This window comes from Capsicum annuum, chromosome 12 (assembly GCF_002878395.1).
Source record: "Capsicum annuum cultivar UCD-10X-F1 chromosome 12, UCD10Xv1.1, whole genome shotgun sequence".
Lineage (NCBI taxonomy): Eukaryota > Viridiplantae > Streptophyta > Magnoliopsida > Solanales > Solanaceae > Capsicum > Capsicum annuum.
The window spans coordinates 6,556,220-6,627,614 of record NC_061122.1 but is presented as its reverse complement, the minus strand read 5'-3'; the positions used below and the strand labels follow the sequence as shown (position 1 = coordinate 6,627,614).

General features: G+C 33.5%; 8 protein-coding genes across 12 annotated transcripts; 1 reads left to right on the top strand and 7 right to left on the bottom strand.

The window, feature by feature from the left end:
• Window positions 1-2,771: 2,771 nt before the first annotated feature.
• On the top strand, window positions 2,772-5,139 carry LOC107850515 (14-3-3-like protein 16R). Its single transcript, XM_016695094.2, has 4 exons — window positions 2,772-3,372; window positions 4,080-4,202; window positions 4,596-4,712; window positions 4,813-5,139. Exons 1-4 carry the CDS (start codon window positions 2,893-2,895, stop codon window positions 4,864-4,866), a joined length of 774 nt encoding a protein of 257 aa, XP_016550580.1. The 5' UTR covers window positions 2,772-2,892; the 3' UTR covers window positions 4,867-5,139.
• An 8,757-nt stretch (window positions 5,140-13,896) lies between these two features.
• On the bottom strand, window positions 13,897-16,959 carry LOC107851713 (putative WEB family protein At1g65010, chloroplastic). The gene is made up of 3 exons (XM_016696799.2): window positions 16,742-16,959; window positions 16,298-16,457; window positions 13,897-15,773 (listed from the first exon to the last, which is right to left on the bottom strand). Exons 1-3 carry the CDS (start codon window positions 16,759-16,761, stop codon window positions 14,007-14,009), a joined length of 1,947 nt encoding a protein of 648 aa, XP_016552285.1. The 5' UTR covers window positions 16,762-16,959; the 3' UTR covers window positions 13,897-14,006.
• Window positions 16,960-29,733: 12,774 nt separating this feature from the next.
• LOC107849508 (receptor-like protein kinase FERONIA) lies at window positions 29,734-33,892 on the bottom strand. The gene has a single exon (XM_016694071.2). The coding sequence runs from the start codon at window positions 33,509-33,511 to the stop codon at window positions 29,927-29,929; it is 3,585 nt and encodes a 1,194-aa protein (XP_016549557.1). The 5' UTR covers window positions 33,512-33,892; the 3' UTR covers window positions 29,734-29,926.
• Window positions 33,893-36,883: 2,991 nt separating this feature from the next.
• LOC107850287 (pentatricopeptide repeat-containing protein At4g02750) lies at window positions 36,884-40,852 on the bottom strand. 2 transcript variants are annotated; one of them, XM_016694697.2, is made up of 3 exons: window positions 39,069-40,852; window positions 38,070-38,309; window positions 36,884-37,886 (listed from the first exon to the last, which is right to left on the bottom strand). In XM_016694697.2, exons 1-3 carry the CDS (start codon window positions 39,856-39,858, stop codon window positions 37,318-37,320), a joined length of 1,599 nt encoding a protein of 532 aa, XP_016550183.2. In that variant the 5' UTR covers window positions 39,859-40,852; the 3' UTR covers window positions 36,884-37,317. The 2 variants fall into 2 exon arrangements, with proteins under 2 accessions (XP_016550183.2, XP_016550182.2); XM_016694696.2 differs by having other exon boundaries at window positions 36,884-38,309.
• Window positions 40,853-40,870: 18 nt separating this feature from the next.
• LOC107850289 (histone H3.3) lies at window positions 40,871-46,891 on the bottom strand. Its single transcript, XM_016694699.2, has 5 exons — window positions 46,741-46,891; window positions 41,819-41,890; window positions 41,652-41,728; window positions 41,418-41,508; window positions 40,871-41,324 (listed from the first exon to the last, which is right to left on the bottom strand). Exons 2-5 carry the CDS (start codon window positions 41,888-41,890, stop codon window positions 41,154-41,156), a joined length of 411 nt encoding a protein of 136 aa, XP_016550185.1. The 5' UTR covers window positions 46,741-46,891; the 3' UTR covers window positions 40,871-41,153.
• On the bottom strand, window positions 41,419-43,611 carry LOC107850288 (protein WHAT'S THIS FACTOR 1 homolog, chloroplastic). Of its 4 annotated transcripts, XR_007048121.1 has the most exons (4): window positions 42,320-43,611; window positions 41,819-41,890; window positions 41,652-41,728; window positions 41,419-41,508 (listed from the first exon to the last, which is right to left on the bottom strand). XR_007048121.1 is itself a non-coding variant. In XM_047400658.1 (2 exons), exon 1 carries the CDS (start codon window positions 43,609-43,611, stop codon window positions 42,364-42,366), a length of 1,248 nt encoding a protein of 415 aa, XP_047256614.1. In that variant the 3' UTR covers window positions 41,818-42,228; window positions 42,320-42,363. The 4 variants fall into 4 exon arrangements, 2 of the variants coding, with proteins under 2 accessions (XP_047256614.1, XP_047256613.1); XR_007048122.1 differs by lacking the exons at window positions 41,419-41,508; window positions 41,652-41,728 and adding an exon at window positions 42,115-42,228 and having other exon boundaries at window positions 41,818-42,001; XM_047400658.1 differs by lacking the exons at window positions 41,419-41,508; window positions 41,652-41,728 and having other exon boundaries at window positions 41,818-42,228.
• A 1,267-nt stretch (window positions 46,892-48,158) lies between the features above and the next one.
• Window positions 48,159-54,236, bottom strand: LOC107851098 (protein SCAI). The gene is made up of 9 exons (XM_047400656.1): window positions 54,161-54,236; window positions 51,454-51,660; window positions 51,133-51,375; window positions 50,603-50,669; window positions 50,316-50,480; window positions 50,123-50,214; window positions 49,060-49,239; window positions 48,855-48,991; window positions 48,159-48,747 (listed from the first exon to the last, which is right to left on the bottom strand). The coding sequence occupies exons 1-9, from the start codon at window positions 54,221-54,223 to the stop codon at window positions 48,561-48,563; spliced, it is 1,341 nt and encodes a 446-aa protein (XP_047256612.1). The 5' UTR covers window positions 54,224-54,236; the 3' UTR covers window positions 48,159-48,560.
• Window positions 54,237-54,466: 230 nt separating this feature from the next.
• LOC124889278 (protein SCAI homolog) lies at window positions 54,467-55,117 on the bottom strand. Its single transcript, XM_047400659.1, has one exon. The coding sequence runs from the start codon at window positions 55,106-55,108 to the stop codon at window positions 54,467-54,469; it is 642 nt and encodes a 213-aa protein (XP_047256615.1). The 5' UTR covers window positions 55,109-55,117.
• Window positions 55,118-71,395: the final 16,278 nt, after the last annotated feature.

Sequence of the window (71,395 nt, the reverse complement as noted above, 5' to 3'; positions counted from 1 at the left end):
TTTGGGATGAAAATATAGTTCGTTTCACCCTTGGAAGTGTTGTTCATTTTAGCTTTAGGCTAGGTCCTATTCCGCGTTGGTTTAACATAAGTAGCTTTAGCTCCTAATAGCAACAGGATAAGCTACACAATCATACGCTATGTTAAGCACCGGCGAGTTGCTTTCTCGGATCACTGGCTTAAGATTCAGTTCATAGATCAGCTTTCTACCTGCTGTTACTACTAATGCTACTTCAGTGATATTGTGGTTGCCGGATACCTTTGTTATGTTTAATGATTTATCTTAGCCGATGGGATAATTAAAACCACCTGTCTCTATGAGGTAGGGGCAAGGTCTAGGTACGCTCTATTCTCCTAGACCCTACTTATGCGTTTACGCTCCTAGACCCCTACTTATGCGTTTACGCTTTGTTCTTACAATGGGTATGTTGTTATCTTTAACTTCGATTCACATGGACTGTTTTCGAAAAATAAAACTTTTACAGAACCCAAAAAAAGAAAAGGTAAATATTTTTAGTGTAATATATGCTGAAGGAGCAATTATTGAAAATGAAAAAACTAAAAATCACACAAATATACAACTTATGTTTTCAATATTACAAAAACTTTCAATTCCCCAAAACATATTACAAGAATTCCACATATACACAAAATGCTATGTATATGTCGGCTATATTATGTATATTAATAGGGAGAGAGGGTAAAATAATTTAAAAAGTGAGAGAGAGTGATATTTATGTTATTTATACATGAAAAAAAGTAAGTAGTTTGAAAAGTGCAAGAAATTGGTGTATCTTATTGGACCAATTTCGTCCAAACAAAGACCACAAACAGGCCCACTTAATAACCCAATCTATAAAGCAAACGGCCCACAAAACTGAAAGGCATTTTCTCTCTCTAAGAAACCGCACTCTCTCTTTCTCTCTCCAACTCTAACATCAATGGACTCGCCAAGCGAGGGGAACATATCCGTGTCTAAAACTTCAGTTCGTTTTTACATGTATTTCAATCATATACGACTAAAGTGCAAAAAGATTCGGACATACGTAATTAAGTAGTTGTTTGGCCATGAAAATTAATTTTTTTTTGGAGTTGGAGTTGGAGTTATGTTTGACGATGTTTTTTTGAAAATTTTTTTTAGACTTTTGATTTTTTTTTAAATATGATTTTATGCCCTCAACTTTTAAAAATTATCAAAATCACCCAACTACTAATTTACCTATTGAAATACAACCAAATGTTGAGAAAATAATTTATGTCTTCAATTGATAAAATAATTAACAACAAACTAATTATTATGATTGTTATTCTTCTAAAATTTGAATAAAAATATCACAAGCACTAGTTAAATAAGTTTATCTAACCATAATTGATTAAATAGAGAAAAATATATTTTGATAAATATGATTGATAGATATAAATATATTTTACATAATCTTAAATTTGTTGATAAAAATTCTTAATTATTTTCACTTGAATTAATTGTTTTATTGAATTTGATCTTTTTAAAAAAATTATGGAATTTAGTTAATAAAAAGGATTTGTGTGAAAATTTAAAGATTGAGGTTATATGTAATAATAATGAAGTTGAAATTGGAAGTGGAAAAAAGGGAAAACAATAAAGAGTTGTTTTCCATTTTCGGAATTTTATTCCGGAATTGTTTTTCAAAGTTTCATGGCCAAACACCATAATTTCCAACTCCGAAAAAATTTTTCGGAAAAAAGGAAACAATATCCATGGCCAAACGGGACCTAAAAGTTTAAATTAGTTTTTGCATGCATCTGAGTTAATTATATTCGAATTATGATGTTTGACTTTCATAAAGCCGCACTTTCTGATTTGAATGGCCAGAGTTATCAAGCTTCAGACGCAATTAACTTTTTACCCACTTCATCAAAACTGTTCAAACTTTTTACTTTACAAACAAAAACAACATCAACAACATACTCAATAAATCCTTACAGAGTAGGTTTTGGAGAGACTGAATGTGCCTAGACTATTCCTTCACCTCATATGTGAGGTAAATAGGTTGTTTTCGATAGATCTCAACTCAAAACAAATAATCAAGTGAAAAATGTATGATGTTTTGCCTTTTCGCCTTTACGAGTCTACATTTTCGAACGCGATATCTTAGATGCGACAATTTAACTTCTACCCAAAATGAATAAAAACTTGTGAAAAGAAAATAATAAAGCCAATTCTAGTTAAATGACGAAAAGTACTATAAATTATATTTTTTTATAATATCAATATGATTAAAAGATACATTTAAAAGTTGGTCAAAATTTATAAAAGAATATAAGGAGTACTAAACAATTAAGTGAAAACTTTTGGACGTGATCTCCGAAGTTATTGAACTTTAGACACGAGTATTCAACCTTTATCCAAAGCAAATAAACTTGCAAATAAAATTACGAAGCGAGATCTAGTTAAATGCCAATCTCAAAAACAGATATTTATGCACTTAAAGCTTACAAAGGATATCATCCTTGATAAGAAGGTGTGGAAGATACGAATTAGAATAAAAGATTAGCGGATAGGAGAGTGTTACCTTATTTTGTTGTTTGTTATTATGTTTTCTGCTTGGTATAATGTTATTTGTCACAAGTTGAGGGTCTGTTAAAAATAACCTATCTATTTTATTCAAGGTAGTGATATGAAGTGCATATATTCTATCCTTTCGTGATTCTATTTTATAGAAATATACTCGATACGTTGTTGTTGAAGTTGCATCTTATTGGACCAGTCTAGTCTAAGTACTACTACGAGGCCCACCTAAATAACCAATCTATAAAAGAAAAAGCCCACAAAGCCAATTACACAGAGAATCCTAAAAACTCACACTTTCTCTCTCTAGAAAAAAAAACACTCACTTTCTCTCTCTAAAAATCAATGGCGTCGCCACGTGAGGAGAACGTGTACATGGCAAAGCTGGCCGAGCAAGCCGAACGCTACGAGGAAATGGTAGAATTTATGGAGAAAGTCGTCGCCGCCGCATACGGCGGAGAGGAGTTAACCGTGGAAGAACGAAACCTCCTCTCCGTCGCATACAAAAACGTGATCGGAGCACGACGAGCATCGTGGAGGATAATATCATCAATTGAGCAGAAAGAGGAAAGTCGTGGTAACGAAGAACATGTTGTTTCGATTAAGGAGTATAGATCTAAGATTGAATCTGAACTTACATCGATCTGTAATGGCATTTTGAAATTGCTTGATTCTAAGCTTATTGGGTCCGCTGCTACGGGGGATTCGAAGGTGTTTTACTTGAAAATGAAAGGTGATTATCATCGTTATTTGGCTGAGTTTAAAACTGGCGCTGAAAGGAAAGAAGCTGCTGAGAATACCCTCTCTGCTTACAAATCTGCTCAGGTTTGAGTTTTCGATTTGCGCTTATTGATAAAAATAGTTGTTCAAATTCTCGAGAAATTCATCTAAATTGACAAAATAATTATTCAAGTTCTGGAGAAAAAAAATGCTAAATTTGCATAGAGTTTTCGTTTTTTTTTTTTTTTGCTTATTGATGAGAGGTTGTTCAAATTTTCGAGAAAAAAAATGCTAAATTGACATAGATTTTTGTTTTTTTGCTTAAATTCTGGAGAAAATGAGATGCTAAATTGATATAGTTTTTTCATTTTTTGCTTATTGGTAAGAGATGATTCAAATTCTGGAGCTAAAAAGAGGCTAATTTGACGTGGAGTTTTTGATTTTTTTTGCTTATCGATGAGAAATTGTTCAAATTCTGGAGGAAAAAAATGACTGAATTGATATAGAGTGTTTTTTTTTTCTTTTGCTATTGATAAGACGCTATACAAATTCTGGAGAAAACAAAAAGCTAAATTGATTATTTTTTGTTTTTTTCTTATTGATAAGAAATAATTCAAATTGGAGAAATAAAGGAAGCTAAATTGATATAGAGTATTTCATTTTTTTCTTATTGATAAAAGTTACTTTGAATTCTGGAGAACAAAAGTGCTAAATTGACATATAGTTCTCATTTTTTTGCTTATTGATAAAAAATTATTCAATTTTTGGGAAAAAAAATCACTAAATTGTCATTTTTGATTTCCTTTTCTCAGGATATTGCAAATGCTGAGCTTGCACCTACACATCCAATCCGATTGGGACTTGCTCTCAATTTCTCTGTATTTTACTACGAGATTTTGAATTCTCCTGATCGTGCTTGTAACCTCGCCAAACAGGTAAGTGAAAAGATTACGTTTTTATTTTCTTAATTCTGTGAATTTGCAAGGAATTGCCGGAAAAAGGCACAAAATATGTATTTGATTAACCTTTTTATCACAATGCCTTTGATTGTTGTAGGAATAGTTATTTTTTCAAAAAAAAGTTTCCAGTTACATGAATATACCTTGTTAATGAACATTAACATAATGACTTGTAATCAGATTAATGCCTTTGATTATTGTACGAATAATGGCAAATTATATGATTGTACCTAGTTATCTTAATGAGGTTGTCATAATTACTTGTAGTTGATATTAGACACAGTTTTGATGAAATAGAATTGATAATGGTTTTTTATGGTTGGTTTTATTAAAAAAATGATTTTTATTGTTGATTTGATCATGTGAAAGGCCTTTGATGAGGCAATTGCGGAGCTGGACACATTGGGCGAAGAATCCTACAAGGACAGCACTCTGATCATGCAGCTTCTTCGCGATAACCTCACTTTATGGACCTCCGATATGCAGGTACCATACACATTTCTTTCTATTGTTAGCAAGATCTTTTTTATTGTTTCATTCTTCGAACAATTTTATTGATCTTTGCGTCTTGCTGAATCTTGTTCAGGATGATGGAACCGACGAGATCAAAGAAGCAGCACCGAAACCAGATAATGAATGAGAAGGCAGTAAAAACTGGTGAAATTTCTTTTAGGATTGAAATATGCCATGTTGTAACTTCGTTATTTGTCTGGGCTCGGCTCTTTGTTAGTGCTAGATCTTGTGATTTGTAATACCTAAAAATCAACCCTTTCTTGTTATTTCTTGTTTTCGTTTGTTTCTCTGTGGATTTCTCTTGTATTTGGATTATTTCCTTTTTCTCAAAGGAATGACTTATGGGAAGTTGGATCTATCTTTTAATCCATAAATTTGAAAGCTTTTCCATTTCATATTACATGGATATATATTCAGAGACTTCGTGCCAAACTAGGCATTGGGTCTAGATTGAATTTTCTGGGGTTCCTACCGTTCATACTTAAATGCTATGTTGCTCGGACTCTCCAAAAAGGATGCCGTACCTGTGTCGGTCCTTCAAAGATGCACTACTTTTGAAGGATCCGGCACGCACCCGTCGACATTTTTGAAGAGTCCGAGCAACATGGATATATGCTCAAAGACTTGGTGCTAAACTAGGCATTGGGTCGAGATTGATGTTTTTGAGCTTCTCCATTTCATATTTACATGGATATATATTCATAGGCATTGGGTCAAGATTGAATTTTATGAGCTTCATTTCATGTTTACATGGATTTAAGTTCAAAGAATTTGTGATACACTAGGCATTTGGTCAAGGTTGAAGTTTCTAAGAACCTCATTTCTTGTCTTGCATATGAACATGGACCTCATAACTTTCATCTTTCTTTTATTATTTGGTAGGTATGAATGACAACTAATCTAGCATTATATTTATTTAACAGCCCTCTTGAAAAACACCCTGCTCTGTCTCTGGGTTGTTTAATCTGTTTGTTGGGGTACTCTCTCCTATCCAAAAGACTTGTCATGTTTCCCTTACTGCAAGTTGCAAGTTTTATACTGATTGAAGTATTTAAACAATAGTCCTCCTGCTTTGTTTGTCCCATCTGAAAATGACTTGCCTATGGCATTCTTGATTTAGTCATAAAGTGTTGGTTCTACTAAATTTTACTAGTACATTATTTTTAATTCTGCCAGCAAGGTGACCACTCACTTTGTTTCATTTTTCTCACAAGGAGGGTCCTACTCTTTCTTTTAATTGTATTTAATTTTTTAGAAGGGAGTGGGGCAACACATTCATATCAATAACTAGCTGTCTACTTTCTTGTCGATTCTCTTATGATGTCTTGGTTTGAAATTTGAAACCTATCTAGTGCTTTAGGCTGGTAGATATTGCTCCTTATTGGAGAAGCTACAACAAACATACCCGGTATACTCTCACAAAGTGGAGTCTGAGGATAGAATGTACGCAGTTCGTACCATACCATAGAGGTGAGGTAGAAGTGATGTAGAGAGTGTTTCTGATAGACTCCCGCGCAAGATAAAAAAACAATTTAGAGAAGGGCATAATATAAGAACAAGAAACAATAGGTCAGTTACACAATAAGACTACCACAAAATAATACTTTGATCGATCTACATCACTAGAACTCCAAGAAACAAGAGACTAGCACTACAGCTACTAGCACAGATAACAAAACAAAACACTCTACCTACTAGCATGAATGAAATCCTTGTTGAAGAAGCCATAATATAAATTACTCAGATTTGGATAAGGTCATTTCTTTAGTCATAATGAAAGTTCTTGTCTTTTGTTCCTCTTTTCAATATCACTTGTTCAAACCTTGACTGTAAAAAGGAAAAAATCTAGACTGGTACCATTCATTACTTCAACTGCTATGCTTAAAGCATTCTTCTTAATGAGTACAGTTGGCATTTGGGTACCTTTTGCTCTGCTTTTCACACTTTACAGTTGGATTTATTGGAGTCACTTTTCTGTAGTTAAATTAAATTGGAACTTTGCCATATTGCTTTTGAATTCTCGGTCCTTATGGATTTATGAATCTGATAAAATTTGTTGGTGGTTGTTTATTGATGAAATCAATTTGGAGTCATTTTCCTTGGGGTATTGACACTTTTTCCTTGAGCCAATGGCCTATCGAAAACAATTTTTCTATCTCCCAGGTAGGGGTAAGGTTTACGTTCACTCTATATTTTCCAGACACTCTATATTACGTACACTATATTTACATGCGGTATATGTTGTTGTAGCATTGGGATATTAAGTGAACGCTAGAAACTTACATAGACAAAGGTGGTTGTTTAGTGGAAGGTACTAGAAAAAATAATGCATGTATTAGTTTTGGTGTTGTCGATTTCTTTTGTTTGGTATTTTTTTTTTGACCTAATTAATGCACGTATTAGTTATATATCCTACCAAACGACCCCTAAATACTTATGACACCCTGTCAATACACGCTTTTACCTTAACTCATGATTTAACAATGGTAAATTTGTATAGTTTGATGTAAACATGGAATGAATGCAAGTGTCTACTTAATGAGCTATTGGTCAACAACGTGAAATCCACCTAGTGCTTTTGGGAGGATGGATCTGTATGCGGTTTTACTTCTACCTTATGACGATAGACAAAATTGTTTTCGATTGACTGTCTGCAAGTACAGTAAATACAGTAGCGAAAGCGAACAACAAACAACAGGTAATACTAGAATCGAAGAATACGAGAACATGAGAGCAACTATTGGTCAAGTAAATACAGTAGCGAAAGCGAACAGTAGGTAATACTAGAATCGAAGAATATGAGAACATGAGAGCAACTATTGGTCAAGTGGATGTGATACAATGTAACATGTCTCGGTCTGCCTAACTGATAACAACTTTCCAATTTTGTCGTGTGTGGTGTGGATGTCTTTTCCACTATGTATCCACGTAGGAAATAAAAGTATTCTGTTCGTTTCATTTTATACGGTATTCGTTAATTTGATATGATATTTAAGAAAAAACTTTCGAAATATGTGGTCTTAAACAATCCTTATTAAATCATTGCATTAAGTGTAACAGATAAATTTTAAAGCTAAATTATTTTTAATTAAAATCACTTTTTTTTGAACGGACCGAAAAGAAAAGGGTGGCACGTCAAATGTAACAAAGAAAGTATTTGAAATGCCATTTAATGTGATATTTTGCGCATAAACTTCTACAAATTAGTACACTTAATTGCAATCTAATGTGTCATTTGGTGGTTCAAAATGGCATTTATTGAATGATATGGTTGGATGCAAGTTCCTTTGAAATTGTAAAAGTGGGGTTGGTAAGTCTGACTAGATTTTCATTCTTATCATGCAAAATTGCAAAATTTTGATTTGCTGTCAAAGATTCACCAAATAATTGAAATAGAAAAGTAGTAGTAGAAGTGAAAATTAAAAAGGTGGGCCGGTGGTCTGACTAGTTTATGAGTATCTCCATGGCAGAATAATATTCTAAATTTATTATTAGCATTTTCTCCTTTTGTTTTTATAGTAAGGCAATTGTAATTAGGGTATGAGGTGGTTCACGAGAATTCAATAATTTTTATTTGGGTCGTGTATTTATATTGAAAATTAATTGAAGATATAACAAAATTTTATTTCTAGTTGGGAACTCAGTATAAATAAAAATATTTTAAGTTGTGTTTGAATAGAAAAGTATTTTTAATTTTTAAATAAAAAAGACTGTTTAGCAGCGTATGGTATGTTGACCTACTACATGGCATAAAAAAAAAGGCAACTCAATACACTAAAATTTTCGGTTCCTGCTATGCGTGGTTCGGAGAAGGACCGAATCATAAGGGTAATATATCGTACACATTCTAATCCCGTAATTCAGCAAGAAAGTATTTCCACGACTTGAACTTGTGGATCGTGGCCGAAGATCATATGACAACGACTTTACCAGTTACTCCAAGACGCTCTTCATTATATTCACCTAGTCACGTTTCAAGTGCAAAAAGTTCTTCAGAGTTTTAAGAGCAAAACGTAAATAAAAAAAACGCAAATGAAGAAAAAAAAATCAAATATATATATGTAGTTTAAAACTAATAATAATGAGAGTGAATAATTTTTTTTTTTAAAAAATAGGATATAATGAAATATCAATTGATTAGTATCCCTCTTGAAGAGAGGTGAAAAAGTATGCGTTAAAACCTTTATGTCATTACTAAACTGAAGTCACATTAAGCTTAACATGTTTTGGGCTTACTTGTGGACTTAAGTGCGTCTTTGGCAACACTGCCACCAATTCTATTTCTATTGTATTGCTCTGGTAGTTTCCTGTCCTTCAATTTTTGTTACTATGTGTGTTTCGTGTGCCTCGATTATTACATTATTTTGTTGTAGTTTTTGTTATGTTATTATTTGTTATTTTTTGTTATTATCGTATTACTATTTGTTATTTCTTGTTGGGTACTGCTTTGGCTTGTTTTTCTTAAGCTGAGGGCCTATCGAAAACAACCTCTCCATCTCCGAAGTAGGGACTAAGTCTACGTACACTCTATCCTTCCTAAACCCACTATGTGAACTATCCTAAGTATGTTATTGTTGTTGTTGTGTGCTTACAAACATTAAAGATACAAAATTTTTCAATGAAGATATTACGACTAGCTAATGATGTTGCCAATCGTAAGATACAACATTTTGTTTGTTATACCTGTTAACTGTCTTGAGCCTGGGGTCTATCAGAAACAACCTGTCTACTTCATTTGAGGTAGTGGTATGGTCTACGTGCACTTCATCCTCCCCAGTGTTGGGGAATAAAGAAAAATAATACTACTATACAACTGTGAACAAAATATTATTTTGATAATATTAACAGTACAATATAACAATGTATATATATTTATTATACTTGAGTCGTGCTGGGCACTGTCCTAAGAAACTATTTCAGCAGTGTGAAATGTTTCCCCAGGATTAAACAAACACTTCTTTAAATATTTAAAGGATACAGGAATCAACAAAATTATTAATACAAATACCAACAAGTTAATTTGAAAAATGATATAACTAATAATAAGGATTGTATAATAGTAATGGAGAAGTAAATGAAATGGAAAAGAAGACTGATTTAAACAAAGTGTGTGTTATTATTTTTTCTCTCTACTTCATAACATACAAAGAAGCATACATATATATAGGCAAAATAATGAATATTCTCCCTACTAGATTATAACAAGTGTTAGTACACTTGTTTTTTGATCAAAGGAAAGTTGCTTTTTTTTGCTATTATTGATACACATATATTCTCCCTACTAGATTATAACAAGTGTTGGTACACTTGTTTTTTGATCAAAGGAAAGTTGCTTCTTTTGCTATTATTGATACACATATTATACTAAATGTCAAAGAAAGAACCATACTCCTTTCAAGATTATACAAGCGTCATACCATGTGTTTTAATTCAATGGAGTAATAAAACTTTGGCTCTTTTCCATACACCTACATAGCCAAATGGCAAATTTAAAACATTATGTAACACCTCCTATTTTCCATGACAATGATTTATTTTTTTTCAAATAATTATTATTTTGAAATAAACTATAATTTTTCCTACACCCAGACCCACTTTGTGGAAATAACTGAGTATGTTATTGTTGTTCACGTTCACTGAAATTGGTGAGTCTAGGGTGTTAGTTACAATTAAGCACTGATGCGACACTTAAAAGCATGTTGAGCTGAGAATCTTAGTAGCCAATTGATTGGCTACCTGATCTTTCCCTTGTTGGTGAGGGTTCGATTATCTATGCTATGATCCCCTCTCCCATTTCCCATTCACTAATTTTTTTTTTAAGAAAAATAAAGAATATTGAGTGTTTCGCCTCGCTTAGCGGGCACTTCAATGTCATCATCAAGGCTCTAAGACATACATTTCCTTGCCAATGAGCGTAATCTGAAGAGGCGAAACTAAACAATTGATATCTCACTTTATCGTAATCTTTTCATTTTATGTTCATGCTTATAATTATTACATTTGGAATGATACTTCTTTTTGCGCTTAAAGCCCCCATCAGACCTTGGAGCTTTTTTTTTTTGATTTTTTTGTGCTTTTCGCCTTGATAACACTGGTCTTCACTAAGTTATTTTGTCAAACTAGACATCACACCTACAGCCAAGGCATCAAACATGTTGAAAATTCTTAAAGTACTTCCCTCGTTTGTTGCTTACTTCGTTGCCAAATGCCAATTGCTAAGTATTTTCATTTTTCTCCACTTGATATATTCTACTTTATTGCTATTGTAATAAAGGATATGACCCGTGATGGGAGAGTGTGGAAGTCGAGGACAACATAAAAGGTTTGTAGATAGTTGAGTTATTTGCTTTCAACTCCCGAACTATTAGTATTAGTCTTGTATCTTTTATTCCGAGGTTTCTATTTCTATCAGTTGATTCTTTGGACACGATTATTGTATTTCTTGTTGTTGTTCCTGCTTGTTGCTACTGTCATCCTTTTTATGTATTTTTGAGCAGAGGGTGTATCGGAAACAGTCACACTACCTTCTTGAAGTAGGTGTAAGGTCTGCGTACAGACTACCTTCACCAGACATCACTTGTGGAATTACACCGAGTTTTTCGTTGTTGTTGCTGTACTATTAATAAGTAGTGGATTAAACTTTCCAACTTATGAACATCCTCATCAGGTTAACCGCTAAGTCTCTTGTTCGATTCAAATGTGTTTCAAAATTTTGGACGACATTAATTTCTGATCCTTACATTAAGAAGAACCATCTCATTCATGCCAGGAATGTGTTTCAAAATCCCAAAAACTTCTTGTTAGCCAATGTAGGTCTTATAAACCAGCTGGTATGCATACCTTCTGCTGTTCTTTATCGCCGGTCCAACTGATAGAGGATGTACAACAACAACAAACCCAATATATTCCCACATAGTGAGGTCTGGGAAGGATAAGATGTACTGGTAGAGGATGTACAAAAACTTTATTGCGCGTGAAACTGTAAACCATTGAATTGCAGTATGCATTGTTGTTGTGATGGGCTGTTTTTTTCTCGGTGATCGTGATGAACTTGATGAATACTTTTTGCTGTGGAACCCCTCCACACAAGAGAATCAACAGCACTTCCCCTTCCATAGCGTTCAATTATAGATTGTACTCATGGAGTAACCGGTAAAGTTGCTGCCATGTGACCAGGAGGTCACGGGTTCAAGTCTTGGAAACAGTCTCTACAGAAATGCAAGGTAAGACTGCGTACAATACATCCTTATGGTAGGGTCCTTTCCCGGACACAGAGGCGGATCCAGGATTCATAGTCTCGAGTGCCAAATTGTCTGCTGAATTAATGGGTCGGTTTTTAAAATTTTGAGTTACATTTCGAATTATTTATCTATTTTTATTTTTATATACTAATTAATCTAATATGAATATTTAGTTATATTCTCTTTCAAGATAGTCTGAGATTCAAGATACCTAATTAGTTCAACTTTTTTTTACGAATAAGAGAAATTTACTCTAAAATTCTGAGAAAAAAAAATCATGTTAAAAAATCAAACTTTGTATAAACCATCTAATATCGTTACTTCAACATATTCATATTCCATTAGCTTTTTATATTGTTATAGATATATAATTGTGAAGGAGTAAAAATTATAGTTTCAATATAGTCATCTTCACTTAGCGTGAACTTTGATGAAAGATTAAACTGATCTTTAAATTTAAAAAAACTTTAGCATGATAATAAATCATTTTTAAAACTTAAGTTTTTAAAACAATTTACTATTTATATATATTTTTATTACAGACAATATAAAGTTTAGTTCTGAGATAAGTTGGGTGGCAAGAAGCTCCCCTTGCCAGCGGCACTATCTAGTTGATTGTTCTTAAGTGTGGCAAGATTAATTTAAATTTAATTTCTTCTGTGTATACACATATATATACGACGTTTCAATCGAGGTTACCGGGTGTCGTGGCACCCTCACCCATGTACAAAGATCCGCCCGTGCAGCCGGACACCGCGCATAGCGGTAGCTTAGTGCACCGGGTTGGCCTTGCCCTTTTTTTACTTATGGATTAGGATATGATGTAACTAGCGATGACTATACAATCCTTTAGATTGATGCTAGTCGTTATGATACGCGCTATGACATTTTTACGCTGAAAACTGATTCTTGCAGATATATTGATCAACATATAGTGGAACTGTATTTGTGCTGAATCCTTTGAAACCTCTTAATGGATTCTTTAGCATTTCTGCACGGAGCATTTCATTGGCTTGGCTCGATAGGATCTAGACGTTATACTGTGGTGACATTTAGTGTTTCAAATGAGTTGCGCGGAGAGATTACCTTACTACAGCAAGCGCTCTGTTATGACCGGATTATTGCCATTTCAGTATTCGGAGGAATGCCTTGCTATCATTCTGCTCAACATCAATATCGTCAAGGGGATGGTACTTTTAAGTTATGGGACATGAAACATTATGGTGTCGAAGAATCTTGGACTGAACTGTTTTTAATGAAAAAACAATGTCACAAGCAAAGAAATAAATTGATCTCCAAACACTTGACCACCAACAAATTATTTTGTTGATAATAGAATTGTTTAATAATCACAAGTTGACAAAACGAAAAGGGCAATGCAGACCGTTGTGATGTTTTATTCTGGAAATTATGGCCCCAAAATCATTCGGTATTTGAAATTCATTGATTTAGTCTGACTAATTTGAATTCACAAAGGAAAGGACCGCCGAGGGAGTAAACCGCTCCTTATCAAAAGACGTACTTTGAAATACTGAAAATCTGCGTTTGTTGAAATCAATAAAAATCTAAATTTGATTAACCATTTGGTATCTGAAATTCACTATCTCGATTAATTTTGAATTCACGCTAGGACTGATCACTTATGGAGTAACGTACTATCTATTGAAAGGCACGAATAAAGGGATCACAAACACTAGATTTTGGATCAGATTTTAAAAATCTATCTTCAAATATTTGTTCGGCCATGAAATCGGATCAAATTTGAAGATTTATCTTCCGAAGTCCGAACACAACTTCAAGAACTCAAATCTTCAAGTTTCAACATCAAAATCTATGGCGAAACGGGAACTAATATTATAGAATAAACAAACAAGAGCATGAAGAGGAACATAGTATTTGAGGATGCAAATTTCATGTATAAAATGCAATCACATTTTTATAGCATCGTAAGATTGTTCAATAACTGTACTATTCAAGCTGTACTTATATTACAAAAGGTTCCTGCTATTCAGAAAATGGTTCTCTCTTAAACATGGAAACTTTTCTTCATTATTAGGTCACCAACTTTTCGAAACAAAGCTTTTCTCCTACTGCTAAGATTCCTATCGCTATCTGAATCATCGAGATGGTTATAATCCGGATTTGCATTTGGTTTTCCTGCCTCGTCTGCTAAGTCCGGTGCAGATGCTCTTCTACATTGAGATAAGTTACGTGGTGTACGAGGCTGAGACTTTGGTGTGACTGATGTTGGATCAAATATCGATCCCTTAAGTGTCTCGTCTTGAAAATCCTCAGGTTTTTCAATTTTCAGCTCAGTAAGATCGATTTTGAAAGTTGTCTTGGCTTTATGGTGTCCTTCATGATCCTCGACCATTTCACTAGGTACCTTGACATTGTCATGAGAAGCTGCTGGCCCGTTGGTCCTAAGGCGTTCGTTGTCTTTAGTGATGAAATGCAAGGCTTCTTCCTTCTCGGTCAGGCGATCTTTGAGTTGAGAATTTTCATCTCTAGCTAAGCCAGCTGCAGCTTTTGCTGCATTGGCTTCATTAATAGCTTGTTTCAATATGTCTCTCAACTTGAACTTTTCTTCATTAGCTGCTTCAGATGTAGCCTCGGCTGCTTTAAGTGACTCCGTGAGCCTTTCAGTCTCACGCTGAGCCAAGGCTCTTTCTTCGTCAGCTCTTTTTATACAACTGATGAACCCCATTTCTTTTCCATTCCACGCCAAAAGTGACTCCTCGTTCTCTAATCTCAATCTCTCTGTTGTATTTCTGTATAGATCTGCTTCCTTTTTCGCTTCATCCAAGAGCTTTTGATACCTAGCCTCGGTGCTTCTTATCATCTCTTTCAGTTTCCCTTCTTCCTCTTTCACTTGTTCTAACTCTAATTCCGTAGCACCAAGTTTCTCCTTAGCCTCGGAAGCCTCAGTAGCAACTTCCTTCAACGCTAATGCTAAATCATCCATCGCCTTTCTGCTTTTCTCTTCTGCTTCGCTAGCAAACTTAACTTCATTTTTCAGCGAGCTTATCTCATCGTTCAAATTCTTAGCCTTCGACAAGGCAATTTTCTCCCTCTCTTGCGCATTAGCCACATCCTCCTTCACCAATGCAAGCTCGGAGTTGAGACTTTCAAGTTCCTTCTTCACAGAATTCGCTATCTCACCATTGCTATAACCATTCCAACGCCCACTATTTCTCCTCGATGAAGACTCAACCTTCTCGTGAAGTGAAGCCATCTCGACCTTAGCCTCTTCAAGTTCAATCTTAACACGTTCAAACTGCTTCGTTTGTGACTCAAACGAATCATACATCTTCGACTCAGACAACTTCCTACTCTCCAACTCGACCTCCAACTCTTCAACTTTTTTCTTCAGAACAAACAATTCTTCTACCGCTTTAACCTCAGATGCTTTAACGCGATCCATCTCCTCTCTCAAACCACCCAACGCGACATCTTTTTCCTCTAACTTAACCTCATATTTCTTCACCCTTTCGAGTTCCATCTTCAACGACTCGATATTCTTGTCTTTAACCTTCATATCTTCTTGTGTTTTAGCATGAAATTCCCTCAAAACTTTGAGTTCTGCTATAAGTTCACCTGCTTTTTTAGGTGATAATCCTTCATTTAGCTTCATGTTAGCCTCATTAGCTAACTTTTTCATTTCTCTAATTTCAAGAATTGCTCTATTTTTTTCACCTTCAACAAAATCTAATTGCTCTTTAGTCTCCCTTAACTCCTCTTCAACATGTCCCATTTGCTCTTTCATAACCAAAATTCTACTATTCACTTGATCCTACAAACACCAAAAAAAATTAATAAAAATTTCAACTTTTTAATCAAAACACATATAACAATATTATGGGGGAGTTTGGGCATGACTTTTTTTTTTTTTTTAAAATATTTTTCTGGAATTTAACTCTGAAAAATACGTTTAATCATAAAAATCCGAAATTCAACTTGTAACCATAGCACACCAAGGATTAGAATTTTTTTATTTTTTTTTACTTTTTTCTAAAGTTGAATTCTGAATTACACGTTTGGTCATAAAATTCAACTTGAAGTTGAATTCTATAATTTGCAAGAATTTAAAAAACACCAAAAAATTATTTCCACTCCAAATTACTCACAAAAATTTAAAAACAACTCCAATTAACACAAACTTCAATTTTCAAATATCATTTTTCACTTTGGAAACAAAACAATTTTTTTTTTCAAATACTCACAATTATTATCATGGCCAAAAACTCTCCTTATACCAACAAAATAATATCAAAATTCCAATAAAATCACACAAAAAAAATGAAAATTAATAATTACCTCAAATAAATTGTCAACCTTGGATGGTTTTTTCCTTGAAACAACTGCGTTTGAATCAATTTGACATCCCAAAACATCACCTCTACATAGCTTTGATGCAGAAAATGTTCTTGAAAATCTTGAAGAATTACTTTTTTGTCCAAAATCAATGGCCCCAGATCTACCAAATTCTCAAAAACATCAAAAAAAAATTTCAATCTTTAATTAAAAAAAAATAATCTTTTATTTTGTTAAAAAAAATATTAATAATCAAGAAAAGAGAAACCCATGAATGAAAAAACCTTAACAAACAAATCCGAGAAAATCTCTCTACTTCAAATGAATTATTTACACTCATATACATACAACATTTTAGATAATATCAACATATAAAATATAAAAAAAAATTTAAAAATTATATTTATATAATGATAATAACAAGGAAAAATATTATAATGTGTGTACCTTGATTTTGAACGTAACATTTTTTCTTGGTTACGTGTTTGAATCACTTTTTTCTCTTGGAAAAATCAACACAAAAATTAAGAAAATTCCACCTTTTTTGTGTATATTAATAGTAGTAGGAGCATATAGTAAAAAAAATTTCAGATTTTATTTGTTGTATTTTTGAGGAAAAAAAGGTTGTGTTTGAAAGTTTATTATGGTTTATGACAAAGTCCGATGTTGGCGGGGGTTTTGTTTGGTAAAAAAAAAAAAAAATGTAACGGCAAAAGGTGTGAAAGTGACCTACAAAAGAACATTTTTGCAGACATGGTAAAGGATCTATGTGAAATGACTAAATGGTGCTTGATTAAGGTCAACTTTATGGATTTAATATGGTAATTAATTACATGCATCAAATTTTCAAATGTTCATATTTCACTTGTAAAGCTTTGGAGTCATTGTTTTTTAAGGATAATACATGAACCAACACTCAAATTTTACTTAAACTCAAATTTTACTTAAACTGATAAGTGAGCACTTTAACTTTTAATGTAGACAATTTAACTTGGTCTTGAGTGGCAACAGGATGCTCCAACACATCTCTATTGTGTTTTGTAGAAACCTGATGCTATGTGTAGGGGTGGAGCCACGTTATGGCTAGGGGTTTCATTCGATCTCCCATTGGTGAAAGTTTTTACGATTTATACATGGTTAAAATTATTTTTTTTTCATTTATAGTTTATGTTGAAACCTCTTTGGTTAGTTCATGTGCTTATACTTTTCGATTTTGAATCCTTTAGTGAAAATTCTGACACAGTCACTGTACTGATGCGGTACATAAATTATGGAGGTGTCTAGATCATTTTGTAAGCTTGAGTGTTTAACTAACAGTGTGAAACGAATTGTGGTGTCTAGATGATCACCTGTATAAGTTGGAATGTTTAGCTAACACGGTAAAGACGAATTAAGGTGTCTAGATTTGCATACTTAAAGTTGGAGTGTACTATTTGTCGACTGAGACCATGTTTGAATGACTGTAAATATATTATGCCTTTTTTGATCACCTTAATGCCCGGAATCACTCTACACGTATCTCAACAAATTTTATGAAATATGTACTTCTTTCATAAGCATAGATATCGAGCAACTCTATTCACAAATTACCCTTAGTTAAGGTCAACTTTTGAAATTTAATTAACACAACTTCCACCCAAATTTTGTTTTAATTAATTGCATGAAGTTTCCAAGTGTTTATGTTTCATTAGCAACTTACGAATGGATGCTATTTTAATATCTTTAAGTGACATATCAAAATATCCATTTGAAAACGTAATACAAGTGAATTTTTCAACTTGAAAACTCAGAAATTTTCAAACTTTAACAAACTTCTACAAACATTTTTTTCATCTTCGAAACTTTAATGTCCTAAGTTTGTTTAATACTTTAATTACATAATAGTAGTACTGACGTATATGGAGCACACGATATCTTGATTAAAAAAAAAAACTTAATACATAATTTATTTTTCGAACCTCTGCAAGAGGGAGTTGCAAGAATGATAAGCACCCGTCTCCAGGGGCGGCTCAATGGGAAGACGAGGCCCTTAAATTTAATTGATAAAATTATAAATATATTGTTAGAATTTGTGACCCGAATTTTGTTGATCCGGCCCTGAAAGAACGCAGTACGACCCATGTTTGAGATTTTTTGGGGGGTTCGTGCTGGTAGCATAGAGATCGGGCCGATAGTGGGTTTTAATTTATTTGTACGCACGTATTATATAAGTGCAATCTAGTGGGTTGTTTTTGACGGTTTTAATATACGTCATTGAGACTTTCGTCTCCTCCTTGTATTCCTCTCTATTATAGTGAATTTCCTCTTCTTCTGCCCGTGGTTTTTCCCATCAAGGGTTTCCACGTAAAATCTGTGTGTTCTTATTTTCTTTTATTTGTGGTATTGCTTATTCCTATCCATTCAATAACATATATTTATTTGATTTCTTTTTTTTTTTTGCTTTGTAGTGATGGCGTACATGCCATCTTATAAGTATATTGACTATTCATGCGAGTACATGTTAGTACTTATTATATAGTTTTTGAACTAGAAGTTAGTTTTTGAACATCGACGTTATAAAATATTGCATTGATCTAATCTTATTTAGCTTCAAAAATTAGTTAAATAAATCATCGGAGAAAAAAAAAAAAACATAAATTTAGACGGAAGGATATTTATCTGAATAATAGGGTGAAAATTATTTCCCCTCTCAACTTTACTTTAAAAATCAAACTCCCCCTCAACTTTAAACAATAAGCATTCTCCCCCCTTTTTCCTACTTATCTTTTTTAAATACCTATTTTACCCTTACACTATTAATCTTTATTTTCTTTACCTCTTTAAAATTATTATATTTTTTATTTTTAATATATATAGTAAATTTTGTAAATAAAAAGAAAATTATTTTCTAGATAAAAAACGTGAGAAACATATATTAAGCATACAAGTTAGTGATGTTCTAAATGAAATAAATGACCATGATATGAAAATTTATTTATTAATAATAATTAAAACAATAATATCTATTTATACTAGTGAAAATAACAAATAAAAATAATTTCATAAACATATTTCAATGCATGTAATATATAACATATAATAAAAATGGAGATATATTTTATACTAAATTAATTCAAAAGTTTACTTATATTATAAATATATACTCCATCTGTTCATTTTTACTTGTCATTATTTCGCTTTTTGAGGTCAACCTACATGAAACTTGACCAACACTTTAAGATGTATAATTTAATATTTAAATTTAAAATTTAGATGATCAGAAAATATATGAAAAATGCTATAAGTTGCAATCCTTCTTCATATTAATAAAATAAAAAAATATATATTAAAATATTTGTCAAAAATTATGCAGGTTGACCCGAAAAAATAAAAAGTGACAAGTAAAAAAGAACCTAAGGAGTATATCGAAATTCATGCGCATATATATATATATATATATGTATATATATTACACACGCACACACTTAATGTATGTAAAATAAGAGATAAGGGACGAGGTACCCCTAAATTAAACTATATCTGAAGTTGTTATGACACACTTAAACTTTAAGGGAGATCTATTACCACCTAAACTCATTTTTGCTGATCTGACCGTCAAATATCAGAATATTTTTGTACTTCTTTTGGGGGATACGAAAAATACTTGTGCGTTATCTTGATAAAATAACAATCATAAAAATAACATTAGCTTTTGTGACAAGTTCATTAAAAAGGTTATACTAAAAATTTTTAAATAAAAATATATAAATATTTGATTAAAATAAATAATGCATATTATAAGAAGATATTGCTAATGACAAGGTTAAATAGACATTATCAAGGTAAGAGGGGGGGGGGGGGGGGGGCTTATTTTTCAAAGTAGAGGAAAGAGTTTAATTTTTAAAATAAACTTGAGAGGGAAAATAATTTTCACTCCTGAATAATATCTATTTATTTCTAAATAAACTATATAAAATACCCAAGAGACCAGCATAAATCTTATTCTTTTTACGAAATAATGATACTAATTCTATAATATATACCATATAATATTCCCTTCACTCCCTTTGAAAGGGTAATTCAATCACATAAAACAATTCCTCGTTATACATAGCATGAATAGTAAATATTCGATGTTAATTGAGATATCCATTAAGAATCTTTTGAAATGTAATTTTCATATATAGAAAGTAGAAACTATATAAAATGTATTATAAAAGTTTCTTGTTTTGTATTTGACCAAATAAAGAAAAAAATAAATCTTGACTTCATAAATATTACCTTTTATCTGAATAAGGATTAACTAAAATAGTTTATATTAATTTTCATGAAATATGCAAAAGCCAAGTATTTCTAGGCTTTAATTGACCCCAAAAGCCACATATAACTAGTTATGTCTTCCGTTTCAGATTATCCGTCATAATTTTTTATAATAATTATTTTAAATTATTTGTCATTTAAGATTCAAAAGGAAAATAATTAATTTTTCTCATTTTCCCTTTTGAAGTATTTCTTCTTCAATACTACAAACACCCTAATACGGTAAATATATAATGAAGAATTGAAAATTATATCTTAAGATATAAATAAAGAGAAATTGACAAAACAACTTTTGTATTATTTTTTTTTTAAGAAACTCATAAAAGTAAACACAATAATAATTTGAGACGGAGAAGTACTTTGTAAACATCCAATTTTAGGCATCTACATCTAGATCAATATTTTTGGAAAGTTTGTGTATAAGTAATTATAAATTTGAAATGTTGAGTTAATTAATTTATTTTTTATTAATATATGGAGACATGGAAAATGCTTAGAAATTGAGAGAGTCTGACTTTGTCTAGGGGCCGGCAAACATGACGTTGGAATTAGTTTCAATTAATTAATTACTTCAACCCACTGGATTTAATAATTGATTAATTTCAAATTAATGAATTATTATCTCTAATAAGTACTGTAATTTAATAAATCTTGTGAGCTTTGACAATAAAATTGGCGTTATGTTTACCTACTTCATTGGAAAATTATACTCCTTTGTCCATCATCCACTTTTCTATTGACACATAGATTAAGAAGTACGTAAATTATAAGAATAATTTTATCATATCATCCTTTAAATATAATAAATTTAACACTTTAAAAAATATATTAAAGAATAAATCATATTTAATGTTAAGAATAAAATGGATAAAAATATATATTATCTATTGATTTTATAAATTGAACAAATATTATTATATACTATTTCAAAATAAAAAATTAAACGAATAAAGATGGAAAGAATTAATATACGAATAAATAAAAGTCAGAAAATGTCATTGGAGAAATTTATTGTGGTGTCACGTCTATTGCAAGTTTCCTATTATGATACCGGGTCGATCTTTAAATTAATTTGATGTTTGATATAGATATTAAAATTTTGATTAATTTAAATTCACACGCAACGCTTGTGTAATACTTATTTAAAGACTAAGCTTCCTAAGAAGATTTTTTCTTTGTTTATTGCTCAAAGCAGATAACTTTTGATGGAGTCCTTGTGGAACAGATCAAATTTTACAATTGATAAGGCTTAATTAAAATCTTTACATCATGCTTTAAAAGGCTTTATAATTTTTTTTTTTGGTTGGAATAATTGTTTAATGAATTTATTTATTTATTTGTTTTGTAATTTATGAATCTTTCTAGACCAAATTAAGAATTTTATGCGCAAATATTAGATTATGATTTAAAATTTTCTAAGTTGGTATTGCAAAAATTATATGACGATTTCATATTTCATTTGTAATACTGAGCAATGTATATAGCATAAGAAAATAACTTTCTTCCCGTCGAAATAAACATAGATTCAAAGGAAGTCATTATCATGCCTAAAAGAAGGTAACCTTCATTTTAATATGTTATCTTTGATGAATGCAGGTTCTTGAATTGAAGAGCCGCTAGGCCAGAGATGCGACATAGCTTCAGAGAACAAAACAGAGTGACAAATATCCTAGTCAAAGAAGAAGTCAAGAATAACTTTTTTGACAGAACTAATATTTTTGTAGTTCCACAGATATCTTAGTAAATAATCATTTAAGAAAAAATCTATAGCAAAATATATTCAGCTTTATAACCAGAGGAAAATCCTTGAATAGTGCACAAGTATGAATAGGTCTGATTTCTTTCTCGTAATTGAGATCTTAGAATGCTATACGCCCACTCTTTTTCCTATTAAAGATCAGCTCCTTGGCTCTGTGTTTTCACATTGATGAAATGTATGAGTCCACCAAAGTCCAAAGGGGACCAGGTCCCTAAACCAACAGATGCAGTAAGGTAAAGGTTGGAAGAGAGACAACGAAATAATTTAAAGAACATGCAATGTTTACGTGGAAAAACCACGACCTGTCTTATTGAATTTCCCAAAGCTTCACTAATCTTCAAGCAACTAAGAGATTAAAAAACTCCAATAATCACAACCTCTTGTAATAACTCTACAATAAGACAAGTGTAGTAACTCTATCATACCACAACTGACCAACTCTAGTCACTAGTCCTAAGTAACTCTACCCAAGGTGGAAAGCAAAACTTAACCGGTTTACAAATGACTCGATCAACTAACTCTAACTGATGCAACTAACACTAAGACTTGGAGAAGCTACACATCTACTATCCTTTATAGCTCAGGAGTAGATTTACAATATGAGAGCAAAACACAAAAGACTCAAGATATAACAAGACTAAGTGAGCACTTGATCAGGTCCCTTGTTGAAGTATGAGCAGTGTTCATAAAGATGGCTTGTGCTTTTGAGAGAAAAATCTTGATTTGGAAAAACTAGGTTTTGTTGTGTATGAGTAGTACCTTTATATGAGACAACAAAACCTAGAACTTCTCCCAGTGGTCGAGGTTGGATACCTCTACTGTAGCGCAACCAACTTTCTGCAAAAAGGTACAACTTCCATCTGTAGTCAACTGTCGTCTTCAGAAAACACTTTCATATGGGACCAAGTCCCATAGACACTGACTTTGGCCGTCGATCAGGTCCTTCATGAAATAGTTTGTAACTCATCAAAACTCCAAGAGTGTAACACACATCGAGAATTATTTGCAGATCAAGAGATGTGTAATTGTTAAACTGATGCATTACAATGCTCACACACACGAAAGCCATTGAAGCAGAGAAGAGAAAAAAGGAAAGTGCTAAGAGATTATTATTCAAGTGGTAAGAGAATACAATGAGGGGAGCATGGTTGCTATTTATAGGTTCATATGTATGTCACATGAGCTTCTAGAACATTCCTAACTAACTCTAACAACTTGGATAACTAATCTAATCAGCAACCACTAACTTGGTGCCTCCACTAACTTCACTAACTAACTTGGCTAACCAATCTTGTATCAATGTAACAGTAACAACCACAAAACAGTAAAAGAGCTAATGATCTAACTCAGAAAAGTGATCAATAACTAATACATTTTAACATTCCTTCTTAAGATAAAGGGTGCAAAATGTTTAATACACCAAGCTTGCTCATAAGGTGTAGGTGTTGATCTTGAGTCAAACTTTTGGTAAGGATGTTAACAACTTGGTGATTGGTTGGAACATACACAGGCTGAACCAATCCCTCCTTGATTTGTCTCTGATGAAGTGACAGTCAACTTTAATGTGCTTTATTCTTTCATGAAAAATGGGATTGGCTGCTAACTATATTGCAGACTTGCTGTCACTGAATACTGTGATAGGTTTACTAATAAATACACTTAGTTCTGAAAACAGACCTTCTAGCCAAGTGATTTCTGATAAAGATGAAGCCATGCTTCTATATTCAGTTTCTGCTGAAATTCTGGATATTGTGTGTTGTTTCTTAGACTTTTAAGATATTAGAGAACCACCAAAATATACTATATAACCTGTAATAAATCTCCTTGTTTTTGGGCATGCAGCCCAATTTGAATCACACCAGCACACAAACTCAGATGTAGGTTAAGCCTTAAGCCAAACACCTTGTCCCACAGTGCTTTTCAATATCTCATAACCCTATTTGCAGCTTCCAAATGAGACATTTTAGGTTGCTGCATAAACTGGCTTAAATTTTGTACTGCATAGCTGATGTCTGGTCTTGTAATAGTTGCATACATTAGCTTCCCAACCAACTTTTGATAGGACGTAACATCTTAAAGAATAGCATCGTCTGTAACTCCCACAACATTGTCTACTTTTATTGATGTCAGCCTGGCATTGGTTTACATTGGAGTAAGGGTTGATTTTACACCAGCAAGTCCTGTGTCAGCAATGAGCTCCAAAATGCACTTTCTTTGGTTTAATATAACCCCTTTTGTAGATCTCAACACTTCAATGCCTAGAAAATACTTTAGTTCTCCAAGATCTTTAAGTTTGAATTGCTGATATAGTATTCCCTTTGCCTCATTTATTATGGCATCATTGTTTTCTGTTACAAGAAGATCATCTACATATACCAATATGACCACCATTCCTTCTGATATCTTCAAAGTGAAAAGAGAATAATCATATGTGCTTTGAGAGAAACCAGCCTTAAGTAGAGCAGTAGTAAGCTTAATATTCCACTGTCTGGAAGCCTGTTTAAGTCCATATAAGGACTTCACTAATCTGCAAACCTTGTATGTCCCTTCTTTCTTAATCCATATGATAATTCCATATACACTTCCTTATCTAAATCACCTTGCAAAAAAGTATTATAGACATCCATCTGGTACATGCACCAGTCTTTTGAAACTGCTAGAGCAATGACATTTCTCACAGTAACCATCTTTGCTACTGGTGAGAAAGTATCATGATAGTCCAACCCTTCTAGCTGACTGTATCCTTTAGCTACTAGTCTGGCTTTGCATCTTTCAACCACTCCATTGGTCTTATACTTGATCTTGTATACCCATCTTGACCCTATGATATTTTTGTCTTATGGCGAGTCAACTACCTCTCAAGTATGATTATCTTTAAGTGCTTTCACCTCTGCTTTCATAGCTTTAATCCACCTTTCATCCTTAACTGCTTGATTATATGATTGAGGTTCAACTAATACTGAAAAATTGAACACAAAATACTGATAACTAAGACTAGTCCCAGCATAAGACAAATAATTGACTAAGGGATATCTTGTTCCTTTTCCCTTTCCTTGTGTTGCAAAATCTATCATCCAAGTAGGTTGCTTGTGTACTCTGATTGATTTTCTTGGTGCAGGTACATCAGGTACTTCAGGTTGTGAGGATGATACAGTAGCATCTGATGAGTTGGAGGGAGCATCATCTAGTATCTTGGCTGGAACATTGAAAATATTCATATTCTCATCTGAAGACATAGGCATCTGGTGACAAGACTCTGGTATAACAGGTGAATCTATATGATCATCCATATCTGTATCTGTACATTCATTCTCACTTATTGTGAGAAAGTCAATAGACAACTCTGAAGTAGTCTTGTCTGTAAAAGGGAACAAGTGTTCTTGAAACACAACATCTTTTGTAACAAATAGTTTGTTAGTAAGCAATTCCATCAACAAATAGCCTTTTTGAGAAGTAGAATATCCCATGAGTACTGCAGGCTTGGCTCTTTCAGCAAACTTATCTCCTCTGGGTAGTACTGAGGCATAACACTTATAGCCAATAACTCTGAGATGTGTCAGTGAGGGAATGCTACAGAATAGCACCTCATACAGACTCTTACCTCCGATAGATGAAGAAGGTAACCTGTTCATAATTTAAATTGCAGCCTTGACATTCAATCCCCAAAACTTGATAGGCATCTGATATTAAAACCTGATAGCTCTAGCAATATTTAGTATTTTCGTATGCTTTTTTTCAACAATCCCATTCTGTTGTGGTATGTAGGGGCAGCTACTTTGATGCAATACACCCAAGGATTAAAATAACTCTCTACATTGTGAGTTTATAAATTCTGTTCCATTATCTAATTTGAGAACTTTTATTTGAGCACCAAATTGATTTCTTATCAAATTCAAGAAGTTTTTAACAGCCACAGTACATTCAGATTTCAACTATAACAAGTGAAGCCAAGTGTACCTATTATGATCATCTACTACAGTCAGAAAGTAGTGCTTCATATCAAAAGTAGGGACTTTGTAAGGCCCCCAAAGATCCATATGTACTACATCAAAAGGCTTCACAGCTCTAGAATCACTGACAGAAAATGGTATTCCAATTTGTTTAGCTAATGGACAAACATGACATTTATTTAGAACCTCTAAGTCTGTTTTGTGTCTTATTAGACTAAGTGATTGCAAAGCCTGAGAAGAAGGGTGCCCAAGCCTTCTATGCCATAAGTTACAGTCTTGCATATCTACTTCTGCAACCAGTAGCCATTGAGAACTTCTTTCGTGTGCTTCATTCAATCCACAGACCTTCTTAAGAATGTACAATCCCCATTTCTCCTTACCAATCCCCTTGACTATCTTGACCACTAGATGAGCCTGCTATATTTGTGTAACTTGTGTTCTTTCTTAACTGGTTCCAGTGAAGTTATGAGCTGAGAACTGATTGTTGGATTGTCCTGTGGCCTGATATCCATATCCACTAAATCTTGACTGATATGATCACCTTAGATTGCTATTGTAGTTTTCTTTTCTTCTTATATTTCCAATCTGCAGGATATCCTATCAACTTATAACAAGCATCTCTAGTGTGTCCATTTAGATGACAGTAATCACATCTCTTCCCTTTATAACCTTGACCACTATGACTTGTTTCTGCAAAATTTTTGCTTACCTGCATAGCTATGGGATCAGTCTTATCACTAGTTACTACAGTACAAGTCAGCTGCTGAATCTCATCCTCAACTATCATTGCATATGCTTGATTAAGAGTAGCTGTCACTCCTTTCACGAGTATCTACCTCTTAGCTTGATCATAAGATTCATTCAACCCACTCAAAAATTGTATCAACCTCTGTTGAATTAGGTGATCTGCATAGTGTTTGGACTTGGCACAAGCACAAGATGGTGCTGGGATCACAGCATTATACTCACACCAGAGAGTTTCAGCTTTGTAAAATATGTAGAAACAGAATCAGTTCCTTGATGAAGATTGTTGATTTCTCTGTGCAATTGATACAACCTCATTCTGTTAACCTTGTCAAACCTTTCCTTGAGATCTTCCCATACTTCAAATGCACTTGTGACATACACAATGCCACTCAGCAACTCAGCACTTACTGAACTCATCAACCAAAACAACACAACTGCATTACATGTCTCCCATTGCTCATGAAGATCTTCTCTATACATATCTTTTCTGTACATGCAAGTCACAAAACCATATTTTCGTTTGCCTAGTAATGCAATTTTCATGGATCTACTCCAGATTCCATAATTTTCTAATCCAATCAACTTAATTGGAATCAATACAGCATTAGCAACATCCGATGCTCCCAGAGACAAAGGATTTGTTGGATCAATCTTAGGTGTCATTACTTTCTTACTCAGAATTCCAACTCCAGCTTACAAAAAATAGAGATCTACTTTCTTCCTACTGATAGTAGCACAGAATCCAAAATAAAATGGAGTATTGATACTTTTTCTAAACCTCCATGGATCGTTGCTCTGATACCATGTTAAACTGATGCATTACAATGCTCACACACACACACGGAAGCCATTGAAGCAGAGAAGAGAAGAAAGGAAAGTGCTAAGAGATTGTTATTCAAGTGGTGAGAGAATACAATGAAGGGAGCATGGTTGCTATTTATAGGCTCACATGTATGTCACATGAACTTCTAGAACATTCCTAACTAACTCTAACAACTTGGATAACTAATCTAATCAGCAACCACTAACTTGGTGCCTCCACTAACTTGGCTAACCAACCTTTTATCAATGTAACAGTACCAACCAGAAAAACAGTAAAAGAGCTAATGAGCTAACTCAGAAAAGTGATCAATAACTAATACATTTTAGCAGTAATTAAAAAAAAATCTTATTAGTCACCAACAAGAAGCTGTTTACATCTCAGATCAATCCAAACTATCCCTCAGTTTCTACATAGTCTTAGGCCTCCCCACCAGGTGGATTTGCTCTAGAATCTATTATATTGTCTCATCTATACAATTTATCTATACACTCTTTGTCTTTCCTTATATTTCGTTTAGCATTTGGTGCCTATGGATCCTGTGTCAACACACTCTTCCTTAATCTGTTGGCATATTACGTTGGGTGATCTGGCTACTTTGTGGTTCCACATTGCCTCATTTGTTTGGCCTCCAAATTGCATACACCAGTGCTGCGAGTATTACTAGTCTATATCTCTCAGAATATCCTTCGCCATATCCGGGCATGATCCGTGTTCCTGAATGTCACCCTTAACCAATATAGTGTTTCATTTAGACAAGTCCTAGAGAAATGCCATTCAAAGAACAAGTGACTTTATCATTGGAATAGTATAGTCATATTATACAGTTCTCTTTTGTTTCTTAGTTCTTCTGTAGTTAGATGGAGAACGAACTAATATTAACATTGAAGCTATAAAAAACATGCAGCTTTTGTATCCAAGATATCTGTGAGCAGAAATAAATGTCATATAGAGATCAAACATAAGTAGGTAATAACAACTGAGATCTCGTAATGTTCTCTTTTGTTTTTATAATGTCGTTTTATACTTTTATTGTCATGAGCCAACTCTTTACTTCATCTGAGGTAGTTGCATGGACTGCTTACACTTCACTCTCCCCATACCACACTGGATATGTTGTTGTTGAATAGTTCAAAATCATATTCACGTAACAAATATAACCAAAATGTTAAAGCATAAAAAGAGTAAATTTACAGGGAAAAGAATGTCGATTAAAGAGGGTAAGAAAGGATAGAAAGTATAACTTTTTATGGATATTTATTTTGTCATTTTGATTCACTGGCTATGAGCCTCAGGTATCGTTTCAAAAGTCTAACCTTCAAATTTCATGTGCTAAGATTCAATATTTTGTCAAGATAATTATTAAAAAGAAAATGCTAGTAATAAAGAATTAGACACAAACAGTAATCTTGAACATATTTTCAAGGTGAGCTAATGGTTATGTGGTGTATTGTGATGCCTCTAGAGTTGTATCGCGTTGTGTATTGATGTAAGAGGGTAAAGTGATTGCGTCTGCTTCACATCAGTCGGAGAAGCACAAGAAGAATTATTCAGATCAAGAAGATATTCCACGAATGAGGCTCAGGATTTCAAGAACAACTCAAGGGAGAAAAACGATGTCCATTTACAAACAGTATAATCCTGCTTTTTTAGGAAGAATCTATCTCAGACATCCACGTAAATGCAAAGACTACGTAATTAACTGTCAATCATAACAATTTTTCTTTGGTTCTAGCTACTCCTTTAGCTAGTTGGAACTTGGAAGGATGTTTATTCACGTGTTACCCCTCTTTACTGTGGATGCACTTGTTGTTAATGCACCCTCTCAGTCTTCTGCTATAGTTTATACATATCGACCTACTAATTGACACACATAATAGTGTATTCTTAACGAGGTTGAAAAGTTGAACAAGCATTATATGTTAGCGTTTGGAAAGAAAAGACATATATTATGCAACATTATTTTTGATTAGTACAGATCCTTGATTCACACGATTCACCTCTCTGCCCGACTTGGTAGAATAATCTGAAAGACATTAGCACGAAAACAACAGTTTCTAAGTAATCTTGTACGCCTCTTGCAGATTGAGTGCTTCCTTGAGACTTGTGATTATATCACTCATTGATGGTCGTTTGATACCCTCGTCATGCAGGCAATTAAGTGCAGTATTTACAAACAGCGCAAAGCAGTCAGGTGATATTCTTCCAACCAAGCATGGGTGAATGCAATGGGCAGTCGCGGTCATAAAAGATGTTTTAATCCATTGGGCTAGACTGATTTGTCCCTCATTCAGCCAATGGTTCAATGCTTCATTGGCACATAGCATTTCGAACAACACCAAGCCGAATGAGTATACATATGATTTTTCTGTCAATCTTTCATCTCGTAAGCAGTCTGAATCCAAATATCCGCCTTCAGGAACTGCCCCCGCCTTATTGATCCCTCGTGTTTTTGACCAGCTAACCTCTGAAACTTTGGCTACACAATTCTCATCCAACCAAATATAGGAGGAGTCGAAAATGCGATGGAGAATTGTTATCTTCAGTATGGACCGAAGATAGTTCAAACCCTCTGCAGCACCAATGCAGATCTCAAGCCTTTGCTTCCATCGGAGAGGATTCTTATCAGGGTCACGGAGATAATCGTGCACGGTCCCTCCAGCTGCATAATCATAGACAAGGATCATTTCTGTATAATTTCTGCAAAATCCAATCAGAGACACCATGTTCACATGGCTGGGCAAGGGAGTCATTGTTGTTTTAGCTTGCAACTCACTAACCATGTGAAGTCTTGACTGTGCAGTATGTGACCGTCTGACGGCAACGTTTTGACCATTTATGACGCCTACATATGCGTTGTCAGCTCCTAGATAACCTATTCTCAGGCTCTCATGGAAATCTTTTGTAGCCTTTAGCATCTTAAAGAGGGAGAAGTGGTGAAGTCCTTGTGGCTGTGTTGGTGAAGGTTTTGGCTTTGGCGGTGCTTTTGGAAAAAGACCAAGAAAATCCCGCCATCTTGGTGAGGCGATATCGAGACTTCTATCCTTAGATTTTACCTTTTTCATTGGAATGGCTTTCCTTTTCGTTATGTCAATGCCATTACGACCCTCTTTGATGGATGATGCCCTTTCCGCTCCAACCTTTGAATGAGATGTTGATGTGTCATCAAATGAAATGATGCCTTCACCTGCACTCTGCTGAAAAACTAATGCTAATTCCAGGCTTTTCACTACTTTCGACATTGGAGGCCGTTCATGTGGATGATCATCCAAGCATTTCGCTGCAGTTCCTACAAACGCCTTCAAACTAGTTGATGAGATAGGCCCCGCCAGATTCTGGTCAATAAGCTTATGAACTTGTTCTTCCACGATGCATTGCTTAGCCCATGCTGCAAGTGCGTGTTGCTCCTCAGGCAGTTGCATATCAACTGCCGCCCTTCCTGAGAGTAGTTCAAATAGTACTACTCCAAAAGCGTATACATCAGTTTTCCATGTCAATCTTTTAGTCAGGAAGTACTCAGGATCGAGGTACCCAAATGTGCCTTTAACTTCTGTAATAACATGAGTAGCTGATTCATTTCCAGGTCCCATTTTGGACAAACCAAAATCTGAAATCTTACTCCCCCAGTTTTCATCCAACAGAATGTTTGAGCTTTTAACATCACGATGTATCACCCTATCTTGAGATGTATGAAGGAAATCCAATCCACGTGCAGCACCTATAGCAATTTTGAGCCGTTGTTCCCAAGAGAGAGAGGAGTTCTTATGACCACTTCTGTTCATTTTGTGGAGGTGCTCGGCAAGTGTTCCTCGACTCATGTATTCATAAACTAATAACATCTCATCACCTTCCTTGCAGTAACCAATTAGGGATAGAAGGTTCTCGTGGCAGTGGATAGGTAACATTTTGATTTCAGCCCAAAACTCATTCTCCCCTTGTCTAGATCCTGGCTTCAGTCGCTTAACTGCTACAGCGGTCTCTCCGCCATCAATATCCCCCTTGTATACTGTGCCAAATCCACCGCTTCCAATGACAAGCTGAGGATCAAAATTGTTGGTTGATCTAACCATCTCATCCAATGAGAACTGACGACACTGATGCTCTCTAAAAGATAGTTTGTTATTCGTCTTGCCAGAGTTAATCTCTGAATTACACCTAATGTAATAAAGAGCAACATTGATCAAAGTGACTACAAATGTCAGTACAGTTGCAATTTTATTTTTTGTAGCAAACAGCACGGATTTCGATTTCGCTGGTGTTGAACTGGTAGTAGGATGCACAGGGCTCACACCGCCAAGATTGTTGTCGGGGTTGCTTATCTTGAATACTTCTATCCCATTCAAGATTGCGTTACTGCGTTTACTGATTGTAGCGAAATTCGGCTGCAAAACTATAGAAAGTTTGTGCTTACCTTCCCTTCTATCACCCTCCATAATGGCAACATAGTCCTTGTATACAGAAATTCCATGTCCCCCACTCCATTTGATCACATCAGCCTCCTCTTCAGCTTTCTGGTTGTTTATGACAATAGTGAAATTCCGTTGACCTTCCTTTGTCATCGCAGGTTCGATTTCACAAAAGTGGAGCCTAACAAGGTATCTGAATCCCAAATCAAGTGGAACGTCCCATGTGAGCTTACAAACATTTGAATGGCAGCGTGCACCCACTGTCCTAGCCGTTTGGTAAACTTCTTTCGGTGCAATGTGAGTTGCTGAGTATGTATATCTGATTGCAACAGCTCTGTTGATTGAAAAGCCACCGACTTCTTTCAGGTAGTTAGTGTCATCTTCCCAGTCCCGGAACATGGCTGCATCTTCCAAGGATGAAATAGAGTTTCCGCCAACATTTATTCGCTGAATTGTCTCTAGTGCTGTGTTGTTGTCAATGTAGAATCTGTACTTCCGTCCAACCACAGTTACTCCCACATCACCATCTGGCGTAAAATACAGACCGGCAGGCATGGAAACAACCTCGATTCCATTGACGAAAGCATAAGTGTCTTCTACAAAGCCTGGTTTTCGAGATGGTATGAATGTTATGCTCAATGTTTCATCTTCTTGTACATTGATGCAAAATTCCTTTTTGAAGTAGCTCATGCCCTCAGCAAGGGTAGGGGTGAAGTCACTAAGCAAGGTATGCTCGCCTGTTTTGACAGTAAAAATGGCTTTAGACTTCTTGAAACCTTTGTATGAAGCTGGCTTGAAGTGCATGCGTATGAACTTCTGTCCCGGTTTCACTGAGAACTGGTAAGTAAACTCATGGCGGGATGTCCGAGCTGATTTGTAAGGAACTGAATCTGAAAACGGAGGAGGCACACTTGACTTAAGAGATTTCCCCTTCAACTGAAGCAGTGAAGAAATGTAACTTGCATCTCCAACCCATACTCGTCCATCTGTTCCAGCGAAATTGCCAGAGGCACCACATGAAATGGCAACGTTTTCATGAACGTTGGTTGCAGCACAGATGATCAAGTGATCCATAAACATAAACACTGAGAGTACGAAAAGGTGAGAGAACAACATGTTCATTTTGTTGTAGAAAGAAGCACTGATTGTTTGAGTTTGAAGAGTGTGATAAATAATCAACTTGAGGTAGAATAGCCTACGCACTACAGAAGAAATTGCAGAGAAGCAACTGGACATTAAATGTCCAATAGTACACTTGTCTCTTTCTTACAGAATTGTCAAAGGGCATCAGAAACTTCCTTAATCAGTGTAACATGTCTGGTAAAGTAAAGATGGTTACTGTTACAAGGGCTGCCTTACCATATTATTGGCATGCCTATGTGGTCGGGCTTATCCCTGAATCCTGTGCATAGGAGCTCTACAAGTGAGTTTCCACTGAATCAGTCCTCTGCAAAAGTATGAAAGCGACTTCCACACTCCGTTTGACATGTTTAATATCAAAAGATTAGAACATTTTGGTATATTTAACATAATTATAATTTAAGATCACAAAATTCAAAAAAAAATTATTTTCTTAAACCTCCTATGAAGTCAAAACATGTCATTCTTTTTTAAATGGAGTGTGCTGTAACTATGTCTAGTGGCCTAAATTATATTGAATTCGACATTCCTTTTAGGATTTTTCAGACAAGTTGTGTTATTTACCTTTCCTAAACTTATTTGGCTGCCTTCTCACTATAAGTCCTTATACCTCATCTACTTCGGTTTCGTTTTAGTTGGCTCTGGTTGATTTGATACCTTCTTTTAAGTAAGAAAATATTTATTAGAAGTCCTTTTTTTAACTAAATATTCCTATTAAGTATACTTTGAAAATATAAATTTAAATATATACACTTTATATAGTCATTTAATGATAAAAATAGTATTAAAAGAACAGAATAAATTTCTTTTGATTTTAAAAATAAAATAACTAAATTGAAACAAATATTTTTAAGAGGAGAAACTGAAGCGAAATAAAGTGAAGTGAGTACTACCTTTCTCCCTCAACCTATTTTCTACCACAAAATCAAGTTGGATTGGGTACAAATAGGTAAGTTTGACTGAAATATCCAATTGTAAGGTTGACTGACTTTCAGCTTATTTTTCTTTGCATTATATTGGAGTCATGTAACAGCAGCCAAGTTGGAAAGTAAAGGCACAACAACACTGTCATCCAGTAAATAGACACACCCCAACCCCCGGCTGAGATCTCTTATTTTATTATAAAACAAATTTAAAATAAAAGAAAATTCTAAATTTTTTATGTGTAAATTGAAGATCGTTTACATAAGTTTTATATGTAAAAGGTAAAAGTCTCTTATCAAAAAATAAGTATAAAACTAAAACATAATTTTTATGAAAATATCCTTTATAAGTTGAATGATCATATTGGCCTTCTATTTAGACACTTATACTTATTGTCTGTTTGGTCAAGATTCTGATTTCAGCTTATTTTGAAAAGTATTTTTTTTAAAAATATTTTTTGTAAAAAACAGTTTATGTTTGACTAATAAATTCAAAAAAGCACTTTTGAGCAGCAATTAATATGTAACCAAATTTTTAAAAGTGATTTTCAGTATATTTTTCTAACAAATGCTTTTCGAAAGAAATTATTTTTTTTTAGCTTATAATAAAATGCTAATCTTGCTAATTTGCTCAGTGGTAAAGGACCACTATTCCCCATGCGAGGTCATTGATTCAATTCCCATGTAATTTTCTTACCTTTTTTTTTCTTCTTTTTAGTTAGAATTTTAATAACCTCAAGAAATTCATTGTTTTCTTATTTATTGTATTTTACAAAAGTACTTAGAATTTATAAATTAAAATTTTGGTTTGTTATTTCTGGATTTTTACTAAAAGTATCTTTCAAACTTTTAAAATCAAATTTAACATCTCAACATTTATCTAGAAAGAAAGGACGAATAAGTTACTTAAATTCTTCAAAAGTTGATACCGAAAAAGTTAAGCATTTCAAAATAATTGGTAATAGTAACATCATATATTAAAAAAGGTACTTCTTGACCTCTAATCACTTCTTCTTTTTCAAAATATATTTTTATGGTTATTGCAAGTTGAAGAATAATATACCAAAATGTGCAATTTTTTCATATAATAATGTCATCGCAATGATTTGCGCTCTTATTTACTTTTTTAAGGCAACACCGCTTATGAAAAATCATGTGTGCGCCACTGATCATGATTTTCTATATAATAGAAATAGAATAGAAATATATATATATATATATATATATATTGTTTACCAAAAAAATACTCGTATTAGTATATGACAGGCTTAAGTCATTGTTAGCCTCTTAAAGTTGTCCAAAAAATTTAGTTAGATACCTTAACAAACTTTTGTTCCTATCAGACACTCAAGGAGTGTTATGATTCCACAGCTCAAACTCGTGATCTATAAACCACACGGAGATAATTTTATTGTTGCTCTAAGACTACCTTCAAAAAGGAATAGATTATTCTTATTCTTTATTCTCCTTAGATATTCATACATTTTATGATTGGCCTTTAAACTCACCATGGCATGGTAGAGTCTATTGTTGTTGTGGTGGCTTGTTTCTCATTGGGATTCGTAGTAAACGTGAGGTGGAAAGTTTAATATCATTGCTACGGATTAGGCATGATATGAAGCAGTTACAGCTTATGGAGCACATGACCCTCGATAGGTTGGTGTGGAGGACGCTGGATTAGGATAGAGGGTTAGGGGGTGGAAGTGCGCCAGGGGAACGTTCTTTATTTATGTCTGAAGTTTCTTTATTTGATGGATATGATAGTTTATGGATTGCCACAAGGAATGCTTTGTTATTACAATAACATGGGAATTTTTTATTTATGGATAATGAAAGAGTATGGCGTTAAAGAATTTTGGATGAAATCGTTACACCGATGTATATGTTTTCAGATGATGAAGTGTTATTTAGACATATCACAAATACAGGAAGAACAGTATATTATAGGATATCTAGTGGATCATTTGAATTTGACGATCAAGTATTGCCTTTAGAATTGGATAATAATACCATTCAGGATAGTCTTGTTTATACACAAAGTTTGATTTCCCCTTAAAATTGTGTGTTACATAAATCGTTATGTGAGATTTCACCTCATACGACTATTGTCTTATATTATGTGTATTCTTAGAATTTTCAGTATGTGATACTATTAGTCTCTGTATAAGCACAATAACTTATGCCCTATGTATCATTTTTTCATTGGATTGTGTTGACTTGACATTCTCTTTACGGAAGTATTTATAAATTGGGGATTTTTAATTTACTAAATTAAATTTATTAATAATGTTGTAGAAGTTTAATTCAACTATTTGTAGTATTTAATAAGAATAATATTGAAAGAAAATAGTAAATTTCTCTTGATTTGCTAAACTAAACAAGTAAATCTTTTACTTGTCTAATTTTGCTGAACTCACATTGTTAGTTGCAATCAACCACAGATTCATATAGCCGATCCAACTTGCTAGGAAACGAGACATAAATTATTATTGTAGATTATACAATCTCATGATCATATGGCAACAACTTTGACATCAGGGGACAATTCCAAAAAATAAAATCACATTGCAAAGTATAAATCCAATAATGTAAAGTTCTAACAACAGTACAATAGGGTTCTAATTACAGACTAATAGTTCTAACATCAACCTGAATATTGCAGTATTCGAATGACTATGCCGCGTCCCTTTTTCCCCTTCTCCTTCCTCCATCAATGGCCAACGCCCTCTCCGTTTCTGTATCATCTATGAGCAATTAGCGATGAAACTGGGAGATCCGCTCCCATTTACCCTTCAAAATCTTTCAGCCTCTGGTGTTTAAACTCTGATCACCTATACTGTTTATCACATCCCTGAAAATCGCTCATAATGCTCATGCCCGAAGTGTATCAATAGCAGGTATCTAAGTACATCTGGCATGCTTTCATCTGGCTTGGACAAGAACTCGGTGTTTAATGAGCATAGTAGTGATCCTGAACATTCATAGAGCGTCCAAATTACATGTGTATTTCAGTTCATCCTGGAAGTAAAATTCGGTGAAGTCCAAGACCTTCTCATGGAATTTCATCTGCAAGTTCATCTGCTTGAGTGCTGTACGAATTTCTTGAATATTTGGATGAGAGATATCCCCTCCCAGAAAATAATGCACCTTATTTTCGATCTCTGTCCAACTATATGCCGGTTGCTTTCGAATGCCATGTTCTTTCATCAAGCCTCTCACTCGTGTGACCTCTCCCCACATGCCCGCGTCAGCATATATGTTGGATAACATAATGTAAGGCCCTGAACTATCACCACCTAATTCCATGACTTTCTCTCCAGCAAGCTTCCCCAGTTCTACATTGGAATGAGCACGACAGCCAGCAAGAAGGGCACCCCATGCAGCTAAATCAGCTTCGAAAGGCAATTCTTGGATAATGTTGTAAGCCTTGTCCAGCTGACCTGCTCGGCCAAGTATATCAATCAAACAAGCGTAATGCTCAGGTCTCGGAGTGATTTTGTAGTTTTTCATCATTGAATCAAACCATGAAACGCTCTGACTAACCAACCCTGCATGGGCACAAGCAGATAATAAGCTGAGGAATGTTATACCATCTGGTTCACATCCTCTGAGAACCATTTGCTCCAAAAATGCAACTGCTTTCTCGTACAACCCGTGTTGTGCAAAGGCAGTAATTATAGTATTCCAAGAAACAAGGTCTGGACTCGTGATCAGTTCAAAAGCCAACTCACACTCAAAAATGCTGCCACATTTGCTATACATAGTAATCAGAGCATTACATGCGGAGACATTGGAGTCTGCCCCAAGTTTAACAACAATTGCATGAGTTTGTCTACCAGCTACAGGAGATGCAAGAGCAGCACATGCAGAAAGAATTGAAGCACATGAAGTTTGATCTGGTCGAAGAGACATCCTTAGCATCTCTACCAGTAACTTGAGTGCCTCTTCGCTGCGTCCATTTTGTGCGTAACCTGTGAGATACCAGCTGAATTAATACAGATATAGTAGATTCACACCTGATAAAACAATTATATGAATTGCCATCCTCCGGGGGATCCAGTAATCCCTCAGATATTAATCAACTATGATTATATGAGTGCTGAAGAGGACATCGTCGCCACATACGGTGATTTCCTAAACATTCCAACAGTTAACAAAGCTGTATAGTCACTCATAATAGAAGATTTTAGACTCGGTATCGTAGAGCTGAAGCAGTGTTGATTAAATTTATAAAGCGTAAAACTAGATGCTTATTAGATGTAAACTTGAAAACGAAACATTCATATTTCCGGCCAAACAAATATTTAGCAGTTGATCTAACAAAATTTCAGTTTTCTTGTCATGCCAAGTCCAGATGCTTCAGCTTGTAATTAACTGATGCTCTATGGACCAGAATCAAGTGATTATGGTGCAGAAATAACGACAATATACCCCTACCTTGGGAGGTAGAGAGGTTGTTTACGATATACCCTCGGCTCAAGAAAAAGCATATCAAAGCAGGCTCAGAAAAGGACATAACGGAACTGAAGAAACCATGGGTAGATACTGCTTCATATTACTTGAATAGTAGATACTACTATTACTAGGTAAAAGATTATGGTAAGCAACTCTCCATTTCTGCGATCAATATCATCACAAGGTCAATAATCATCAATTTAATGAAACCAATACAAAAAGAAAACAAGAATCGACCACAGCCATCTAAATCTCGAACATCACACTTTACATACCTGAAATCATGGCATTATAAGCAACACTATCTTTAGACAGTATTCTGTCAAACAAAATCCTTCCTTCCTCCACCCGTCCCTCCTTGAAGTACCCAACAGCCATCGCTGTCATTGCAACCACACTCTTATTCTTAGCTGGCATATTCTGAAACAAATCCTTGGCCTCATCGAAACACTCGTTCTCTACATAACCACTAATCATCACAGTCCATGAAACCTCGTTCTTTTGTGGCATACGATCAAAAAGTGATCTCGCCTTGTCAATCTCGCCTTTCTCCATATACCCATCGATCATTGCAGTATACGAAATGACATTCTTTTTTGGCATCTCGTTAAACAACCTTGCTGCTTCCTCCACCATACCATGCTTAACATAGCCTGAAACCATTGCATTCCATGACGAAATATTCCGTTCAGGCATAGTACTAAAATACATATAAGCATCATCAATGCAATCGTTTTCCACACAGCCCGCGATCATTGAATTCCACGACACTATAGTCCTCTCCGGCATTGATACGAAGAGTTTCTTTGACTCATTGAGATACCCGTTTTGCCAATAAGCTGTAATCATCGAATTCCAAGAAACAACATCTCTTTGTGACATTTCATCGAACACCTTACGTGCAGATTGAATTTTGCCTCCCCTCGCCAATGTGTTGATCCTCAAGTTGCTTGCGTAGATAAGTTGAGGTGATTTGGGGGGTTTTCTTGAAGAGAAACGTTCAAAGGTACGGAAACAAGGGAGGAAAGTACTGAGTTTGGAGCTCGGAAAATGGCGGGAAAACATTAAAGATTGAAATGAAAACAAACAGTTTAATGGGGTAGTGAGTAATTAATCAATAGTCGGCCATTTCTTGATTTTTAGACACATAGGAAGTAGTTTGTCTATTGAAATTACTTGTCATTCACGCAACCAAGGGTGTCAATGAAAAAAGTTAGAACCGAACGACTCGAATTCAAATCCCAACAGACAAAAACTACTAGGTGTAATTTGATTCTGTTGTATTCAAATCCCAACAGACAAAAGCTACTAGGTGTAATTTGATTCTGTTGGTGGTGGGAGGCATGTGCTGGGACAAAAATCACTATAGTCTTGTGGATAAAGTTACCTCATATCTATCTGTGGGGATCATATATTGATTCATGCGTAAGATTCACTAAACTGACTTTAACAAGCAGAACTGCATGATTTTATGTTTCAATTTTGCTTCCATGATATGATACGACATGGATGCCTCATTTCGACTAGTAATGCTTGGTGATCCAGCCTCTCTTACCCCAGCTGTGATCAACCAAATTCCTATAGTCTTTGATGTCTCTCTTATATCTATCTAATAACTCACCCACGTATTATATCTAATGGCATGATATGTTGGTCAATACTTGAAGTTGGCAAATTTTTAACATCAGAATTCAATTTTCATCAATATATATATACCTAAGAGTACTGCCACTATTCTCTACTGTCCCCTACATGTTTTGAACAGACCAGTCGCTATCATGGCAACACAAATATTATCAAAATACATGTTCCTCAAATTTTGGTCAATTTCTCTTATTAAGAATGCATATGCAAGTTGATAAATCACAAAGGACCACTTCCTGAGACACCGTTCACAGGTCTAACTTGGCAAAGTAATGATGTGTCTCTCACTTGAAGTAGACCACTTGAGCCAAAGTCAATTTCAACAAGCACAAAGGCATCATCCACGAATATACCACAAACTGCTGGGATTCCCACATACATTGATGCCAACCAAATTCCAATTTGACCAAAAACACTAGTCACGGAGAGACAATTACCAAATAGTAGTTGAACTAACCATTAGAGGCAAATTCTGAAATATTGTTCAACACCAGAAGTGTGACAACAAAACATCAAGAGAGATTCAAACAGATACTACTGACTTTCTGAACGCCAAACAGAACCAACAATTACAGCAAACCTCCATCCCACCCATACAAAATTAAGCATCAAACATAGAAACATCATTCCCTACTATTAGATTTCATTACCAACTTAAAAGAGTTTTCACAAAAAAATCTAAGCAAGCAACAATAAAACTGCCACAGTTCATCAACTTAAGCACGCTCGCCCCTGATACGCCTAGCAAGTTGAATGTCCTTGGGCATAATGGTCACACGCTTGGCGTGGATGGCACAAAGATTGGTGTCCTCAAACAGACCAACCAAGTAGGCCTCAGCAGCTTCTTGAAGAGCCAACACAGCATGGCTCTGGAAACGCAGATCAGTCTGAAAACAAAGAACCAATTAATCACCAAGTTTAACAATAAAAACCTATACACGAATAAGACAATAGCCAAGATTAAATAGCACAAACTCTACCTTGAAGTCCTGGGCAATTTCACGAACAAGCCTCTGGAAGGGAAGCTTCCTGATCAAGAGCTCAGTACTCTTCTGGTACTTACGGATTTCACTGCATATATCAGAAATCGTAATAGGTCAATAAACAATTGAGGAACACAGATCAAGTAAATTTAAACCATTCTTCTAAAAGAAACAAGAGAACATAAACAATTAAATAACCCAACGTTTTCATGTTTACAACCCACTACTTACCGGAGAGCAACAGTACCAGGGCGGTATCTGTGAGGCTTCTTCACTCCACCTGTAGTAGGAGCAGACTTACGAGCAGCCTAATTCAAACAACACACAACGTCAAATATCAAACACAACATATGATTATAACAAGTTCATACAAGGACGACAAAGTAAAAAAGAAAAACCTTGGTAGCGAGTTGCTTCCTAGGGGCCTTTCCTCCAGTAGACTTGCGAGCAGTTTGCTTGGTACGGGCCATCTGAAACCACAGCCAATAATTTCACAATTACAATACAGACAAAGAAAAGAATCAATTTTGCAGTGATAACATCAACCATTTGCTCAAGAATGCTGAAGTAGTGGAATCCTCCTACATGACAAATCCACAGTAAAACATATCACTATAAATTTGATGTCTATATTTCAAACTTGGTCCAAGTTTTAACTTTGAAGAAAAGAAAAAAGGTAAAGTTACATGAATACCACACAAAGTATAAAAAATGAAGATGGTGCGAAATGATCTATAGAAGTGGCACGAAATCTCTTTATCCTTCTCTATTTCTTGAGACGAGGGAAATCAGTTCGTAGTCTCATGACCTTTCAACAACAAAAAAGACAGGTTTATCAAAATAAATTGAGCAGATTAGAAGCAGAAATATATCATCATTTAGAAGTAGTCAATCTTTACCTGAAAATTGATGCTAATATGGATATGTTTACATCTTCCGTTGCTTATGGAGCATTGTCATCAAATAGAACTCTGTAAAACCGCTTTCTCTCTTCTGGATCAAATATGCCACCTAGATCTCCTCCTTCCTTATCTTGTTCGGAAGTTTCATCCCTTTGGTTCCTCCTTTTCTCTGGCTTTGACATTATCATGCCTCTATTTCTCTTCTTTTCCAAATTTAATAGATAATGTCTGCGATTATATTCATGTAATCCCTCTTGCATTAATTCTCCAAACTTCTCCTTGACAATAACTAGAGGATCCTTTTCTATCAGTTCAAACCCATTATACGCTTCCCTCAGGAGAACTGTATAAATCTGGTATCTGTTAGAAACATAGAATATTCCAGGATGTTTGAGCAGAAAAACATTCAATTTCTCTGGGAAACAAAATTCCCTCCTAAAATGTCCCAATTTGAAAATTGATGCTTTTTTCCACAACGTCAATGACAGTAATTCATGAACCAACCCCACTGTTCTCTTGTCCATTTCCTTTGAACCTTCCACCAGACCATCAAGTCCTAAATAAGGCGAAATATATGGAGTAGAATTAAAATCTTCAAACCTTTCCAATGATTTGACCCATGTTTGAGGTAACGAGCACGGAAAACATGGCTCTCGGCCATCTTTTTTAGCCTTTCTCTCAATTGCAGAAATTGCTAAATCAGGATTCCATTCTGTAAGCTCAATCTCCACTGAACTTCGTCTTCCAGTATGGTTAACAACTCTAAATATTTTTGAGTACTTAGGTACAATTCTAAGCAAAAAATCATCAGGAAATCCAAAATTTCTCCGCAATTCATTAAGTTTCACAACATTAAGCCTATTATCGCAACACATCATCAACAACTTAGCTAGTCGATCCGCATATAAACCTTCTTGCATATCCTTTACATCCTCTTCCTCTTGCGTCAAAAACATCATTCTTTTCGTTAATCCGCAATAATACTCATCATTCTCAAGGTAAACTTCAAAGCAACAAGGGTACTTTTTAATCCAATTTAGTGCTTTTCCTTGAAGATCAAGATTCTTGAACTTCTTCTGTAAATACTTTACTGGAGCAACATGATTGGGACATTGCATAATAATGTTCTTAATCTGATTATTAACTATCCATCGACGATTTCGATGTAATGCAACTTCAAGATCAGGATCTTTCTTCATTGACCAGAGTGAAAAACCTCGCTCCAAATGAAAACTAAAGAAACTTAAGTACCCATTTCTTTGCCTTTTCAGATAAATTTGAGCTGCCATTTGTTGATCACCAGTTAGGCATATAATCAAATAGTTGGTGGATTCAGTAGTCTATAGTCAAAATATCAGACAAATAATCTGCATAAAACAACATATAAATATGAATTTAGATTAACTTGAAGCCTATGAATAAAATATTGAAAAATCCAATTTGTAGAATCATAAAAAAGGGACAGTAAGCTCCCGATGTACGCCAGTCCAATTGCTTAAGTTTGTAGAATAAGATAAAATAGTAAAAAGCTTAAGATAGGTTGGTTGGAAATAAATTATTCCAAAATAATTAATTTTGGAATAGTTAATTCGATTTAGTTATTCCACTATATATATATATATATGGATAATTTATTATATAGAAAAATTTGTCATGTAAGAATAACTAAATCGAATTAACTATTCCAAAATTAATTATTTTGGAATAATTTATTTCCAACCAACCTACACTATGTTTTTACACAAACTTAAGCAACTGAACCGGCGCACATCGGGAGTTTACTGTCCTTTTTTTATGATTCTACAAATTGAATTTTTCAATATTATTCATAAGCTTCAAGTTTATCTAAATTTATATTCATATATTTTTTATGCAGATTATTAGGCTGATATTTTGACTATAGACTATTGAATCCACCAATTGTTTAATTACATGCCTAACTGATGATCAGCAAATGGCAGCTCACATTTATCTGAAAAGCCAAAGAAATGGGTACTTCAGTTTCTTTAGTTTTCATTTGGAGCGAAGTATTTCACTCTAATCAATGAAGAAAGATCCTGATCTTGAAGCTGCATTTCATCAAAATCGTCTTTCATGCCACTTATATAGATCATTTCGCACCATCTTCATTTTTTATACTCTTTGTGGTATTCATGTAACTTTACCTTTTTCTTTTCTTCAAAGTTAAAACTTGTACCAAGTTTGAAATATAGACATCAAATGTATAGTGATATGTTTTACTGTGGATTTGTCAAGCAAGATTCCACTACTTCAGCATTCTTGAGCACCTCTAGTTGTAAAAGTTGAGGGCATTTCGATTTGTAATTCCCAAAACTGGAGTCTATGATGGACATTATCAAAACTTCTACTTTACCGATCAAATAGAAAATGTGTAATGATCAAAATAAAGAACTGATCAAATAGAAAATGTTATCTTTTTTTTTTTCTAAGGGCAAATTTTGTTGATAAACCCACCCAGTTTCAATTAGGTGCACTCGCTCCATCTCTTCTAGTCGAGTGTATAGTTTTCTTGGTTCTAGCTGCTGCTGCTGTCTATCTTGTTTGTTATTCCTATTTCGCTCCCTTGTATCTTCGTGTTTTGGCTGATTATCTTGTTTGGATGTGACGATCTACTTGTTTCTATTTCTCTATTTCATAGTAGTGGCTACTATTTTGATATACTTGACACAATTTTAATTTAACACAAAGTTATAGAGAAAAAAAAAATGAATCTTGTAACTTTAAATTAAAATTGTGTCAAGTATATCAAAATGATTTTTAATCTTGTAATCCTAAACATGCTAAAAAGGAAAAAAAAATCAATCTTTTTAAAACAAACTAAAAAAAAAATAGGTCACTTTTATAAAATGAAAGGAGTACTAACTTACATGTTCTTTCACGAATAATAAGTATTTTCTCTGTTTAAGAAGATATAATCTATCTTTTTGTTTACTTCAAATAAAATAACTTTTTTTTAAATAATATTTTTAATTTCAAATTTTCCCATGACACATTTAAAATCATATGATTAAACGATATTTTGATATATCTGACTTAACTTTAATTTAAGACCACACGCTTGAAAAGTCTTTATTATTTTCTTAAATTTTATGTCAAGTCAAAATAGATCATTAATTAAATAAAATAATTAAAATAATTTTAGTATATCATCTTCAAATATAATGAATTTAATATTTTAAATAAAATATGTGTCAAATAATGAATACTAGTATTTCAAATAATTTTCTTTGAATATTGGAATACATACACAACACAAGAAATAGCAAGGAGATAGAAATGTCACCCAAGACATGCAAACATAACGCTCAAAAGAAAAGGTGAAAAGTAAAAGTTAATTAAACACCAAGGAAAGATCCAATTTTGCACCACTAACTTAAGTTGCACCCACATCTATCAGCTGAAAACAACAAAGGAAAACCCAAATTTCACTATTCAAGAATCATACCTAAGAATTATACACAATTTCACATTAATAATCTTCCTACAAAAAGGAAATTTCACTAAGTGAGAAATTTGTTCTTGCATATATGTCCTAAAACCAACCACATAGCTATGTATGCTAAATCAAGACTCAGTTCTTCACAGACATACCAAGAAATCCCCATACATACCCCACACTATTCTAAAGAATTAGCTACAAAAAGAACACAACTATTGAAAACAAAAGGTAAATAAGTAGCATAAAGAGGGCAGCCCAGCGCACTAAAGCTCCCAGACCACAAGGGTCTATGCACACAGCCTCACCCTACATTTACGCAAAGGGGCGTTTCTACGGCTTGAACAAAACTTTACTGGTTACTCCAAGGCTCCCATTCAAATAAGAAACATAAAGTAGTCTCTACGACAAAATTGGTAAGCTTTCATACAGATTCCTAAATTTACGGTCGAATTAGAACGTAATTCATTAACAAACATGAACAAATTTGTCCCTAACCTAGGTAATTTTAACTAGAGAAACCCAATTATTATCATTAAATTAAATCAAGTACTCTACAATATAAATTCAAACAAATTCCACAATTGTTCAAGAACAAACATAAATAAAATTCCCCTTCTCTCGGTAATTAACGACAGTTGCCCAATTTTTCTTGTTAAAATAAGTAAAATAACCCTAAATTCCAAATTCGAACAAATTCATCAACAAACACAAACAATAATTCAGATATTTAATTAAAATCTTAACTATAAAAACAAAAACAGTAAAATCCCCCCAAAAAAACTCAAACTCAGCAACGAAAGATAATCAAAAACCCTAAACACAGAAACACAAACAGATCAAACATAGCAATAATTCAAAAAATACAAATTACAATTCAAATAAATAATATCGTGAAAACATAGAAAATCAAAAAATAAATAAATAATAAACAATAAATAAATAATAAAATGCGAATTACCTCCTATTTTTTTTCTTCTTCTTCTTGTGTGTGTTTTGGTGAAGGGAATGTTAAAAGATTCAAAGAACTGAAGGTAAACTGGTATTTATATTTAATATTTCTGTGGGTGGAGAAGATCGGACGGTTGAGATTTGTTTATAGGTGTGTTTTCTTATAAGGTATTGACGGTTATTGATGGCGTTAGTTGTGTTTTCTCCAAAGTGATTAGACGGATATGATTAGGAAGATGAAGAGGATTGGATGGTTGAGATTGGAAGTTATGGAGTTTGTGGTGGATTGACAAGACTAAATGCTTGATTCTTATTGGTTGAAAAAATTGTTGTGTAGGTTGGGATTTGGGAGGAAGGTATTATATTGGGCTTTGTGGGGTTATAAGTCCACTAAACAAGAGACTAGGATACCACAAATTTCATAGCATAAATAGATATTCTAGCCTTGAATAAGTACATTTAAACACCTCAGCTCATTTTTCGTTATCATTTTAACACTCCAATTTACAAACCAATTATTTAGACGACTTTAAGTTTTATGTATCTTGTAATTGTTGGATGTTCGCGAGGCATATTAAAGAAAAGTTAAAAGTGCTACAAAAACAATAACAACATACACAGTGTATTCCCACCTAGTGGAGTCTGGGGAGGGTAAAGTGCACGCAGATCATACCACTATTTCCGATTACCCCTGACTTAGGACAAAGTGCTACAAAAACACACACCAATAATATATCTGATGAAATCCCTCAAATGAGGTTTGAGAGGGCAAGTATAATCAAACCTTACCAATACTTCAGAGATAGAGAGAGTATTTTCGAAAGATCTTTTGACTTAATTGTAGCAAATTCAAGTACAAAAAAGGGCAAAACGGTGAAAAATATGACAACTAACAAGGAAACAGTAGTCTACCAAAAAAATAATAAACCACAAAATAGTGCGATAATTAAAACACAATACACAACAGGCTAGTGCGTAACAACACTCCTACTCGACTAACCTTCTACTCTAATACACATCCTCCATTTCACCTATCTAAAATCATGTCCTTCATAACCTGAATATGTGTCATATCCTATCTAATCAGCTCTCTCCGATACGAGTTAGAGCGTACATTCTCGAAGATTGAATATCATGCTCCAAATTTCCATCTCTTAATTAGACTCGTAATATTCAAACTGTGAGTACAAATGCCATGTCTCGTCATCTCTTAACAAATCACTCTATTAAATAAACTTTGATTGTCAGTCAACTTACAATGGAGTAAAAAGTATTTGTCGGTGTATATAATTTAAATCTATCTTCTGGTCGTCGGCAATGTAGGAGAACTGAATTGGAACCTGCATAATTTAAAGTGAAAGATAATGCATCTGCTTTACAAGCTCTAAGCATGACAAAAACTGTCAGCTTCTGTAATAGAGAGACGAGTAAAAGAGAAATATCTCAACTAATGATTAAAGATTTCAACTGCCAGCTTTTATAATACAGGATACATATGAACAAATTAGCACTAATTCCTGTAGAAACAAAAAAACATGACACAAAAAACTCACGATACCCTTCTATCAGCAACGCATAGTATCAGCAACCAAATACGCGTTATCAAGACTAAATAATGAAGAAAACCCCCAAATTTCTGCACATGAAATGACAAGATATTGCTGTAAACTACGTAAACCGATCACCTAAAAGAATGCCTTTGTACTTCCAGCCAGCACTTTGGTAACAACGGTGTATCTTTCTTAGTCGAAATGCTGATGTTTCTGGATCTCTTTACCAATTTTGTGGAGCAATCTTTTTACATCATAAAGGAAGCACATGTATCACGTCTCATGAATGTGAAAATCGAAAACAATCTCCAACTTTTAGAAGCTTTGCAAGTCGTCTGATAGCTGGTTGCACAGTTTCAGAATTCGGGGAGAATGTATCAGGAAGCTTTGGAAGACAAACTGGTAAATACTCATCGCCATGTTCCTGCAAGCAAAATAGACCGAGCACAGCACGACAGAATATGAATCTGCACAAAAGAAACAAGAAAGCGTGCTGTTAGTATCCAAGTAGGCTCCCGAGGCAACTTGTAACTGAGAAACTACTAGAGATTTGGTTGAAACAGAAAATGCTTGCCTGAGAATAAGCCGTCTCAGAAAAGGGTCCGACAAAACTTGAGCCCAAACCAAATCTAGGCTAGTCGATGTACAGAGGATTACCTCCCACTCCGCAAATGCAGTTGAGATGATGCCATCAGCTTCATCAGAGCAATCCTGAAGAGCAAAAAGTTAGACCGACTTACAACTGCTCAGTAAAGCAACTACCATCACTATCTACTTACCAAATCCTTATCGGATGAGACAAGGCCAACCAACTGGCAGAAAGCCTGTATGGGAGCAGTCAAGAACAAGGTGAACTGACTTCCAGTTTGTGTTACATCAGTGCCTGGGTTCTTGAATGATGGCCTCAGAGGAGAGAGAAACAAAGCACTTTTTTCTCCTCTTTCTGCCCCATGTAGAACCTGAAGAGCAAAGAGGTGATGTATCAGCAAAGAAGTCGTCCTCCTCCAAGATAGTTTTTGAAACTGAGCGTGCAATCAATAAAATAAGTCATACGTGAAGAACAATATTTACAACAGTAATTTTCCAACCACCCAAATAGATGAAGGGAAAACAGCCAATCCACCCGTATTGATGGTTGGTACAAGAAGCAATTCATTTTGAGTAGCTTTAACAACGTAGTCGGCAGTATTTAGTAAGGTAGGAATAACTGCAGTTATTGACTTGGAAAAATCAAACTGTCCCTTCTTCAACAACTCACCACTTCAGTATGAGCCACTTCACATAATTCAACAAACGTGATCAAGAACAAAAAATGCATAATTTTGGACATTCAGAAGTTCAACATGCTATGAGGCATAGTACAGACTCAAACAGAACAATGAGGACAGTAAAATCCTCTAAAGGTCTCAAGAAATGTAGACATTTGGAAATCTTAGGTGTGTGTAGCTCAGGTAGGGATTCTCTGGGTAAGCGGACAGGTTAGTGACTGGAAACTGAATCCTGCAGAAAAGTGCAGGATTCTCTTTTACTTTTCATCTCCCTCTGTCCCTGTACTTTCCACATTATAATTTATCAATTGAATGTAATTTAAGAAAGACAAATAAATACTGGGAAACAACTAAAGCACAGAAAAATGAATTATCGATAACAGCTCTTACTACTGAACCAACCTAGACTTGTATTGCACTTAATGGGAGTACAAATAACCAAAATATCTCATCATTTTCTCCCAAAAGCCTTACACAGTTTCTAGACAATTAGAATCCCACACACACTTTGGAATCTGTGTCTTACTCAGGGATAGGTCATCATGATTCAATGAGTCAGTTTTGACAAACCTGCCTTGAATGCATCGCTTTTGTCGCTATCAATTATTAGGAAGAGAGGTCTTCGTGTGAAAGGAATCAGATCGCCTGGATAGAGGTTATTTAAACCTGCAAAAATCCAAATAGTAAAAATCATGCGGTTAGTTTAGAACAATTTGAATCATGAACCATTTTATGAACTACACATAAATCAAGTTATGAGGGTGTACCTCCACTTCTGCTAGGGCCTACGCTCAAACAATTCTCGAAATATTGACTTGTATCTCCATTGGTGTTAATATAATTTTCATGACGAGAGAGACCGCTATTCTTTGAAGATTTTCTAGAATTTGAAGAGCTCTCTGTTTGCGACGAGGTACTCTGAACTGTATTTCCTGGGAGTACATCGCGGAATGGTGATTTTAGCCACAATGAGCATATGTGGAGCTCAATTTCACCAATGAAGTAGCTAACCTGATGTTTTGGTTAGGAAAAAATATTTTTTAAAGTTGCTAACCTGATGCAGAAATATATAGTAATACCACACTCTCTGGAGGGAGTTCCTCGCACATCGTAGCAACGACCTGTGGGCGCCAGAACAAAATGACTGAGTAAGGATACACATTAGAAGCGTCAAAAATTATAAAGGAGGAGTGTCAGAAGCAATCACTCAGATCAGGTATTAGCCATAATTGAAGTACATATGGGCACTTGGGCAGCGTTCAAACTGAAATAGATTATTCTAAATGTCTATTGTGTGGCTTCAGGAGCAAAGAAATCATTATTAACATTGAGCATTAAGGCAACATAAGCAATGAGAGTGAGACTTCTAATTTTACTTCCCACTAGGTATGAAGTGCTTCAGGTTTACTTATCCTACCAATCAGTTCCCAAAATAGGGAACCAAAAAACTTAAACCAACAAATCAACCAGCAAGATTAATTTCTACATTTCCTTTTCCTTAATATGAAGCAATATTTCAGTATAGTACTCCTTAGATATAGATTAATTTAAAAGGAAACACAGAGTTAACGCAACAGAACTCACAGATATTAACAGCGGAACAGAAGGACGGTAAAGAACAGCCTTCTTGGGATTTGGTGGCAACGCTGGATCCATCATCTCAGCAGCCAGGTTAATATCTATCAATCCAGAAGTTATAGATTGGTCGGTCACTGCGCCATTTTCTCGTGGTTCAACTGGACTTCTTTGATAGAAAGATCCGCTAGGTTCCCATTCCAAGCATTGCAGCATTCTGAAAGTGTCCAGGGTTAATTCTGCAAATTTCACCTGAAATAAAAACGAGGGTAGGTTAATTGTGCAACAAACTGAGACAACACTGAGGTAAGTAGATATTGTCAATAATACCTCATTTTTGTGATAACTTGTCAACAGTGCATCTCGAAACTTCAGCACCTTCTTAGCATGGAAGCGAGTCACGTACGGACGAGATGATGGATGTGAATCAAAGAGAGCACAATATCGCAAAGGCCTGGCATCAGGAGATGGAGAATGAACTCTAGCAAATCTAACAATTTCTTGCACCACCAGTCTCCACTCTTTGAAGTTAGTACCCTGCGAAAGTATTACTATGGTTCATCTTACGGAAAGAAGTACAGGATATCCGTTGAAATATAGATAGTAAGTACAGGGCTAAAGTAGCTGAAGCATCACTTTATTGTTTAATGCAATTTGAAGATGCAAGTGTGCTCCAAAGCACAATCAAAGTAACTTTAACTACAAAGCAACTAATCTACCAGTTTTGCACTGGATATGAAAAGAAGAAAAATGGTGTGTAGTTGGTTCAGTTCTAAACTTTATACTTGCAGAGCTAGTTCCAGAAATTGAAGTATGAGAACCATCTCCAATGTACTCAGTGATCATAGTAAAACATAGTGCTCAGATGTTTAAAAAGTAAATGGCCATAAAAAAAACTGCATTCACACTCGGAGCCTCTTGAAGATAATGTGCAGAAAATATTGCATAACATGTGACACTTGTTTCATTAGGAGCATTTAAATATTTACTCAGACACACTTCCTTTTTCTATTTTTGAGTGACGACTACTACCATCAATAATATAGCATACAACTCAACCAAACTTCTTAACGTCTCTCTCTTCAAATGTATATTATAACAGATACGTCTGTGTGTAGATGTCTGTATATAAAAAAACAAAAGAAAGAGACAGAATAAAACAAAGAGAGTACACCTTGACATCATATAAAAGGTAAGAGAAAGTAATGGAACAAAGTCATGGAATGCTTGCGTAGGCATGACCATCTCCTGTGCACCCTCCCAAATTCATCACGTTAACCTTATTTGCATGCATACGTGCGGAATGTAAGCTAAATATGCAAAATGGTTTGAAGTGTGTATGCATTTTTTTATACACCTTTATGTGTTCCTTCCGGAGTACAAAGTAAAGGGGCAAACGAGCAGTTTTGACAATTAAGGTAAATTAAAACCATTTTTCTTTTCTTTTTTTTTATAAGGAAATTAAAACCATTTTTCTGATGACAACAACATAATATAGTGCGGAATGGTCAAAGCTTTAGGTTTGAACACCATGAAGAAGACACCAAAAGTACCGATGACGAAATTTACTCTATTTCTTCTTTTTTCCTTTTCTTAGTTAAAGAAAGTCTTATCCTAGCTCAACACTGGAAGAAGTCATGGTACATAACCAAGTAAAAGGTCATCCCAACTGAAGCTTTTCTCCATTTTTTAAGAGAATGACAATTCTTTAGTATGAAGTAAAAAGACAAGTCTCCATCACTAAAACCAAAAGTATACTACATGACAGAGCTGAGTCCAGAGAAGCCATACTACGTGACTCAATTGTCTCAAGTTCTCAATCACTTCAACCTACATGACAGAGCTAGCCAAGAGAAGCTATATTATGTGTCTTAATAGCTCAAGTCACAGTATTAAGTTTAAAAGCTGGAAATTTGGCATGTACTAAAAAGCACTATTCATATGCTAAAGATAATATTGCCTGCCTAAAATAAATCATGTTAATTCCTCAATCTAACAGCTGTTTGTGGATTTTACCCTACATCTGACAAATTCCTTTGTTACAATATGTAAATACACACAAGATGCCTAGTTAGTTAGGGATGTTAAATGCAATTAGTTTGTTATCAGCAGTTAGTTTGTTATCAGTTAGTTAGAGGTTGTTAGAGATGATTAGCTGTCAATGAGCTGGCGTGAATTAGCTGTCAATGAGCTGGCATGAGCTAAGATATTTTTCACAAGCTCACTTGCTCTCACTTCATTTATAAATAGATGTAACTACACAATGTACGGTTAGTTTTCAGAAGCAATAAAACATTTCCCTTCTTCTTCCTCTGCTCAGCTATTTCTCTGCATCCATCAATGGATGTAGGAGCTATGGTTTAGATTTTCACATCCTTTTAATTGATGAACTTCTCGCTTTCCAAACAAGTCTGACCAAAGCTGACACAAAAATCAACTGAAATATGTTAAAATTTCAAGTTAATTCCTCAATCCAAAGGCAACCCGGTGCACTAAGATCCCGCTATGCACGAGCTCCCAGGAAGCCACAAGGCTCTATTGGGTGCAGTCTTACCCTGCATTTCTGCAAGAGGTTGGTTCCACAGCTCTAACCGTCACTTTCTCGTCACATGGCAGCAACTTTACCAGTTACACCAAGGCTCCCCTTGGTGTTAATTCCTCAATCTAAAAGCTAAATTACTATATGTCTAGCATACAAATGACAATTCTTCTTAATTTAAGCTTCATTTCCATAAAATTGGAGACAAAGCCTAACAATTTAAAAATTCACTCAAAATTCATCTACAAATGAGATTCAAAACCACAAAAATGGAAAGAAAATCAACCAAAAGAGAGTAACTAGTGCCAGAAAAGAAGCTATACCGATCAAATATTTCCTTAAACTGCTCTACCACAAAAATTGAAACAAAATAAACAAAAAAAAAAGGAGTAACTAGTACCGGGAAAGCAGCTTTACCATCATCCAGTATTGCCTTAAACAGCTCTTCAAAGCCACAAAAAATGGAAATAAAATCAACACAAATAGAGTAAATAGCACCGGAAAAGCAGCTTTGCTTTCATCAGCTATTGCCTTAAACTGCTTGATTAGCAACTTCAGCATTTCCGACCGGTTCAAAATCAACTAAACCACTAAAAACCTTGCATAACTATATGTCTATCATACAAATGACAATTCTTCTCAATTTATGCTTCATTTCCATAAAAATTACCCAAGAAAATGCAAGAAGTTGATACAAACGAGCTTTAAATCTGCAAAAATGGAAACAAAATCAAACAGAGAAAAAGGAACAAAGTAACGGAAAACCAGCTTTAGTATCCTCAATAATCGCCTTAAACTGCTCAATTAACAACTTTGCCATTTCCCACGATTCAAAATCAACAAAACCATTAAAAACCTTGCATAAAACCTCAATTCCTTAAACCTCACATTCCGATCATTTCCAGAGCCTTCAAAATACTTCCTATTCAAAATCGCTTCATAGAAAATACATGATTCTAACAAAAACCTCGCTTCACTTGTCCTCATATACTGACTAAAGTATAATTGACCGATCCGTGAAGCGATCTCACCGATCTCCCAACGCTGTAAACCACACTGTATTAGCTTTATTCGGTGTTCCTGTTGGTATTTCCAGAGCTTCATATACGCTTTGAACACTTTGTGGAAGTAGTGATTACTTGTTCCCCATCGTCCGTACGCCGGTAAGTCGCGGACTCTGGCGAACTTTTTTTCTGCAGTTTCTACATATGCTCGGAATGTTTGAGGAACGACGTCGTCCTCCGCCATATTAGTCGCCGGAAAAAATGGTGTAAACTGAGTGAGCTGACTGAGCTGTAGGTGTATGTATAGTGCGTGGTGGTGGGGTCGGGGGTGGACTTTTATAGGGGTGAGTGGGGGAGTGGGAGTGGTGATGGGGTGGGGTGGGGGGACAGGTAAGTGGAAGCTGGTGAAATTTGAGGGAATTTTATGAACTGTGATGATCATAATATTCTGTTATTTTGTTTTTCTTTGTTATATGATTTTTGTTTTTTTTTATTTGGGTTTTTTGATATTTTTTATTTTATTGGCTCCGGGGGATTTCTTTTATGAACTGTTTGTATTTTGAGTCGGAGTTTATCGGGAACAACTTTCCTACTTCACGTTTGAGATAGTGATAAGGACTACGACTACGATTGCATACACATGTCATTCTTGATTTTGCTTCATGAGGATATTCCGAGTATGTGTATTGTTGTTGATTCTGAGGTAGCGGTATGAACTGTGACTGCGTACACATGCCCTTCCTGATCTTACCTTATGGGAATACATTGGGGATGTGTGTTGTTGTTATTGGCTTGAGGTAGTATGGACTATGATGCGTACACGTACCCTTCTTGATCTTACTTTGTGAAAATATACTTGGTATGTGTGTTGTTGTTGTTATTGGTTCTAAGATAGCGGTATGAACTATGACTGCATACACGTACCCTTCTTGATTTCACTTTACGGGAATATATTGAGTATGTCTGTTGTTGTTGTTGTTATTGGTTCTGACGTAGCGGTATGACTGTGACTGTATATACGTATTCTTCCTAATCTCACTTTGTGAGAATGTACTGGGTATTGTTATTGGCTTCGGAGGATGCACGGTGGTGGGGTTGAAAATTTCATTAAACGTGTTCAAGATTTAGAATTAGTTTGGTACATTGGATGAGGAGAATAGTGTAGGGATAAAATTTGTTGTCTCATATTTAGTATAAGGCAATAACTAATCTCCAGACTATTTACTCTATTATTTCTACTAAAATAGTTGGATTACAATCAAGGACAAAATAAAATAGTGCATGAACTATCCTATTTATTCAAGCCGATGTATCAAAGGATTCCTTAATATATATATATATAACAATCGACTTTTGATTATATAGATTATGTAATTTTCATATATATATATATAATTTTATAACGAAGAATGTCCAATTGACACGATTTATTATATGGGGTAGGGTGAGATTTGTTTGTAATAAGTTTTTAGAAGCGTGAGTTGTGTAAAATGGACGGCGATGAAGGAGTAAGATTCTGGCAAGTCGGGGGATTTGTTTATGAGTTGTTGAGGTGTAAGGTATGGTTTGATAATTATAATATTGAGATTATTATTTGTTATGTTTGCCTTTTGGAAACAGTCTAATATATTCTTGTGATGGAGTTTTTCTCTAAATCAGCTCATAGTTCAAGCTTTAATGCATCGAGCTATTTTTTATGTTTGACTGAATTTGTGTGAGATATCCCATAAAAGAGGTTAATGTTATTTATATATATATTTTTTTTGTATAATTTAAAAGGTATGACATAGAAGCTAGTTTATAGAAGTAGTGATCCAAAAAAATATAGAAAATAATTCTGTAATTCTGTAAGAGTGATTGATCGAGTTAATGCAACAGATGGTATTCATAGAGGACGTTAGATTAATTATCTTTGTCAAATAATTTATGATGCTTTAGAGTTGTGTGTAGAAATTGTTGAAACGTGATAGCAAACAAACAAACAAACTTTGTACTTCTCTGTTCTAAATTACTTGTCCCAAATTTTTTAATTTGATATTCTCTTTTACTTGATTTTTTTCATTAATTAAGACAAGACAATTTTTTTTTCATATTTTACCGTTTGCATTAATTACTTTTTTCTTCAAATTAAATTGTGAATATCATTTAATAGGGGGTACTATGATAAACTAGGCATGATATTAATTATTTTTTTAATTAATGTGTCATCTCAATTTGGGACGGATAATTTAGGACGGAGAGAGTATATTTTTTAAGGGTTAAAATCGTTTATACCCCCAAACTTTGTTGTAAAAATCAAACACTCTCTTCAACTTTCAACAATAATCATTCCCCCTCCTTTTTTCTATTTGATTTTTCAAAATACCTAATTTACCCTTATATTTATATCAACATTTGAATTTAAAAAAAAATAAAAATTATAGACAATTTTTATTTTTGAATCTATATAACATATTTTCTATAAAAAGTTAAAAGTTTTTTTTTTAGATGAAAAAATAAAAGTGAGAAATATTAATTGAGTATATAAATTAATGACATTCTATAATGAAATAGTAAAAGTTAATTTTATTAAAAATAAAAATTCTAATATCTATTTATACGTGAAAATAATAGGTAATTATATTTTTATAAATATATTTCAATGCAGGTAATACGAATTAATTAATAGTAGAGGGTCCTTCAAAAACAACTTCTCGACCTCTCTGAGGTAGTGGTGAGGTTTACGTACCCCTACCCTCCTCATGCCTCACTTAGGGAATTTCACTGGGGTGAAAATCAATCAAACAACCCCCTTAATATTGAGCAACAATCATTCTCCTCCCTTTTCACTATGTAATGCCTATTTTACCCTTAATATTTTTAATCTTTGTTTATATAATATTTTTTATATTGTATATATTTATCTTTCATAACCGATGTATTTATCATTTTTATTTAAATTCATTTACATTATTAGTAAATTCTTTTATAAATTAATTACAAAATCTAATGGTATTTTTTACATTCAAAATTTTTATATTACAGGTATTAAGTGTGTATATATCATTATGTATATAGACTACATATTTTGATTCACTTTTATTTTTTAATATCTATATAGACAAACGAGTTTTAATTGTCAATATGAATTATTTTGTAAATTGTAATTTAAAATGCACTGACAATAATCATTTGATTTGTAATAAATATAAATCTACAACAACACCATACCCAATGAAATCACCTAAGCGAGGTATGTGGAGGGTAGGGGTATGCAAACGTTACCACTACTGTGGGGAGGTAGATAAGTTGTTTTCGAAGAACTCTCGACTATTAATTAATTTGTATTACCTGCATTGAAATATATTTCTAAAAATATAATTACCTATTATTTTCACGTATAAATAGATATTAAAATTTTTACTTTTAATAAAATTACTTTTTATTATTTTGCTCATTTATTTCGTTATAAAATGTCATTAACTTATATACTCAATTAATATTCTTACTTTTATTTTTTTATTTAAAAAATAACCTTTAGCTTTTTATAGAAAATATGTTATATAGATTAAAAAATAAAAATTGTGTTTATAAAAAAGTTTTTTTTTTTAAATATTCAAATGTTGATATAAATACAAAGGTAAAGTAGGTATTTTGAAAAATCAAATAAAAGAAAGGAGGGAGAATGATTATTATTGAAAGTTGAGAGGGGTTTAATTTTTACAATAAAGTTCAGAGGTGTAAATGATTTTAACCCATTTTTTAACAAAGATTACTAGATAATGCTACATCAAATAGTCCTACATCTATTTCTTTTTCAATTCAAACTTCTATAAAAGTTATTAACGTAAAGAGTAGTACTTTTATTTGGGATAAGTCACAATTACATTATGTTTCTTCATAAATTAACAAGTTTGATGTGTATTTAATGCATGGTTGGGAATTGGATGTGTCAATAATAAAGAAGGAACTATATACATATTGAATTAGTGAAAGAACAATTCAATGTATTTCTTGGATATTGAACTTCAACAATTATAGCCTCAAAAAACTTAGACATTTAATAGTAGAAAATAACTAATCAGAGATTTTGGACTCTCATGAACGAAAAAAAAATCCTGTTATGAGTTTTGCTTTCAAAAAAGGGTCTTGTAATGCGCGATTCAAATTTAATCGAATTTCAATATGGGTACCAAACATTTGGTTGATCAAAGTTGTTATTTACGTTTTTTAAGGTAATTTTCATAAGTGACATTTTGCGTTAACTGTATCCTTTCCTACTCTTCAACACACCTAATCTATACTCAGTCCTTCCTCACCCCTTACCCCCACCTCACCTCATATACTGTATATTTGTCTAGATTAAATACAAATACTTCTAGGATAATCTTTTTAGCTTAAAAAAGGCAGTTCAATGTACTAAAATTCGCGTTATGTATAACAAATAAATAAAAAACTAATTATTTTTCTGTTATATATATTTTAAAAAAATATTTTTCTTTATACCGAACACACCCTATAGGTGGATATAGGTTAAACCAACACTGTCAAAATATCCCACTAAATTTAATTATAACATAACAACAATCAAATAATAATAAACAAATTAATAAGTTGAAAGTAGGTGGAAAAAGTCTACTTAGATAGGCAAATAGTCAAAATTAAATAAACTTTTAAAATTAAAAAAAAATGAAAAAGGAGTAGCGTTGATGCTTGCACGAAATCAACAAATTAATAATTAAATCTGTCGTTGAATTCCTAACGTGAATAAAGCCAAAATTTTGACTAGCTGTTTAAAAGGAATCTAATAATAATATATTCATTGAAATATATCAAATATGTACTTGTATATTACTTTTATTTAATAAGTAGGACTGCTTTGTTTTTTTAAAATATATTTTTCTTTTGTTTAATTCTTTTCGTGGGAATGTCTTTAAAATCCACTTGTATTTACAGTAGAATATTCAGGTAAATAAATAAGTAAAATTTCGATTGCGAGCCTGGAGCAACGATAAAATTATTTTTATATAATTTTACAGGTGACATGTTTTTGTATGAGATTCCAATTCTTTTCGTTAATTTAGTGGCTCAAATGAAAAATATTTTGAGAAATTTATCTATTCTCTTGTGAATATATTTATTTTCTATCAATGATTTTCATTATTATTAAAGTATTTTTAAGATTCGTTAATCAAACTTTTCTATCTAATATTCTCGTCTCCTTTATACACATACACACAAACATATATTATGCATAAGAATATTTGCATGTCTGTGCTACTACTTATGAATATACCTATGTGGGGTGAGGGGTGGGTGGGTTGTTATTTATTTTAAAAAATTAAGGGAAAAAACATCGTTTTCACCTTAAACTATACCCGAAAAGTCGAAGTCATACCTAAATTATATTACTGACCTATTACGCACCAAAACTATAAAAAAGTGAAACTATTTACACCCTGTCAGGCTACCACCACTTGCATGTGGTGTAGTGTTCTACACGCGCTGCCACGTCAGCACCACGTCAGTAAAAAGTATCACTTTTTTATAGTTAAGGTGTGTAATAGGTCACTTATATAGTTTAGGTATGGATTCGACTTTTCAACTATAGTTTGGGGTGAAAACGACGCCTTTTCGCTTAATGTTTTTAGCCGTTTACTTTTGTTATTTAATAGGCTGGACGCGCCTAAAATAAGTGTAACACACGCGCCATAGAATGAGGGTCGCGGGGAGGTAATAATATCACTTTTATATAGTTAAGATGTGTAATAGGTCACTTATATAATTTAAGTATGTCTTAGACTTTTCTTATATAGTATGGGGTGGATATGATGCCTTTTTCCAAAAATTAATGAGACATACACCTAAAAATCATATGAAATTTATTTTCATATTTCCACTAATAAGTGGCCCCTTCAAAGGAATAATTTACACATTGACTTAATCATTCACGCGAAATTATTTTCATATTATTAGGTACTCTGTTTTTTTTTTCCCCTTTCTTCAACTCCATCATCAATAGCACACGTATTATTTTTACAATAATAAATTTTTCCATATTGGCATTTATAAGAAAAGAAATACTCCAAAGTTGACATATTAAATTCATCTACTAAGATGTTAAATGAGCGGGTAAACTATATTTGAACGGGAATAAAAGAAGTTACATCAATAAAAGGAATCATAAATCATCTGATATTTCATTTAAATAAAGATGAATGAGTGAACTGAGCTAAAATGTACCATAATCGATCCACTTGATTAAAAATTCTCTTAATATTATTTTATCCTTGACTTTTAAAGTTTAATTCTATGGTAATTGGATTTTCTATTACTTTTCCAATTTTCGTTATGTTTTAATCAACAATTATAAAAATGATTATTTGTGAAACTACCCTTAGTATGTGCACTTAGCGTGCTCAAGTGTGGAAGAGTTCGAAACTCCTAATGACAAGTGATCTAACATGTTCAAATGTAGGGTTGGGTATAAAATATCAAAAACAGAATTATCAAATCGAACAAAAAAATTGGTTATTAGTATTCGATAATTTAGTATTTGATATGATTTTTGGGAGTAAAATTTCAATATTTTGATATTCGGGATTGAATTTGGTACAAGATATTAATACCATTTGGTATTCGGTATTTACCAAATATCTCTCTATATATATAGAGAGAGATAGATAGATAGATAGATAGATAGATAGATAGATATACAGAGATAACCAATCTAATGGATAATAGTATTAGTCATTCCAAAGAATCTTTTGAACTTTGGTAATATATTCGTAAAAAGTAATTAAAAAAATACTGAATAGGTTTTTTATTAAATATAGGCTTTGAAGTTTAAACGTACATTTGCACATATCCAACTTTGATATGGTAATATCAAATACCGTATCGAACCGAAATTTAATTTACCGAATACCAAACCGGTGTTTATAAGTATGGTATGTGGTATCTATATTCAAATATCGATTACCGAATTTTCAAACCCGAACTTTGAAAATACCAAACCAAATATTGAAGGCCCACCCTATTCAAATGTAATATTATTGGGTCGGATCCACTCATAAGGGGTCTTAGGTGATCCAAGAATAAATTAAATATAGAAAAATCACATCATATTATTATTATTTAATTTATCATAACTTCTTAAAATTTCAGTCCTTTTAAATAATTATATAAGTTCATGATTTTACTTAAAAGGTCGGATATATCACAGAAGAATGTGATGTATTCATATAAAATTAAGTATATCCAAAAAAACTGTGATGTATCCATAATACTTATTGAAAAGAGATGAAATATGAAATAATCAGCTTTGAAATTGTTGAAATTTATGTTGTTTTTTACATTAAATATTTTTGTATGCTAATTCCAAGAGCTAGCCTATATAGACACCATTATGAGTGTTAAGAGGCTATTGTTCATATAAAGACTTACGTATATATCTTTGCATTAAAAGGGATATCAAGTTTGTTGATCATATAATTTGAATGACTTCTCAGTTTCTCCACCAGGGAATCAGATCTATCATAATTATAATTCGCATCCACAATTTTTAGAAATCTTTACAAAGCGGATAAATTTTCTTTGTATACAATCTAGACAGGGGCGGATCTATTCATTGCCGTAGGGGTGGCACGTCACCTGTAAACTTCGACGAAAACTCTATGTATATAGGTATATATATATATTGATATAGTCAAATATTAAATCTGTCATTCATACCAAAACACTATCTAGTGCAAGTGACAAAGCATTACTTTTGTTACCCATAGGTTGTGTGTTCAATCTCAATTTTTTAAAATTATTTTCTGTGTAGCTTTGTTAACTAAAACAGGGCAACAAGCGTACATTCTACCATTTAAATAAATTATGAATATTATACTATGATATTAGTAATATTATTGAAAGATCAAGTTTTGTCATTTTATTATTGTTTTTTTAATTAATTGGTTGGTTAATTATCCTATATATCAAAAATGAATAATTTGATTAATTTAATCGATAAGCAGTGACGGAGCCAGAAATTCAGCGAAGGATGTGTAAATTTTATTCTCAGCTATGTTAAGAGTGTGAAAAATTAAATATACACTCATTATGATTAACATTGAACCTCTATTCACCACATAATTTTTCGACGAAGAATGTGCATCTGGCCACCTTTCATCGAAGGTGACTCCGCCTCCTATCGATAAATTTACTTGGCACCCAAAGAGTTCGAATCCTGAATCCGCCTCTTAATCTAGATATCTGAAACGCAGAACGTGTTTAACTATTGTAAACTAAAGTTGTCAACTAATATAGAAAATCATCTATTTTTCTACACCCATAATAGCATATTTATACACTCTAGGCAAGGCCCTTTAAGAATGACCCGGTACTGGATCGGCCTGTTAAAAATGACTTGGTACCAAACCGGTCTAAAAATCGTTAAAAAGAAGTGGGCCAGTTTGAACCGGACCGACCTGGTTGGCAGCCTTGCCGCAAGGGTCAAGAAGGTGGACAAACTAATGAACTAACAAGCTAATGAACACCACTTATGGATGGACCCAACCAACAACAACATACCCAGTATATTCTCATCAAGTGGGGTCTGGGGAGAGTAAGTGTAGTTTATATCACTACCTCCGATGTGAGATAGAGAGACTGTTTTCGATAGATCCCGACTCAAAAATATGGATGGACCCAATCTGACTCAATAAATAGTTTCAACATGGACAAAGGAAATCCACTCGTTTCTTCAGGATTTCCAACGATCGATGACACGAGTCATAATTGTTACAACAAATTTTTATTTTTTTTTTAAGTTTTTCATTCGGTGTCCGGTACCCACATTGGAGTCCGATTAATTCAGATTCGCGTCAGGTAGGGTCGGCCACATTCGGGGGTAGCGTTCCCTACCAAGGATTTTTTTCATACCAAGGGCTCAAACTCGAGACGTCTAGTTAAGGAAAGAGCAGTCCATCCACTCCACCACATCCTGGTTGTTACAACAGATTCACTATGTCTCCTAACTAATATTTACCAAGTAAAATATTCTAGACTACCAACAACTTTTTTCTTTCTTTTAGAAAAGGAAACTTGTTTAGTCTTGGCAATTGAAACCATTTTTTTTTTTAACTAAAAGAGGGTCACAATGGTTGTTTTCCCAAAATAATAATGAGGAAATTACCAATAGACCAGAAATTTTGCTTGCAATATCCCAGTATATCTATATGGGGTCCCAATGGTCATTGTCTAGTAGCTTTGGATTCCTAGATTATAAGTACTTGTTATAATTACTACTACTCAATATTCACAATTGAATTTGGTTGGAGAAAGAAGAACAAGTGAACAACAAAAGAATTAGGCAACCAAAACATAATTGTCCTACATTTGATGTAGTTGAAAAGGGATAATTCATAGAAGTGGAAATATTTGGAGGTATCTTACTTCTTCCTTAAGGAATGTAAAGTAATTAGGTTTGTGTGAACTTGTTCATATTATCAATTCTCAATTCGAGCAAAAGTTGAGGATTGCAATATATTGATGGCCATCGAAAAATGTGTCATACTTCTTTTATTTCTTTTGCTTTTGTTTTGGTTTGAGTGCCTGTTCATGTAAAAGAGTTGATTCATTAGATAAATCGAGCGGAAGCTCAGGATAAAAATACTTTTTAGTTTGTTCAAAAAAAAAATGCATATCTATATTTAAAATTTTAATTTTACCCTCAGAGATATAATTTATAGCTAAACAATTTGTAAGGCTTATTTTAGATTACAAACGTCAAAAATCTTTATTCTTGCACTATGTCTAATCAAACAGTGTCATATAAATCAAAAAATGTGAAATAATTTAAATTTACTAAATTAAATAAATAGTCAAATTAGAATTACTTTAAATAAATAGTCAAGTTAGAATTACTAAAGTTTAAATTATAAATGTGATTCTCAAGGCGTAGACATAACCCGCATAGATGTATATTACCTTAATAATAACTCAATATAAAAAATTAGCTAGAAAGTGTACACGACGCAAATCCTCAAAACAATCTCATATCTCAGAACCTAATCTCCTTTACTTGAATTTGGAAACTTCAGGTCCCTCCGAAATTAAAATATTTCTTGTGGCTCCTGAATCATGAACGAATAACTAACTCTACCTTGCTATACCATATTAAAATCGTAGATTCTCCTATGTGTAGGCTTTGCAATATTATGGCTGAAGAAACAAATGCTCACCTATTCGTCCTTTGTTCAAAGGTTGCACCAATATGGACTGGGTTAGGTGTCATGCATCAGCTGAACACTCTTCTCTCAGCTGATACTCATCCGTCCCGATGGTTGCATGATCTAATCTACCTCCATTTAAACCCCTCTGAAGGGATGTGGTTACACGCACCCTCTAAGATCTATATGACTTTTTGCATCTGGCATATCTGACTTGCACGAAATAAATTCATTTTTGAAGGCATTTCTTTTTTATCATCTCTAAAGGACGTATCACAAATGGCCGAAGAATTTTGGTTCCTGACAGGCCCTACGGGCCTTGGGAAAACTAGACTACAATGTATACTAAGTGGAAATTACCTGCGCAAGCAAACTACATGCTAAATACTGATTGTGCTTCTGAGACCTCATCTATAAATCAACATCAACTCGCCCTAGGTTGTGTGTTTAGAAACTATGAGGGGGAATGGGTATTAGGCCTTCATGGAACCTGCGCTGCTACAGATGTCTTGGAAGGAGAAACTCACGCTCTGTTATTAGGACTCCAGCTTGCTTATCAGAACAACCTTTTTCCACTGGAAATTGGGATAGACTCTCAACGATTAGTCCGACTACTTGATTCGAATACATATCCTAATTCAACTTTAATATCCGACTCAACTTTAATATCTGATTGCAGGTACTTCCTGGGCGCACTGGATAATCCTCAATTGCACCATTTTTTCAGGGAGCAGAATAGGTTAGCTGACGGATTGACAAAATTACCTAGTACAACCTCTACTACTACGCTGTTTTGGACTCCACCACAACCACTCAGTGACATTTTGTATGCCGATATGAATGGAGTATTATTAGTTAGGCGGGTGAACACTATAACTGTTCACCCAAATGTGTATTGTATTAGTCCTATACAGGATGTAAATAGGACTTCTACTCCTACTACTGTGCTTGTGACTCGATCACAACTAGGCTTGTAAATATTTTTGTGTTATAAATAAAACTCCGCCTGTTTCACCAAAAAAGAAAAAAAATCCTTAATATAAGGAATATATAAATTACCATTCCACAATCATATACAAATTCAGCTCCCTTATGTCCAAATTTGTCAACTAAAACTTAGAATAACATAATAAATATAAGATTCAATATTGCGTTAATCAAGAATTAAAATGAATCTGATTCTAATATTATAAGACTTATTTATAAAAATTAGCTCATAATACGTAATAAATATCAAGTTACTAACGAATTAAATAATTATATTTTCATAAGTTAATTTTACTACTCTATTAATTTAATGAAGTGGGTAGATGGGGGTCCATAATTATACACCAGAATAAAGTCTTTTGGTCCCCATCTCCCTACATTTGTCATTTTCATATTTAAGGATAGGGGGACCTTTCATAAATTATGAACCATTCATGTGTATTTTCAGTACTACATAGTATATATTCTAAATATAAATTAAAAATAATAATTCTCCTGCAATTATTGTGATCCATAGATTGTACTTCAATAACAACCAATCCAACCACGTGTAAATTGTAATTAATGACCAACCAAATCAGGTTAATTTTTTGTTTTATAGTATATTTTTACCTTACTACATAGTCATAATTAATTAATACTATTTGAAGTAAATGCTCAATGAAAATAAGTATTTATTCCGATTAGACGTCCTAAGCAATCTCACCTTTTTATGTGACGCTCATGACGAAGGGTGGCTCACAATTTTACAGAGAAGAATTTTCAGGCTTCTAGGTTGTGAAGCTTTTGAAGAAAACATGAATGTAGTACCTTAAGCGAATTTCTTGTCATAATGAAAAATAAACACAAAAGCTTATGAAATGCAATATAAGTTCACACAGTATAAATATATTTTTGAATAAATATTTATTGTGATTAGACCCCCTAAACAGTCTCACCTCTTACGTGACGCTCGTGATGAAGGGTTGGTCACAATCTCACATAGAAGAAGTTTCAGGCTTTTGGGTTGTGAAGCTTTTGAAGAACACATGAATATAATACCTTAGACGAATCTCTCGTTGTAATGAAAAATAAATGTAAAAACTTATGAAATGCAATATAACTTCACACAGTATACATATATTTTTGAATAATATTTATTGTGATTAGACGTCTTAAACAATCTCACCTCTTATATGATGTTCACGACGAAGGGTGGATCACAGTCTGATTGAGAAGAATTTTCACGCTTTTAGGTTATGAAGCTTTTGAAAAAAATATGAATATAATACCTTAGATGAATCTCTTGTCGTAATGAAAAACTAATGTGAAAGCTTATGAGACTCAATATAAGTTCACGTAATATACATATTTTTGAATTCAATAATAACATAACTTGGAAAATAAATTTGTGAAAAAAAAAAAAAAAGTGGGCAATACATGTCATGAAATTAATGTGACTAACAGACATGATCTGCCCCATCAGAATCCCAACCACCCTCTGTCATGTTGTTATCATAATTTACACCCTTTAATCTTTTCGTAATTATTGTTCTTCATAAGTTATTGCTTTGCATTATTACTTATTAGGCAATTTCATTCAATTATTTATTGTACATATGTGTTGTATGTAGTACTGAATAATGTTTTAAACAAATTGAAGATGGGGTCAAACATTTGACTAAATAATTGTTGCAAATTTTAATTGATGGTAGATCAGGTATTAAATTTTTATGAAGTTTTGAAACAACATTTTTGAAGAGAATTTTTGCTCCAAATATGTTGTTCTTGAAGAGAGGGGATGGTCAAACGTCGAACGATTTTATTTTTATAGAATTCATCATCGGGATAAGTTATCCTTACACGATCAACGAAACTATTTTCATCGATATCATTAGTATGTAAACTGAACTTCGATGGTTCTTTCATCTCCTTCAAATTCATGTTCCATGATTTATTTTCAAAACTTTTATCTATTGTGAAAATTGAAAAACATGTACTCATTCATGATCCCTTTCTTCATGGGAAATAAGAATATTTTATGGCCATATTACTCAATAATTATATTATAGTAATAAAAAAGACACATTTTTCTCATAACCTCATTTTGATTCTTGTGATATTTGATTAACCACATTTTACCATTCATAAATTTATCATAATTAACAATCGTTCCACTATTAATTTATTCATGTATTATGTTAAATTTGTATTGTTACTCAATATTTGATAGTAATATAGTTTTAAAATAGTTCAAATATAATATATTTTATGCTTAAATGAACCGAAAACATACATTTTTATTAATTGAAAATTAAATATCTTTTATTACATATTACAAAAACTAATTAAAATCAAAAGTTTACAATAATTGAGGAATAGAAAATTAGAAATCCTTTTCTCCCTTTTCTAGTCTTGTGTTATGACAATTTCCCAAATTGTCAAAAAAGTTGTGGAGTAGTTGAATGTTGAATGCCTCATATGGCAATAAGCGACATTGTATATCAATAATCGTGACAGAGTGATAAGTAATTTTTTATCTTTAATTAGAGATTTTAAATTTGGACTTGTTTGATAGAAAGTTGCATTTAGGGACTTGGGGAATGATTTTTACCCTAATGCAGAACTTCTCATCGCAGATTCGGATTTAGTCAAACTCTAATATAAATATCGGATAATGGATAAAACTCAAAAAATTTTACTCTTCAACATTTCACTTGTTATCATACAAATATACTATAAACTAAGATCGAAAAAGGAATAAATATATCACTGAACTATAATTAATAATGGTACCTATATATCCTCCATCATACTTTGGGTACACATATGCCCTTACCGTAAGTATGAGGGACGTATACATACCCTTTCATTAATGATAGAGACATATGTATCCAAAATATGACGGAAGATATATACGTATCATTTATCGTAGTTCGAGAGTATATTTATTCCTTTTCCGAAATAAGATATAGTACTCCCTCCATTTCATATTAGTTGACCTTCTTTCTAAAAATGTTTATTTCAATTTAGTTGTCTCTTTTATAAAATTAAGAGAATATTATTGTGTTCTTTCGATACTACCTCTATCATTGATAACTAAAAAAAGTGTACAAACTTAAATTTATATTTTCAAAGTATAATTAATAAGATTAATTTAATAAAATAAAACCTCGAATAATATTTTTCAGTCAAGTTCATAGGGTCAATTAATATGAAACCGGAGAGTTTATTAGTATTTCTGTTTATGACACTAAGATAAAGTTTGTGTCTTCAGTCATAAACCTATCTTTTTTGGCATTTATTACTATCTTGTCAAACTTTCAATGGGGTGTCTTTTCTTTTGCTTTATTAGGTGAAATCTTGTCTAATCTTTTTCTGTAATTACATGTGTGTTGTGTGTTTTGGTGCAAATTTTTCTTATTTATCATTTCTATGTCCTAACATTTGGACAATTTACTTATCTAAGACAAAAGTTCCTAATAATAGCAATTACTTTAAATTTGGTTGATCCATCTGGTGGATATAGTTTACTCTCCAAGATAGAAACTAATCTAAAATTTAAAGTTTATTAAATGATCAAACTCGCAACTAATGATTTAACGAAAAATTACAAAAGCTCACAACTTTATTTTATTACATAATATCCCAAATTCACAAACTAATTATAAATAGGAAAAAATACATAAAGTATCATACTTAAATATTAAATTACAAAAAATAACAACACTGTTATCAAATTACATTTTGAAGCATATATATTTGTATTTTTGTAGCAACAGTTTGCAAAAATACAAAATACATATAGATCATAAGGGCAGTAAAAAATCATATGTATTTATATTTTTGTAACAACAGTTTGCAAAAATAAAAATCTCATATTTACAATTTCTATCTCTATAATTGATATACATAACTTTACATTTCCCTTCTCAAGCTTTTACTTTCTTAGAAGGTGCCTACAATCAAAGAACCTCAATTTTTTAAATTGAATTTACTGTTCTTCTCAAAATCTCTATTTTTAATTCATAAAAGCCCTATAAAAAATAACCTTAAACCCTACTTGAAACTCCCCGCCCCAACCAACCCCAACCCCTCCCCCAATCAGCCGCCACGACTGATTTGCGACAATACACATAGCTTAATTCAAATAACGTCCTACGTATGCTTTGATAATGTGAAGATATTTCAAGGAGTATTCACGCCTGCACAATAGATGCATGTATCATCATATTTTCTGTTTTGTTTTGAAAAAAAGATAAGATCCCCTTTGTCCCACTTAAATTGTGATTGCGAAATCTTCAAGTAAGAAAAAAAAGTGAAGGATCAGCACGACCTCGCCTTTTAAAGATTTTGTGATTTGCTTTTTAGTTTGTATTTTTTTTCTTGATGTTATGCATTCTTATATATTGTTATAAAAAAGTTTCTTGATTTTATGCACTCTTATATAGTGTTATAAAAAATGGCAGCTACCACAGGAGTGTATCATACGCAGAGACTGTTTTCAAGGCTTGAATCCGTGACCTCCTGATCACATGGAGACAACTTTACCAGTTACTCTAAGCTCATGTATTGTTATACATACATATATTATGTACAGGGGTCAAGTCTGCACTTTTTTATGAAGCTTTTAATTTTTTCTTTTTGGGTTAATTATGTACAAATAATTTGTGTAAATAAGTCAACACTCAACATTCATCACCTTTCAGCAGCAAATTGGAGGCAGATTAGATTTATTTATGCTAATAGTCAAATTCATATGATTATTTCTCTCTCATTAAACATACTTATGATGATTGCTAAATAGAAACGTTAAAATTAGTTTATAAAAATATAATACTTTAATTTTTTTTAAGTTAGGGGTTAATTAATGGCTTGACCATTTATTTTTGTTCATTTTGACCAATCTGAGTAAACAAGTAGTCCAAATTGGTACATGAGAGAAGACTTAACACTAATTATCGATTAGTATGAGTATTATTGGAGAGTAAGTAAATTACCACAAAGTGTTTGTTACCGAGTGTTGAGTGTGTGACCATCTCATCGTTGTTAAAGAGGACACACTTTTATTATTTAATTATATTCTCAACACGCTCCCTCACATGTGGGCCTGATTTTTTTTCATTGACTAAGCACGTGAAAATTCTTTTTAATAATGAGTGGCAGTGAGATTTGATCCGAGGACCTCTGTCTGCTCTGATATCATGTTGAAGTGTGTAACGATTTTATCTAAAAGCTTAAGCTGCCAGAGAGAACACATTTTTATTATTTAATTATATTTCCAACATCGAATGTTAACCAAAAGGCAGAGATTGTTGGTTCCTTAGATTTCCAAAAATATCTGACCATTATGGTAAAACATTCAACAACAACAACATACCCAGTGTATTCCCGCATAGTGAGGTCTAGGGAAGGTAGAGTGTATGTAGACCATACCACTACCTTAGATGAAGTAGAGAGGTTATTTTTGATAGACCCCCGGTTTAGGAGCGATAGCGGTATAACAAACACCAAACATAAATGCTTATAAACTAGTACAATCTGCAAAATAAACTAACACTACTTGC

What these genes read in the sequence shown, in the direction of transcription:
- LOC107851098 (XM_047400656.1), bottom strand. Translation starts at nt 54,223, where the DNA reads ATGCTGAAGTTGCTAATCAAGCAGTTTAAGGCAATAGCTGATGAAAGC. An exon ending in AAAGCAAAGCTGCTTTTCCG is followed by an intron (nt 51,661 to 54,160) that starts GTGCTATTTACT and finishes ATACTTTCGCAG; the next exon opens with GGTACTAACTTCAAAGAGTG. An exon ending in AGGCCCTAGCAGAAGTGGAG is followed by an intron (nt 50,215 to 50,315) that starts GTACACCCTCAT and finishes GGATTTTTGCAG; the next exon opens with GTTTAAATAACCTCTATCCA.
- LOC107850288 (XM_047400658.1), bottom strand. Translation starts at nt 43,611, where the DNA reads ATGGCAGCTCAAATTTATCTGAAAAGGCAAAGAAATGGGTACTTAAGT.
- LOC107849508 (XM_016694071.2), bottom strand. Translation starts at nt 33,511, where the DNA reads ATGTCCAGTTGCTTCTCTGCAATTTCTTCTGTAGTGCGTAGGCTATTC.
- LOC107850287 (XM_016694696.2), bottom strand. Translation starts at nt 39,858, where the DNA reads ATGTTTTCCCGCCATTTTCCGAGCTCCAAACTCAGTACTTTCCTCCCT. An exon ending in TTATAATGCCATGATTTCAG is followed by an intron (nt 38,310 to 39,068) that starts GTATGTAAAGTG and finishes GGTATCTCACAG; the next exon opens with GTTACGCACAAAATGGACGC.
- LOC107850289 (XM_016694699.2), bottom strand. Translation starts at nt 41,890, where the DNA reads ATGGCCCGTACCAAGCAAACTGCTCGCAAGTCTACTGGAGGAAAGGCC. An exon ending in GGAAGCAACTCGCTACCAAG is followed by an intron (nt 41,729 to 41,818) that starts GTTTTTCTTTTT and finishes TGTTTGAATTAG; the next exon opens with GCTGCTCGTAAGTCTGCTCC. An exon ending in AAATTGCCCAGGACTTCAAG is followed by an intron (nt 41,325 to 41,417) that starts GTAGAGTTTGTG and finishes CTTTGTTTTCAG; the next exon opens with ACTGATCTGCGTTTCCAGAG.
- LOC124889278 (XM_047400659.1), bottom strand. Translation starts at nt 55,108, where the DNA reads ATGATCATCACAGTTCATAAAATTCCCTCAAATTTCACCAGCTTCCAC.
- LOC107850515 (XM_016695094.2), top strand. Translation starts at nt 2,893, where the DNA reads ATGGCGTCGCCACGTGAGGAGAACGTGTACATGGCAAAGCTGGCCGAG. An exon ending in CTGCTTACAAATCTGCTCAG is followed by an intron (nt 3,373 to 4,079) that starts GTTTGAGTTTTC and finishes TCCTTTTCTCAG; the next exon opens with GATATTGCAAATGCTGAGCT. An exon ending in CTTGTAACCTCGCCAAACAG is followed by an intron (nt 4,203 to 4,595) that starts GTAAGTGAAAAG and finishes ATCATGTGAAAG; the next exon opens with GCCTTTGATGAGGCAATTGC.
- LOC107851713 (XM_016696799.2), bottom strand. Translation starts at nt 16,761, where the DNA reads ATGTTACGTTCAAAATCAAG. An exon ending in ATGTTACGTTCAAAATCAAG is followed by an intron (nt 16,458 to 16,741) that starts GTACACACATTA and finishes AGAATTTGGTAG; the next exon opens with ATCTGGGGCCATTGATTTTG. An exon ending in AGGTTGACAATTTATTTGAG is followed by an intron (nt 15,774 to 16,297) that starts GTAATTATTAAT and finishes TGGTGTTTGTAG; the next exon opens with GATCAAGTGAATAGTAGAAT.